The sequence below is a fragment of the Eurytemora carolleeae genome, unplaced genomic scaffold, assembly GCF_000591075.1.
Source record: "Eurytemora carolleeae unplaced genomic scaffold, Eaff_2.0 scaffold1569, whole genome shotgun sequence".
Taxonomy (NCBI): domain Eukaryota; kingdom Metazoa; phylum Arthropoda; class Copepoda; order Calanoida; family Temoridae; genus Eurytemora; species Eurytemora carolleeae.
The window spans coordinates 1,617-66,506 of record NW_019397457.1 but is presented as its reverse complement, the minus strand read 5'-3'; the positions used below and the strand labels follow the sequence as shown (position 1 = coordinate 66,506).

At 33.5% G+C, this 64,890-nt stretch overlaps 4 protein-coding genes across 9 annotated transcripts in view; all 4 read right to left on the bottom strand.

Annotated features, from left to right (window-relative positions):
• Positions 1–10,668: 10,668 nt before the first annotated feature.
• LOC111714394 (RNA pseudouridylate synthase domain-containing protein 2) lies at positions 10,669–19,905 on the bottom strand. Of its 5 annotated transcripts, none has more exons than XM_023489495.1 (9): positions 19,705–19,905; positions 15,262–15,325; positions 15,157–15,209; positions 14,668–14,730; positions 14,366–14,413; positions 14,100–14,146; positions 12,836–12,902; positions 11,802–11,858; positions 10,672–10,884 (listed from the first exon to the last, which is right to left on the bottom strand). In XM_023489495.1, the coding sequence occupies exons 1-9, from the start codon at positions 19,881–19,883 to the stop codon at positions 10,785–10,787; spliced, it is 678 nt and encodes a 225-aa protein (XP_023345263.1). In that variant the 5' UTR covers positions 19,884–19,905; the 3' UTR covers positions 10,672–10,784. The 5 variants fall into 5 exon arrangements, with proteins under 5 accessions (XP_023345265.1, XP_023345264.1, XP_023345263.1 ...); XM_023489494.1 differs by lacking the exon at positions 14,100–14,146 and adding an exon at positions 14,203–14,249 and having other exon boundaries at positions 14,366–14,416; positions 14,671–14,730; XM_023489493.1 differs by lacking the exon at positions 14,100–14,146 and adding an exon at positions 14,203–14,249 and having other exon boundaries at positions 10,677–10,884.
• Positions 19,906–19,919: 14 nt separating this feature from the next.
• Positions 19,920–31,952, bottom strand: LOC111714393 (protein RRNAD1). 2 transcript variants are annotated; one of them, XM_023489491.1, is made up of 17 exons: positions 31,739–31,952; positions 30,551–30,587; positions 30,112–30,177; positions 29,550–29,782; positions 28,838–28,910; positions 28,112–28,192; positions 27,765–27,841; positions 25,787–25,880; positions 25,486–25,576; positions 24,803–24,840; positions 24,474–24,547; positions 23,842–23,950; positions 23,255–23,377; positions 22,950–23,012; positions 20,966–21,032; positions 20,617–20,668; positions 19,920–20,068 (listed from the first exon to the last, which is right to left on the bottom strand). In XM_023489491.1, the coding sequence occupies exons 1-17, from the start codon at positions 31,936–31,938 to the stop codon at positions 19,996–19,998; spliced, it is 1,551 nt and encodes a 516-aa protein (XP_023345259.1). In that variant the 5' UTR covers positions 31,939–31,952; the 3' UTR covers positions 19,920–19,995. The 2 variants fall into 2 exon arrangements, with proteins under 2 accessions (XP_023345259.1, XP_023345260.1); XM_023489492.1 differs by lacking the exon at positions 30,112–30,177.
• LOC111714395 (UPF0454 protein C12orf49 homolog) lies at positions 31,946–39,246 on the bottom strand. The gene is made up of 6 exons (XM_023489498.1): positions 39,069–39,246; positions 38,092–38,172; positions 35,078–35,154; positions 34,800–34,894; positions 32,531–32,727; positions 31,946–32,102 (listed from the first exon to the last, which is right to left on the bottom strand). The coding sequence occupies exons 1-6, from the start codon at positions 39,191–39,193 to the stop codon at positions 32,036–32,038; spliced, it is 642 nt and encodes a 213-aa protein (XP_023345266.1). The 5' UTR covers positions 39,194–39,246; the 3' UTR covers positions 31,946–32,035.
• An 11,466-nt stretch (positions 39,247–50,712) lies between these two features.
• LOC111714396 (zinc finger C2HC domain-containing protein 1C) overlaps positions 50,713–64,890 on the bottom strand; it is a 14,309-nt gene continuing 131 nt past the window's right edge. The window contains exons 2-14 of the mRNA XM_023489499.1: positions 64,534–64,652; positions 60,111–60,215; positions 58,185–58,256; positions 58,023–58,106; positions 57,661–57,747; positions 57,382–57,447; positions 57,248–57,323; positions 56,782–57,015; positions 56,256–56,372; positions 55,748–55,897; positions 53,247–53,480; positions 51,155–51,324; positions 50,713–50,945 (exon numbers count right to left, since the gene is read on the bottom strand). Coding sequence (XP_023345267.1) covers positions 50,876–50,945; positions 51,155–51,324; positions 53,247–53,480; positions 55,748–55,897; positions 56,256–56,372; positions 56,782–57,015; positions 57,248–57,323; positions 57,382–57,447; positions 57,661–57,747; positions 58,023–58,106; positions 58,185–58,256; positions 60,111–60,215; positions 64,534–64,631 — 1,563 coding nt within the window. The 5' untranslated portion in view covers positions 64,632–64,652 and the 3' untranslated portion in view covers positions 50,713–50,875. The remainder of the gene's footprint in view (positions 50,946–51,154; positions 51,325–53,246; positions 53,481–55,747; positions 55,898–56,255; positions 56,373–56,781; positions 57,016–57,247; positions 57,324–57,381; positions 57,448–57,660; positions 57,748–58,022; positions 58,107–58,184; positions 58,257–60,110; positions 60,216–64,533; positions 64,653–64,890) is intronic.

Below are 64,890 nucleotides of genomic sequence, written 5' to 3'. Positions count from 1 at the left end.
TTTCCAGGTTTGCTGGGTCACACGCTCCTTCATCTTCTGGAGCAGGTCCCATACCTGGTTATACAAGCGAGAGATAATGTCACTCCTGCTTGCATCTGGATAGAGACTAAACTCTCTATCCCAGGCCGCCTCGGTGTCCCACAGTCTATCATCGGGGACCACTGGTGGCCGACCAGAGTTACTACTTCCCTGCATGGTGGAGTTGAATGCTTGTATCTGCTCCACGATCTCGCCTAGGAAGTCGTACATGTTCTCCATCTCATCTCGTCCCTCTTCAGCTCTCGAGGCAGGAACAGTAGTGATTGGAGTGTTCCCACTTATTGAAGGAACAAGGTCAGCTGGATCGATCTCCTCATCATGTCCATCATCAAGTATCAATATTCGTGCTTGGTTCATCATCGGTTGGTTCTCATTGCTCATGTTGGTTGACTCTCTCTGTAGCTGTCTGTGCACTGTATATTGCACAGGTCCCTGGACGGCTGTGTGCAGGGAGACTTATGTCTACTCTGCAGCGGTCCGGGATGTACTGATCTCTCTGGCATTCTGTTGGATTCAAGGGACTGTTCACTCATCTGAAGAACAATCCGAAATACAACAATATCCCCCTGATGCATGGATAGCTAGTAATGTTCAGACTATCATCATCATTATCTGGGAAGCCATGATCAGTTTAACTCTTCTAGCTCAATACCATGAGTGGGAGCAGTAGCAGCTCCCCTCTCGGTTTCGTTTAGAGTTTGGATCAAATTATTCCGGAACTCTGTAAGCAGGAAGGTGTTCAGCCTTAGGGCAGTAGCCCATGAGGTTCCTTTTCTGCGGGTTGCAACCACACTCACCAGTGTATAGATTAGTTTTCCTATCAAGTATAGGATTACTAAACAACTGGCATAATGGCCCCAAGTATCCAGGATGTCCCATACGTATGACTTCCAGTCTAATACTTTAAGGGCATTTTGAGCTAAATTGTTTAATTCAAAACCCAGGGAACCGGTAGGTTGGTATTCACCGCATGAGCCAGGATTGGCACAATATTGAGCTGTCAAAGCATAGGTGACAGCTTTGCTGCTCTTCTTGGCATGGAAGAGTTCCATATAAGCCTGTACTTCCTTTTGTGTATAAAGTAGGCTATCAGTCTCTTCAACATGTTCCAACTCATCTACATGGTACCCCAGTTGTTCAGGTTTAGACAACTGAAGTGATATGGGTTGGACAGCTGGAGCAGCTTGGACTAATTGTCCATTTGTGGTTTCAAAGATAGGTGGGAATACTTCATCACAGTCTAATAGGTCAAGGATGGGTTTCCTTGTGACCAGCTTTGATGTATCCAGGTATACTGGTTCCCCACCTAAGTACACAGGTAAGTATTCCTTAGAACACTTATCATGTCTTTAATAACCCGGACTGGAGGTGACCTCTACAGTCTGGCACTGCATCTCTTGTATAATGTCTCCTCTGTCCCTAATCAATGCATTTGGATGAATAGGACTTCTTTCTAGCTGATGGAGTGAGTTTGCCCCCAGAGTACATAAATGTTTCTGTACTTCATGTATAGAGGACTGAACCATTCTCTCCATTTGGAAATGGAGGAATTCTTCACTCAACCTTAACTCTAGGTCCAGGTTTATGCTATCAGCATGAGTTGACATTTCCAAAAGTTTGGCACTATTTTCCTGTGAGTTTTGGACTATCATCAATTCAGGGTAATCGGTTGTGAAGTATGTTAAATCACATTCTTCACTCCTTTGTTTATCTAATTTTCTGAGAATGATTTTATGCTCCTCATTAACTAGATAATTTTCAGACTTCCCTTTATGTGTTAACTGAACCTGGCTGACAACTAGGCTTCTAATTTTAGCCAGCTGGCAGCGGTTCGGTTTTTCCAATACCAGGTAAGTGTCTATGCCCATTGAACATTTCATATTTTCAATACAACGTTTTTCTAATTCTACGTTGTTCTGAAGATCTATGATCCTGTTCGGGGAGATCTCAACGTCCACTTCTGACATTGTTATAGTGACCGTTCTGAGTTCTAACATTCGTTCATGCTGTTCGCCGTTAATAGTAATTTTGGCGCCCGTGCAATAAACATTATACTCATCATAGGTGATCTGCCCATGTGTAATTTCTGGGAATTGGATTTGTTGGTTCAACCCAATTCTCATAGTCTTACCATTTATTATGTACGCCTTTCGTGCGTACATATCAGAACACTCGGATTCAGTAATTGTTTCCGGCTCTAAAATAGATGGAGGGCCGAAAAATTTCTGATGTCCATATGTTCCACAGTACAACCGAAATTTGGACACTCGTTTGGAGCATTTAATCCCTTTAACATTTTGGGATCCAAATTTCTGGATTACTGTTATTTTTATGCCTTCTGTTTTATCCCCTTTTGGGTTTTCGGGGGCTTTAACCGGCATACACCACTCCGACTTTTTATAAGAATTAAGTTTAGTGGGTTTATTACAATCATAACCTAGGAATTTTAAAGCCTCATTTTTCCTTATTTGTTTCACGGCTATTATTTGTATAACCAGTGAAAGGATAAGAATAAATGTTGTCTTTTCCATTCTCAGATTTATATCTCAATTATTCTTTGATTAATCACATTTATTGACCAATGACAGGGCGTCATTTATTTGTCCCTGCTTTTGATCTGCGGTTTCGCGGCTTATGACGATTATTCGTTCAGCTGCGTGTCCTACAAATGTTTGTTTAAGACTGTGTCTGGTGAACGGAGTGCTTTAAAGATAATTTTTGCGGGTAAGCTTCATTAATTAAATTGCTGTGCTATTAATTTGTTTTAAATGTTTTAAGTTTGCATTCTTGGAATTATATTACTCAGCGGTTTGTGACTATTAATATTACGTTAACATTTTGTAAATTGCTTGTAGAATTCAGAGTTAAAAATAATAAAAAAATAAAAATATATTCAATTTTCATTGGTTCTTTTGCATTCATTAATTAAATTTAGGTTGATGGGGTTTAAACCCGTGGACGCACTACGGTTCACCTACTATCTACGCACAACTGAACCGATTTTATCATTAGGTTAGTAGATGCGTTTAAACAGTCTTATAGGGTCATTGACCACTAGATTAATTCTTTAGAAATATATTAGTGGACTTGCCCTTATGTTATCACATTTTCATATGGGCATGTGTCGTTTTACTAATAACTCAGATAATTGAGGTTTTTACAAGACATAAACCTGTTTGTTAGATCTTCAGGTATATCATGTGAGATAGGCAGTAATTTATGTCCTTAGTTTTCTTTAAATTCCAACATTTTCAAGATGTAACTTGCGTTTTCAGTTATATCATGTAAAGAGAATAATAAGAAAACTATCTTAACCCAACATTAATTAAATAATAAATAATTAAAAAAAAATCATAATTTATTCATCAAAAAAAACAATGTTATATTTCAGGTCCTGATGGTATGTTCCAGATCCTGCATCATATCATCAATGGGGACCTGAAGTGCCGGTTCATTCCCCCTCTGTTCTTGCATGTCATCGTCGACCATAATGCTGTCGACAGACGCAGCTAGTGTGTCAGCACTCATCAGAGGAGTTTCATAACCAGCTCCATACACCTGGCTATCATGGGAAGCCTGAGTTGGGGCTACAGGGTCCTTCTGTTCCACCTCCTGTCCCTCATCATCAGCTAGCAAGCTGTCTATGGACTGATCAGTGTTGTTAACTATCGGATACTGGAGTACAGCGGATCTGTTTACACCCGACATCTGCAGGATTACATTCCTGAGCTCCTCTATCTGCATAGCAGTCTGGACCTGCACATTAACCAAGTGATTTATTTTCTCGATTAACGGTGCAACAATCCGTTGGAGTTCGGCTGTCTGTTCCTGTGCCGGTAGGGGTAACCCACATAAGTTCAAGAGATCAACAGAGGAGGGATAATTACTGTCAGATTCCCTCCCTGATACTGTTCTGCGGTCAGCTTGAGCAAAACCAGTGAACTTACTTAGGGAAAACCCTGTGTTCCTCAACAGGGTGTTAATTTGGTTATCACCCAGCAAAGGAGTATGTGGTTGCTGAACATGCATTACCAAAGTATTTAGCGCTGCATTGTAGCGTGTTGTCATCCCCAGATTATAAGCATCATGGATGAATCGTGGTTCACCACCGCCACCAATAAACCTGTAACAGGGTGAGATTGTACTCAATGGAAACCTGGCTGTTAACTGGCCACAGTTATCCAGGACGTTTAGAAACCTCCTGAGAGTATCCCATGTATCTGTTTTCCTGGTTACAGCATCCAGCTTATCAACAATCGCTTCTGGAGTAAGTTGTACTATCTTATCTTCCGTCCATCCCTTGAGGGATTCGCTTTTTACCAAGCTATGGTGAAGCTTGATGCAATCCAATGCAGGTGTAATGAACTTATCACCTTCTACTGGATTCCCGTAAGCTTTAAAGAAGAACAAGATTTCAATGACAACGTTTAATACATTCGCTCCAGCGATTACATTAGCTCCATTCCCAGCATAGCGCCACAGCCTCACAACCTCGAATTTGGCTCCGGGGTCGGGCGACGCTAATATCTTGGTGAAACTGTAGGTGTAATTGACCAGTTTCTTCACGTTGTTCAGCATCATTTCAGCTGACAGATTATTTTGGTTCCTGACAGCCAGCAAGTTGGCCCGGACCTTTGTGTGATCACTGGTATAATAACCTGGTTGATTCACAGTGGATTTATTCTCCACTCCATCACCCCCAACTTCAGGTCGAGTGAGGGGGATTGAGTCCTGCGTCAGCTGCTGGTGATCCTGCAGGTTGAGCCACAGCAGGTTGAGCTATCACGGAGGACTGAGCTTGGGTTGAATCCTTGGCTGGATTAACTCCCCCACTGGCAGCAAACTGTTCCTTCCTTTCTCTCTTCCTCTGGTTCCTGTTCCAGTTCCTTCCGAACGGATGCTTAGGATTAGAGTTTGAGGCAGGGTTCGGATTGGAGTTGATTTGTTTCACCAAGACATAGCCTTCAGGTACTTGTATACCATTGGGATTGGTGGGAATCAACATGTTTGCACGGGACATCTTCTTCTTGTTTCTCCTCTTGTTACCTGAAATTAATCAAAATTAGATTTTTTTATATCTTAATTTCATGATTTTTCGGTTTATACAAGGTTTTATTCAAGATTATTTGGTTCATGTCCGTCTGTCCTCCTACTTTCTTAACTTTTCCTAACTATCTTAGATATATACATTGTTATTTTAACATATACATCAGAGAATTTATTAGTTTAAAGTGTTTTATCATTTATTCAAATTTTTAATTACAATCATTAAACTCATTTATTTAATTATTGTTAATTTGAACAAAATACTACAGCCTCAAAGAAATCATTTTTTTCTCTTATTCAGGTTTTGTTGGAAATGTTTCAATGCTCTAGAGTAAGCTTCCCGTCGAACTCCCCCCTGTCCTTCACGTGGAGGGGGTAATTCTCTGCGGTTGTACTTTCTCTTCTCTACAGGAGGTCGCACTGACACTTCAGTGGAGGTCAACCTGTTTTGAGGTAAGCTCATATCTGTCTCATTTTCCAACTTTATCTGATCAGGTTGTAGGATTGGAGGGTTTTCACTTATGTCTTGAGGATGTAATTGAGGGGATATATTCCTGGGCGCCTCTAATTTATCAGAGGTTTCAGTTACACCCTGGGGAACATTTTCATCCTCATCCTCGGATGAATCTAAAAACACGTCTGCCTGTTTCTCTATGTTTACATCAGGAGAAGCATTTGATTCCCTATCCATTGAAATTTGAACTTCATTATCTTCATTATTTTCATCAAATAATTGATCTAAATCAATCTGCTCGTTGACCGGCTTGTAATAAGCTGGATCTACTTTCCGCAGTCTAGAGGTCAGGACGTGTAATTCGCGTTTATTTACAGCCCAATTACCAATAGGATTGATCACAGATAATGATTCAGTGGGGGTCCCTGTCACTTTATAGGGCCCTGTCCACCTCAAGGTTAATTTCTTGGATAGATTAATTACGCCCCTGGGTGACATATAATATACTATATCTCCCAGGTTTATATTTGAACGTCCCCGGGGTATCTTAATTTCTGCGGACACTGGGATGCATAATTGCTCATGCTTCGCCATTTCTTCATGTATATCTTCAATATGTTTTGACAGATTTAACACAAAATTAGTCCATTTTAAGACACCCTGTACATGATTATCAGGGAAGTATACATCTAGGGGGACCCGGGGGTTTCGTCCATACATCGCATAGTACGGGGCTACCCCTGTAATCCGGTTTTTAGATATATTGATTTCAAATATAGCTGCGTCCACCTTTTGAGCCCAGGAGCTGGGGTTAGAACTATCATCAGACCTAAGTATTTGTCCGAGTGTTCTATGAGCCCTCTCAACTCTGTTTCCCTGGGGGCTATAGGTGGGAGTTTGCGTCATTTTAACACCCATTTGCTTACAAGTGTCTTGAAATAAATGACTCATCAGAGAGGATCCATTATCAGTGTGAATCGTCTCTGGCATTCCATGAACTAGGAAAAACCTATCAATCAATGCATTTAATATGGTTTTTGTTTCTAGGTCTGGAATTGGTACAGCTACAAGATATCTAGTGAACCCATCCTGTACAGTGAGTATGTGTCGGCAGACGATCCCTTTATATCTGCAGGGAGTCAACGGACCTACTGTATCCAGGTAAACTCTTTGAAATGGGTATCCTAACATCTCATGGTGCTGTATTTTGTTCTTAGCAGAGGGTATTGAATTCATTTTCTGTATACAGGGTACACAGTTAGTCACAATTAAAGTAACCAAGTTATTCATACCTGGGAAAAATGCCCTAGCTCTTAATTTGTCAAGAGTTTCGGTCATCCCGCGGTGACCAGCATGAGCTAGTTCTACCAATTCTCTCTGCATAGAACGGGGTACACAAATCCTGGGAGGACTTGTTTTACCATCCATTACAGGTCTTTGTAAATACAATAGTTCATCTTTCACAAAAAGAAAGTTAAACCAGTTTAGATACAAATTAGTTATGGGGGGCAATTGCTTCCGGTCATCTTGGTTTGGCAATTTTCCGTCCTTAACTATATCTATGACCAACTGTAAGGGGTAATCTTTCTTAGTTTCTAGTTTCCAATCTTTTGTCAGATTTTGTGTCACCAAAAACTTAGAGTTAGTTTCTATGTTAAACACATAGGGTTCCTTTGATTCTTCAGATTGATTGATTGATTTATCTTTTGTAATTTGATAAACATCATCAATTTCTGAGTAAACCAAATATTTATCTGGGTTTTCCTTGTCCTGCTCATCTTGAGGCATCTCAGTCCTGGACAAAGCATCTGCAGCTAAATTTACTTTTCCTGGTCTATGCATAATATCAAAATCAAAGGATGATAAATACACTAACCATCGAGCAAATAATCCCCGAGCTTCTTTCAGCCCTTTAAGGAATGTTATAGCTGAAGAGTCTGTTCTAATCAGGAATTTCCGGGCCCGGAGTATATGTTCAAACTTCCGGAGGCCTAGAATGACCGCCAACAGCTCGCCCTTGTGGGCTGGATACTGTCTCTGAGCTGTATCAAGGGATTTGGAGAAGCAGCCAATAAAGCGTTCCTTCCCGTCTTGTACTTGGGAAAGAACGCCTCCTGCTGCTACTCCTGAAAAGTCAGTATCTAGGATAAAAGGTTCTGTAGATTTATAATCCGGATAAGCCCTAATTGGCTTAGTCAGGAACAGTCCCTTAAGTTGGTTTATCCTAGATATTTCATCAGGGTTTAATTCCAAGTTTTTCTCATTTCTATATTNAAGTGAACACCAGGAAACTGATTAACTCTTTAAATTGAGTATAAATGAGGTCACATGCAGAGGCGGGTTCTAACCGTTCATGGAGGGCTTGCACATATTCCTTCCTGCTCATTCTCCTGTACAAAGACATAGAAGGTTCCATATCTGACACGATAAATGAGCAGGGAGGACGGAATGATTGAAATAATGTATTTTTGAAACATATTTCTCCCACTCCTAATGTACGGGCATATCCCCCAATCCGTACCACATAATCTTTAAAACTATCTTGTCCATCAAAACTCCACTTAGTTTTGGTGAACAAGATTTCGTTTTGGTTGGGTACATAACGGTCTTCTTCCTCTATACCTAGGGGTTCCAGTCTATCCAGCACGGAGAACTTCCCTTCCTTCGATGCGAAGTCAACGACAGAAGGGTCATTCTGTGCCAGATTCGGAGGGGGAGCAGGTAAATCCTGGGGATTCTGACCGGAGATGCGTCTGTTACCTCCGTTCTGAATCCTCCGTTCATGTTCTGCTCCATTCCTCCCTCCTCCTCTCTCAGCAGGTGGTCCTCCATTAGCGTTGTATACTGTCTGGAGGCTACCTATTGCTTGTAGAGTGGGGTCGGGAACTCCTCCTTCAGCCTGCTGTACTCCTTCTACAGGGGGGAGAGCATTTCCTCCCGCCCCGGTGGAGGATTCAGCAGGCTGGGGGTTAGGATTATTCTCATCTCCAGGCATTGTCAAAGATTAGTTAATAATCAACCTTTAACACTGCCCTGAGTATAACTTTTTTGAGAATATTTAGAGGGTGTGATTTATACTGTTTTTATCCTTAATTCAATTGAACTCGGGACTTTACAGTTTTAAACTTAATTCCTTGGAACTCAGTTTATTGATTTATTTCTATTCCTAAGAACTTGAAATAATTGTTATATATATATTTCTCCGAAAAAACTTAATTCCTTAGAACTCGGTTTATTCGTTTATTCCAAATTCTAGTAAATTTGAAACTGAGAATTATATATAATTATTCACAGGGATTTGGGGTAACCCAAGTGAATTTTAAGTCACAGGGATTCGTTAGAACCCAAGTAACTGTTAATCTCTAATTCCGTAGAACTTGAGATTATAAAATATTAGCTACAGGGATTCCGTAGAACCCAAGTAATAGTTAGTTTCTAATTCCGTAGAACTCAAAAACTGTAAAATTTTCAAATAACTGTTTTAACTCTCTCTTATTTTAGGATGAAGTGTTTGAGAACTTCTATCTACCCTACACTTTAGGTACTTAACTATTCTTACAGAGTAACTAACTAAAAGTCCGTCTGTCTAAATAATTTAAGTCCGGGGTATACCTGAAGTCCTTTTCTTATCCTGGTTGTCAGCAGAATGAGCAGTTTTTGCCATTTTCCTGGTGCGTTTATCTCCACCCATGGTTGAATATTGTGTTATGGGTTTGAAACAGAGTATAGTGCAGATCTTGCTCCTATTGGCGGATAAGATGATACACCTCTGCTATGGCCGGAGCCTGGTATATTCCTGTACACTATTGGTCGGTACAGTTTCTACGCGCAACCCTGCACATGTATTCCGGAGGGTGAGAAGGGGGGTTGACCCCTCCAACCCTGGGATAAACGCCAAGCCCAGTCTGGTCCCATTATTTATTGTTATGGTCCAGCTTGGCTTCTGTTTTAGAACTCAGCACGTTTTTCAACAGTCATTCAACTAAATTTTCAAATATTGAGGCCAAGTAGTTTAGGGTTCAATATCCAATATAGTTAAATCCATTAAAATTTATTGCTTTACACATCCCCCTACCACCCCATTGAGGGGGGGGAAATCTCCTTTTGCCAGTACAACTGTATTGTACTATGTACTGTGTACTATGTACTATGTGTTATGTACTATGTACTATGTACCATATACGTTTTACATATGTATTCAGTAATATAGAATCAACAATATGTAATTAATATCTGCTTGAACACATTCTGTTAATTTGTTAAAACACGTTTTAGCAGATAAATTGTTAACGTAGGCAATATAATGAAAGTATATAATATTTACTTAAAATTTAAAGTTAGACACATCAACAGTTTTCATTGTAACTGATGTATATAGTCCTTAATATCTCTACTTTTCATTTATAACATAAAGAAGGAGAAGAAGGGGGGGGGGTGAAGGTCTGTTATCCAATCTGTATTGTTAGAATTTTTAATGTTTTCCAACTGTTACTAACAGATTGTTGCTGACTAAAACCCAAACAAGCTTTATATTTGAAAGTTTTTATTACTTTATTTTGCTCCATCACTAATTGCCATTTTATCCCCCAAGCTTTCAAAATATGAAGATTGGAGGGGTGCAAAAAGGGGAGGGGGGGTGTAGGTTCGAGTTTTAAGTTCTTTATTAATAACTAATTCGGATTTATTCATTAGAAAACCCAAATTAGGCATAAAGAAACACCTTTAGGCTGCGCCAATTGTGGTATTCTGATACCACATATTAGAACATCAAAAACGTGTGTACTTAAACCATTAAATAGATGAGATTTCACTTCAAGTACTTAGACTTGTATTATCTATCATCTATGTAACCTGATGACGCTGCAGATCGGGTTAGTCCTATCACCTGGGCCTAACACCTCATGCGTTGTCATATATTTGCAACCTGGCATTACAATACTTCAGTTACCTACATGTATCGAGATAACCTTATTTTTCTTAATGTGCGTGCATATATATAAACACCCTAGTGATAAAGTCATTAATATGTATAAGTATATTTATTGATACATTTAATCTTACATTTATAAATGCATACATAAATCAGATACATTGGTCCGGGATGTACTGATCCAATCTGGTCTCTCCGATCTCACATTGTATCTAAGGGACTGTTCACCCTTTTCTGGTTCAGTCCGGAATACAACAATTCATAAAAACATGCATTAATTGATAATGTTTTGTTGAAAACCTGAACATGTAGAAATCAATAAATTTGCCTGAATGTACCACATGAATGTACAGGCCAGGACGAGGGCTTGTCAACAACAAGATAGTTTGAATCTTCATGAACTATTCTCAATCTCCTAAACCCAAACCAGTTAAAGTAAAAATAAGAACGCAAAAGACGACTTAAGAAAATAAAGAAGTGGTTTCAAAGTTTATACATGTTTAGTTTACGCAGGATTTCAGGTTTACGGGTTAAGTTATACAACCAACAACTGTTTAGTTTACGCAGGATTACAGGTTTACGGGTTAAGTTATACAACCAACAACTGTTTAGTTTACGCAGGATTTCAGGTTTACGGGTTAAGTTATACAACCAACAACTGTTTTCCAATAATATTTTGGAATACAATGTTAAGATTTGCCACAACCGGTTTATTACAAGAGCCATTGAAATTTCCGTAACCTATTCGTGAAAGTTTCGTAATGTTTCAAAATAATTTTTTTGCCCCTGATTCCAATAGTTTTCTTTTTTGTAGAGTGTACTAGATATCGAAAAATTAGGAAAACAGAAATCTTTTGAGATATTGTATGATAAATTTTTAAACACAGAAAATTTTTAAATAAAATATTGTCTCGAAAAAATAGGTAGAATTAAACCATATAACTTTCCGTAAAGTAATGCAACTGTTCAGAAATTCCTAGATTGTTCAGAAAAACTTCCGGAACAAGATTCAGAAACCACAACAGATTTCCGTAATATACTTGGGAAAAGATGCTAGATTTCCAGTTNGAATCACAATATTCATATTAGTTTCATTTTCGAAATTTGTTTTGTACCGGAAATAATGTGGACTTTTATTTAAACTTTAAGACTTTCAGTGCATTAAAAAGAAAAATAAATAATAATACTTATATTACATACGTAATACTAATAATAAATATTAAATAAATAATAAGCACTTAAATTAAACATAAGAAATCTAGAAATCTAAACTATTTTGTAAATTACCAAGTCGCAAACTAAATTACAAAATTTTATGTTAATCTGGGTTTCCTGTCTAGAATGGGCGTCTCGTGCAAATGTCCCGTTCTGGTGATAACATCTCCTTCCCTACAGTTTAACATTTTTTCAAGACGGAACATATTTGCTCTAAATCGACAAAAAGGTCGACCTTGTGTGACTTAAAAACGACCTTTGCAACAACTTACATAATGGTTAAGGGAGTTGGAATCCGATTTTATGTAAATCTCCACACCATGGGTCAACGTCCTAGGATTTAACGTAAATATTTTCAGGGTCCAGTAAAGACTCTATGTTATGTTCCAAAATCAAAAATAAACGTTTGTTTACTTAAAATTTATGATGATTATCAAATTATCATGATTACTTTTAAAAAGATATGATCTATATTGTCCTGTAACTTATTAACCAGTAGACTTGCACTAAAATATTAAGATAGATATTTTTTGTCCCCCCCCCCAGCATATCCTGGTTTTCAAGCACCCCAGCAGATAGGGTTAAGATTTTTGTAAAATCAGATTTCAACTCAACTCAACTTTGCCATAAGTCATGACAAAGGTCGTTTTAAGTCACACAAGGTGTACCTTTTGAGCCAAGTAAAAGCACAGCGGACCGAAAATAAAACAATAGAGTGCGGTTGATTTTATCGAATTTTTCTTAATTTAATCCTTTTCTATTTTTTTACAATAGAAAAAGAAAAAAATTGTGAAAATTTCTAGGGTTTTCAACGAAAGCAAATTTTAGCAAAAATCTGCTTGCAAATTCCGCAGGTTTGCGCGAAAATTAATTTTGCGTAAAAATTTACTCTGAAATGAATTTCACAAAAATGGTTTTGAGATGGGAAAAATAATGCATGACCTTGACATCTAAGATGTAATTTTACATTTGCCATGCACTGTAATTGCACAAATTACGTATTTGTTTGCGCAACCCGATAATTCCGCACAAGAGTTTTCCTTTCCGCTGGAAACCCTAAATACTTCATAAACCCATAAATTTAAAAAAGAGTGAAAGAACTGAATCTACAAATGTAAATATATATGTGCAATAACACAGCTAAACTACACCTGACAATATAATCCCTACTAACTAGCTCCAGGTTGACCGCTATTTGTCCAGTTTTCACCTCCAGCTCTATGATATGTAAGAGCTTGAGAGATAATGCAAGCAATGTCATTGAAAAAAAATTAACTGGCTTAATTACACATATTTTATGACAAATACAAAACATGTTCAATTAAACTAAAGCTTAGAGTGTGAAGAAAAGCAATGTTAGTACAAATGAACACATTTTAGAAAGAATGAAGCAAAAAATGTCCAATCAAATTAAAACTTTAAATTTCACCATTGTGTCCATATAACTTAAAATTAGTACAAATTAACAAGATTTAAGTTTTAGTTCGATAACTTAAAATTTAAAATTTCACCTTTTTGCCAATTATAACTTAGTAACTAATTAATTATAACATATAAGCAAATTTTATTGAACTGTTCATTTGCACTGATGATAATTTGCAAAAAAATTTATTCAGTTTTGAAGGGATTCCCCCTTGAAAACTGAATAAAAAGTGTGTTTGAAGAAATAACTTTTAGTATTTCAATGATCATTTAATATAAAATTGCTGTTAGGAAACCTAAAATGTGTAAAGTTGCACTAATGTTCAAAAAGAGTACAGATCGGCTGACTTCAGTGCAAATGTACTTTAGTCCAATAAACAATAAATAATACATTTCATGAAAAATGTAAATGTAAATATATTACAGAAAAAAAACATGTGATTTTAATAAAAATTAAATTATTTCTCAATTATTATTTCTTAGGTCTAATAGGCAGTCAAAACTAATGATGAGATTGTTGCAACATTTTTATAGTCTTTTCTCCAGATTATCGTGAGTTTATTTAGGAGTATGTATTTGTCACACCTTGGATTTCAGAAAGCACCATTTTAAAAATCTTTGGTTTTAATATTTTTTTTTGTCTTTTAATCAATTTTGGTATGCTGGAGTTAACTATGTCTAATATTCGACATACATCAAACTGTGTGAGAAAACATGATTGACAATTTTTAATATACAGAATAGGGTATATGTTTTCTTTTAAAAATAATTCCACCCCAGATATTGAGTAAGGAAATTAATTTAGTTTTTTTTCTCTAAAACACCTTTTGTCCCCAAGAGCATTGGAAAACATTAACAATAAACAACTAAATGTTAAGGCACACTACACACAGTCCCAAAATATCACTCCCCTATAAAAAAATATATTTTTTTTTATGAAATTTAACTCAAAATTGAAATAAAGCTCGATATCTCTTGAAGCTGCACATTTTCCTAACAGTATGGGAGAATTATTCGTAAAACGAGTAGTAAGATATTTACTACAAGTACACTGTACAATGTAAAAAAAAAAAACTTAATAAGTGTGCACATTTTCCTAACAGTATGGGAGAATTATTCGTAAAACGAGTAGTAAGATATTTACTACAAGTACACTGTACAATGTAAACAAAAAAACTTAATAAGTGTGCACATTTTTGAGACAAGACAAAAACAATTAAATAGGATTATTATTTGATAAATATTGTACTGAGTAGTTCCTAAGAGGCATGTTAGCTCCAGGAAAGGATCTAGATTTTACAACAGATCTGCATACAGGAGGATTTTTGAATTAACTTGACCAAGAGGTGACATGACATCAGGTCGGACATGAACTTTTGTTTTAAAAAAATCTTCCTTGATTTAGTGATTTAAAGGAAACTGTAATTAATAAGTTTCGCAATAAAAATATTTAAATACTAAATACTGATAACCCCAAATCGTCAGGCATAATTACTTTCACCCCCCCCCCCAATGTCCCCTCACTACTACAAAATGTGGTGTGCTCATAAAAATCATCTTCCTGTAGGTAGCTAGATATGGGTTAACTTTTCTCAATCCGTCTTCGAAATAGTATTTAGGACCACTGCGAAAATAATATATAATAATAATATCATATTTGTTGATTTCGATTGAAGTACAGTCATTTAAAACTTTGACCTTTAATTACTATCAAGATCAAAACATGAGGATCAAGTTTTTCAAGTCCAATTATATTACTGCCTTTTAAATATTTATAACAATGTAAACCATACACTTTTAACTTAAAATGACATATGAAGACGATACAATCGGGTTAAGGAATTCTCTCCATTCTTGTTAGAACAAAATATATTTTTTTTGAGATTTTTCTAAATTAACTTATCCAAGTTTACGAAAATTAATTAAAATTGCGAAAATCTCGAGGCATCAACGATTTTTTATATTGTTTGGATTTGATTCAGTAACTTAGGTTTTTTAGTATGAAGAACTATCTACATTGCAGAAAATATGACTTTTTTATATAAATTTCCTTATATGTTCTGAATTCAGTATCGGTAAGGAATCGTAAAAAGCTCGTTTCTCCTGAAAAAAAAAACTTCTCACGTAACGAAAAATAATGTTTAAAAATATTTACCTTGGATATTACACCTAACTGATTTTCTTTAACCAATTCCGGACGCCAGTTAACATTTTTGAAACTAAAATATGTATTTATTCAAAGCCATTATTAGTAGTCAAGAATATTCACCTCGCATGGGTGATGCAAAACAAATTATATCAGTGATCCAATTGAGCAGAGCTTACTGAAGGACCAGAGCATAGATTGATAACAATACATATATAACACTAGATGTCGTCCTTTTAAGATTTAGGGTTTTTCGTTCACAATAACCCTAAGCCAGAAGCCCAAAGGAGTTCCGCGCATGCTCTCTCTCTGTCTTGTCATTCAACGTGGCATGCACGTAACTCTAATTGGCTTCAGCCTCTAGGTTATAGTGAACAAAAATCCCTAAATCTAGAAAATACGACATAAAGTGTTCTGTTTATATTATTATTAATCTATGGACCAGAGCAGTTTACCCTCTTGAATCCTGTTCCGAGTCCTCACAAATAAACGATCTGGATCCAAATGATAAACTTTCGAAAAAAATTGCTCTCACTGAGTAACAACACTCGCATTATGCGAGTGCATTTAAGTTTTGAGAATTTGCAAAACTTAAAAAAATATTCATAAATTGCAAATAAATTTCGCAAATTTTGCACAAAAAATTTGGTCATTTCGCGAAAACCCTAATCCTAAGCAATCCAATTATAGATCAAAAATCTGTTTACTTTTTCTCATATTTAATTAGGCCCACTTGAACCCATTCTGATGAATAGAACCCGTAGCAAGCAAGACATTTGGTAATATCTCAGTAAATGTTAATAGCAGCCGGTTCTTTTTTAATGTAGACTCAAATAATTGCCTAGGAGCAGGATATGATGTCAGATTGTCGACAACTCTTTCCGGAGACTTGGAACCTATGAAAATTGACCTCCGTCGGCTCCAATTTTTTATATCTGGCCATGTTGGACTTTAATAGCCCATTTTTTAATATATACTCCCAATGACCCCTAAAATATATTAAAACAAAAATAAAAAATGTCCTCAAGTTTTTTATGTCAAAACAGGGTGTCAAAAATTGATTTTTTAAATGCAAAAAGCGACAAATTCTGATTAAAAATATCGCAGGAAAAGTGAAAATATTATTTAGATTATTATCTAACACATGGAAGAAAAAAAATTTTTTAAAAATTAATTAGTGTTCAATATTTTTTTGTTGACAAATCACACTTTTTTTTGCATTTTCCGCCCTAAAAATGATGGAGGCCGGTTCTAATTTAAAAAATGTTGTTTAATAATAACATAGGAGCAGGATATGAAGTCAGATTACCGATATCTCTTTCCGGAGACTTGGAACCTCTGAAAAGTAACCTATGTTGGCTCCGATTTTTGATTTCCAGCCTAGACATATAGATGGCGGCCGATTCTAATTACCTAGGAGCGGGATTTGAAGTCATATTACCGATATCTCCTCCCGGAGACATGTATCCTCAGTAATTTGACCTGAAGTTATGTACTGTACACTGGTACTGCAATTGTACGCATGTTTACAGTTAAAAACCGGTTTTTATGATTATCATTGTTTTTCATTGTAATCGAAGAAAGGAGATTATATGTGTTTTAGTCATGAATTTTTTTATGCACGACTCAAAACGGCAATACACCCCACACCAAACTACCGTTTTAATAATTCTAATTCTGAAGGTTATATTTGTGGGTAATTATTTTTCAAATAAATAAATATATATATACCCATTATACTTAAAAGCACCTTATGGTCCCATTAACAGAGATGCAGATCCTCGACCTGATGTTCCTATGTCAGGGGATCGAAAAATGCACAGGGTTAGTCTTTAGCATATTACATTTTGACGATGTATAATTTTATTTTGTCTGGATGTATTACTTACTATTCAAGGTTCAAAGTCTCTGGGAAAATAAAATATTTTTTCTCTCTTTATTTTCTATCTGTAATCTAGAAGTCATTATGAGTGTTTTATATACTGTATATGCATATTGCATAGTCTGATCTATTTATTTCGACCGAGTCAGTAATCTGACTTCATATCCTGCTCCTAAGGAATCATAGAACCGCCCACCATCTGTATAAGGATGGCAAATGTAACGTAAACAGTATATTCGTTAACATAATACTTAAATAACCTTCCCAAAGCTAACTAAAAGTTAATTTTTGAACATTTTTATTCGATTAGATAATAGTATAAATAATAATTTCTTTTTTCTTTTCCTCTTGATCTCATTTTTTAATTTAAAAATATCGAGAGAAAAGACATTTTTCGACACTATGCGCTGACGTCAAAAACTTGAATTAATTTTTCATGCATTTTATGGGCCACAGAGTATTTTGAAAGAAAATTTAGGCTATTTATGTTCATTGTCTGAAGTCCGAAGATAAAAAAGGTTTCTATTTTTCCGGAAAAAAATTTGTATTTTGGAAATTTGTTGCGTAAACCAGAATTTCAGGATAATACCGGATCAAATGGAAACTTAATGTTTACGGTTTCCGTTACGTAAACCGGAAATTTTTCCAGTTTATGGAATGGAAACCGTAAAATTTCCAGTTTCCATTTCGTAAACCCGAAATTTTTCCAGTTTACATAACGTTAACCATAAAATTTCCAGTTTCCATTTCGTAAACCGGAAATTTTAACACAATATTAGACATAGAAAGCAATGTTATAACATTAAAAGTTAAAACTTAAAACATTAAATACGCATTTAGTTCTACAATTATATATTCACAAATATTTCACTATAGTTCATCATGACTATTTTACATTTACAGTTTTCATTTTCCCCACAATATTTTGACAAATTAGTCTTTATTTTTCAAGAGGGTCATCGGATAGGCTAATGACCCCTCCCCCCTCCCCCTCCGTATTTGAACAGGATGGGATAAAATGAACCATATAAATAAGAGTTTATAAAAACAAGGCTTTAAACTGGTGAATTAAAAAAATAATAAATTTCGAGTTTTTTTACCGCATAAATTTTTAACTAGTTTTAAACTTTCCCTTGTGCCACGTGAGTTGCCTCATAAATGTTGGGCTCGGTCGGTTCAGCTGTTCGGACGTTTAATGGATACAAAGGGACAAACAGAGAAGCAAAGTATATAAATAGAGTGAGAACCAGAAAACTCTGGAATAGGAGGACGACTTTTAGCCTTAAATTATGACTCTTAATAGTTCAATGAACATGAGACACGGAAATTACGTAGTATATACTATGCTGTATACAGACCAATTTAAAAGTGATTTTATAAGTTACTATTTAACCTATTTGCTTTGTAACAACATCAATTAGACTCAAGGATTGCTATACATGTCGTCTTCCTTTCCACAGTTTTCTGTAGATGAAATTATTTGTAGACATGGCAGTCACAGTAGTATTACTTTAAATACAGCTACACCAGGCGCACATTCTATTATTCTGTAGATAGTATTACTTACTGGTTTTATCTTTTACACAAGTTTAAGATGTCTTCAACGTTTTCCGGAAAATTCTGGAACTATTGTTCCGTAATCCGGAATTTTCCGGAACACTATTCCGTAACGTTCAGTAATTCCAGAACAACGTTCCGGAAATTTCCGGTTTACGTAAAAAAAATCGTTTAGAATTCCGGAACCTTTTCCATAATGGAAATGGAAAAAATTTCCGGATCATTTCCGTACGTAAACCGTACCCCGAAATTCCGGTGGAAACCCTAATAAAAAATCGGAGCCAACAGAGGTCACTTTTTGGAGGTTCCAAGTCTCCGGAAAGAGATATATGTAATCTAACTTCATATCCTGCTCCCAAGTAATTATTTAACATTACCAGCCACCATAAAGATTGGGGCGGAAAATGCAAAAAAGTGTGATTTAACAAAAAAAAGATATTAACACCCCGTAGCCCGCGAAAAATTAATTTTTTAACATTTTTTCATCAATGTGTTAGACAATAAAAATAATATTTTTTCTTTTCTTTTCCTGCTATATTTTTTCAGTTCTCGTCTCTTTATGCATTTATAACAAATAAAAAACGCAATTTTTAACACCCTGATTTGGTATAAAAAACTTGAGGATTTTTTTCATGAATTTGAGGGGTCACTGAGAGTATATAATAATAAATGGGCTATGAAGTCCAACGAGGCCGGAGATAAAAAATCGGAGCCGACGAAGGTCACTTTTCAGAGGTTCCAAGTCTCCTGCTCAGTGCTCATAGGCGATTATATGAGTCTACATTCAAAGACAGGACCGGCTCCTATTAATATTTACAAAGATATAACTAAATGTCGTACTTGCTATGGGTTCATTCGAGTAATATTATGAAGCACTGTTAAATGATGTAATCTATATGCTTACTAGCTTAGTTGCTGCAGTTTTATTATCATTATATTATCAATGAAAACGTACACGTTACAGAATAAAATATGGATTTCTGACACATATCGGGCTACAAATACTAAGTTTCCTTGTTTTTAATCTTGAAGGCTGTATCATAGGAAGAATAACATATCTTTTTCCACCATCATTTCTGTTAAGGATCAGGAAATGCGCAACGTTTTCGGCAAACTTAAAATTTTCCAGGGGCATAATATTCGACTTAGATCTACAACAGCTTATTTTTGCCAGTCTCACTATCCGGTGCATTTTTTTTCTGAAAAAAGTAACAAATGACAAACTTGGTAATTTTGTTGCAGAATATATTTTGGTAATTTTGTTGCAGAATATATTTTGAGTATTAAGTACAGTTTTCCGCAAGTTAATTTTTTGCCGAGAATATAAGTTGGTTGCGGGGAGAGATTATGGGATCAAAAAGTGGTATCAGCAAACTCCTACAACAAATATAAACAAATAAATATTTTCTAACATCTTTTTATTTTTTTTCAGTGCTTTGGATCCATTTAATTTTGATGAAAATCCGGATCCTGGATCCGCACTGAAAAAAATGGATCCAGATTGTCTGAGAAGCTACACATTTTTTGGTTGATATTTTGCCCCTTAGATCCGGATCCGTGGATCCGTAAATTTTTGCGGATCTGGATCCAGGAAGCCAAAATGTTGCGGATCCTTAGCACTGCATTTATTTATTAAGTGTTCGGTATGTGAAAAATTTACAATCCAATCCAATCCAATCAAATCCAAAGATTTAGCTGGATTTCCCGTGGACTTCTAGAATTACGTTGACGGTTATTAAGTAAAATAACAAGTTTATTAGTGATAGAATGGTAAAAATAAATAAAAAATAAAAATAAATCTAATGTTACAGGGTAAAAAGAAGGACATATATGATTAAAGTGAAGTTTCTCTTAAAATTAGATTTTCTTTCTGCATCTCATTACTCGTCAAGTAAATATACTTTAATTGTTTAATCATAGTTTACCTGAATCCATTCTCATAAAGAAAAACACAACGATCCAGCAAAATCACAGTTTCTAATTAGCATCAATAATCAAGATATACTTCATTGATTGAACGTAAGTCTGAGGAGTATATTTCTTGAAAAATCATCCCCCCCCCCGTCACATTCCCTGACGAAGATCGTTTCTTTTGTCCAGATGTTAGTTCTAGGGGTTTATTATTCGCTGATTTTGGGAAATTAAATGATCCCCTCCACATCCGGATCATTAAAAATCATTGTCCATCCCTACCCGCCCCGGAGAAATAACTTGAATCTAATCAATTTAGAGGGTAAAGCTAATCTTAACTTAAGTTGTTATTCGTTTTTTTACCTAGTATAGGTGCTAGCGCTAACCGTAAGGTATAATAGCCAACAACCTCCCACCAGGCCGACAACTCCTAAAGGGACAAATTTTGAAATATCTTAATTACAGGTACATGGATAATAATAATAATTGCCATCTACCCGTCGTCCCTCAGTGAGGGGGAGATCACAATTAAAATGGACAATTGTTTCGTGTATATTGTAGGTTGTAGAGAAATGTCAAAGATCTTTCGAACTGGTTTCATTCAAATCGCATCGTTTCCTTTTTTCTTATATTTCCATTATTAGCTTTGTTTTCGTTAATTCTTATTTCTTTAGTGTACAAAATGATAACGAAAAGTGTTTTTAAAAATGATCAAAAATGAATATGAAATTGTAAAAAAAAACTTCCTTTTTAATAAAAATCTTTAAATTTTTTTTTTGTCGATTTAAAATACATATTTTTACATTTTAAATATACTTTTACGGATATCAGCTTATTATAAGTTTTCATTCATCAACTTTGCTAAAATGAATCGAAAATAAATTAAATTTTTCAACACAAATACAGTTGGAAGAAATGTACAAAATAGCATGTGTAAATACATTCAAAAAGGTTGATACCATTTACCATTTTTAATTGTCAACCTTACCATCTAAGACATGATTAAGTCAAATCAAATCATCAAAAATGCTCAGTTAGAAATATATTTTTAATGTAACGTTGCTTCCAAAAGAAATGCTATAATGTTTTTTTTTTGACATTTTACATACATATATTATATATTAGGGAGTTTATAAAATAAAAGGAATAACGAAAAAGGCGAATTTGCGGTGGAACAAATGCGGAATTTGCGCGCACCGATTTTTCCATTTCACTGGGAACCCTAGGTCGGTCCACTGGCATTTTTGAGATGAGTAAAGAAAACACAAAAATTGTTCTTACACAAAATTGAGTAAGTGAAAAATTAGACTATTGCAATTGGAGGAAACCCTTCTCCGACTTTGTGAAAACATTCAAAGAAAAAGAATTTTTTTCGTCTAACAATTTAAATATTCTTTTTTATAGATAATAAGAATACGTCAGTCAACGACGTATCTATTCAAGAATGCGAATTACTTCATTTTTTGAAGAATTTCCGTGATTAATAAAGTAAAGTTGTTAGCGCTTGATTGCATCATAATCAAATCTGCTTATTAAAAAACTCAAGTATTTAACCGGCACTTGAGTAGAACCACATCAGGGTACCCTGGCCAACAAGTGCAAGAGCCAGGCCAGCTAGGGCAGCCCTGAAAAAAATGTTAAGAGGTGCTCTTTTTCTTTTGAATAAGTTGAAGCTAAGAAAAATCCCCCCAATTTATTTTTTGACCATTAATTCTAGAGCCGCCAGAAAAAAGGGATTTTTTTGGCCATTAATTCTAGAGCCGCCAGAAAAAAGGAATTTTTTGGCCATTTTTGAAAATTATTTTATTTTAAGTGTTAAAATGTTCGTTAAATACTCAGTTTTTAATTAAAATTATATTTTATATCATTTTGGAAATCCCAAATACAGTTCTAAAAGACAAAATTAAAAAAAATTACATTGTTTGAAAATTCGGTCAATTTATTAGCAAAAGCTGCAAAATCGTCGATTTTTCTGCTACGCACTTACACCTTAAGACCACCAAGGTGGCAATTAAAAAAATAGTTTCTTCTCTCCTGTTTTCTATATGGTGTAATGTTTCTAAAATGTGATTATTTATTCATGTATCTTCAGAAATGTCCGACCGATAAGAATTATAAAAAAAACTGCTGGCCTGGCTCTTTTACTTGTCGGGCCGGGTACCCTTATTTGGTTCTTCTCATTGGCGGTGGAAGACTGAGTTTTTAATCAGCAGATTTGTTTGTGATGCAATAAAACGCCAACAACGACACCCAGCTTCAAACAAGCTATTAGTCACGGAACCTCTCCAATAAGTAAAGAAATTACACTTTCATTCCCATTCTTGAATATATACACGAAACCTAGTACCTCACGAATCTCTTCTGTATCGAATTCTAAAGGATCTATTCCCAGAGGTAGCTTACTTGTTGCCTGTAAAATAAAAAATTATTGATAACACATTCTAATAGAATCTCAATTTAAAATTCACTTCTTAGGTTTTCACTCGTTCCCTTCCTCCCTAATTTTCATTTAAAGAAACTTCTTATAAATAAAGTTTTTTTTTGAAGAAAAACAGAAGTAAGAAATTGAGAATGAAATAATTTTTCTGAGAACTTCGAAGAGGTAATAGATTTACAATACATTTCTGTAAAAAAAAAACATTAATAAATAACCTTAACAGCATATTCTAGAAATGTTAGTGTATGTGCACGAGAAACAGTTCTAAGAATTGAGTGTTTTAAGGCTGGATCCTTTTTCATCAGAAACTTCTCGAGCACGGCACGGTAACAGTGCACCTATATATATATATATATTAGTAGTTGATAAATACTTATTACCAGTAAACTTAAAAAATGAATCTGCGCAAAACCAACAGAATAAAGTTTTTTTCAACAAACAAGAGTTATTCTACTAGATTTAAAAAAACTATTAAACTTTCTCCATCTACGTTGAATTCAGCTTGCCATTAAACCGGTCAGGGACTTGTCCCTGATCGGGAGGGGCTGTAAAAGGAGTTGTTGAAAATCGGGTGTGGTTTTCAACTTTTTGGGAGATTACTCTTCCGTTTTACTCTAATCATTATGGCTAAGCCTTTCTTATTTGGTTAGTCATTATCAAGGCAGGATTCTAACAATGAGTTTTAAACTTTTATAAACTCTGCTGTGCTGTGGCATTGTTTTCGCTTCAAAACATATTTTGAGTATCTACAAATAATTTTCACAAAAATAAACACCCGTGAAAAATCCCATAATAAATTAACCTTCAGTTTGTCTTCTTCGCCTTCTCTTAGTCGTTCTGTGTACATCTCGATAGCATGACAAGCCAATTCAGCATTTGTATAGTTCAATTTCCATCTGGTTTCCACACCCCTGTATTATATGAAAGTTTAACAATTTTTAATGAAAAAATATTTAATTTAGGGGTACTTTTCGACGTCTCAGTCCTGTATTCTTTAAGCCCACCATATGCAATAAGCAATTGCATCCGTCAATTTTTTGACCGGCTGATGTGGCGCGCAATCAATGTGATAATTCTTATTGGTCACAAGACAGCAGGGATATCAAAAAGAAAAGATTGATTTTAAACTTCTTTATGAAAAAAGCTGTTATGTATTTCTCAAAAAGATCGCGTTGGAATTTTTTATTTCAACGTTCGTCTTCTTATTTCAGTTTTATTAGTCTCACTGAATCTTAAAAGAATACGGCATGGATTAAATTTACTGATGATCTCTTTTGCAGGGTAAAGAGTAAACTCTTAATTTAAAGTATTCCGAATTATTTTGGTTCTTCTTGTATTAAAAGATTTTATGCTGTGGTTTTGACAGAAAGTATTTATAAGCGACCCAATAAACTGTCCCTTGCTAATAGTTAAATATATACTGCCAAGTCTTACCGTAAGAAAAGAGACATTGGAAAGTGTTCCTTGATTTTCATGTAACAGCAGCCGATTGAGTTCAGGACAGTCGCCTGTAAAAGATTTTTAATTTTCGTCAATATGAATAAGCATGATAATGGTGATTTTAGAACAAGAACGGATTAACACCCTTTCGGTATATTCCTAGTAATTGAAGAAATTTACAGGTATTAAATAGCTGAAATGACCAGCGTTGCCCATGCTTTTATAAAAATTATACAATTTATCTAATTTTCATAAACGACATATTCTATGTTGAATTACCCCTTAAATGTTTTAGTTTCGTAGGTCTCAGTTTAAAAAATTACCTTTGTATCTTGGGCATACATTTTTATCAGAACAGGACCTGCAAGACAATAATAGTTACAATAGCGATGAATGGGAAAGTTTTATAAGTTTTTATATTGAAATATTGAATATTGAAATATTATACAAAACTTCATAGGCTTTTTTTTTCGCGGAAAAATAAAAATAAAAATATGACTTTCATTACAAATTATTACTACTGTATTCCCTGGGTTCCTAGCTTTCGTTTGATAAAGCCATAGTTGAAATATTTTCAATTTGTGGAGGTCATTAGAGGTCATAAGAGGTCATTAAAATTCAATTTTATTTTATTTTAGGAATTTCGAACACTAATTAGGCGTGCAGCCAAAAAATTGGAAGATTTTAACCAAAAATGAAGGCAGGCCCCCCCCCCCCTGCATCAAATGTGCCATCTCCACCATCCCCTTTAATTTAATTTTTTAATTTCCGCCCCCTCTCCCCACTTCGTAGTTAGTGATGTATATGTAAGATAAGATAACGGTAGAATCTTTATTTATATCATGTCAAACAATATCAATTTCCAATTTTTCCATTTTTCCCGTCCTTTTCGTCTACAGAAATTTCCATAACACCATGATAATAATTGAGTACATCTGATTGAGCAATTTTAAGAAACAAAAACAAAGAAAGATATATGTACAAATTCATTATAACTTTTTTATACCTAAGTCACCACAAGTATGCAGTCCCAATATACAGTATCTTAGAGATGTATCATAGATGTGGAACTTCTCCGACAGGATAGAATGAAAGGCCTGGAAATATCGTTCACGTCATTTCATTTATTAAATATGGTGTGGAAAATCAATTAAGTAAACAATCAAAAATCTTTCTTATTTTCAGGAAGAAATTGCTGGGACACAAAATTATAACAAAGTAACTAGAATACATAAAATGACTGGAAAGGGGGCAAGAGTTTCATTTGCCCCTGCATTTCAGTAAAAAGTAAACTTTAAAAGGCCTGCCTGTAAATCCATAACTGGTTGAAGCCATGCATTAACATGCACAGGAGCAGTGTGGGGAATGTGCAAACAATGTTCACCTCTTCTCTCAAGCTTCCTACAAATTAATTTAAATAGTCTTTTTTTAAATAATCCATTTTGTTTGTTTATTTTCTTGTGGTTTTTAAAATTTCTTATTGATTTTGATGGTTATTATATCGTTAGAACCTCTCGTGGGAATACAAGCCATGAACAACGATACCAGTTTTATGCACGACCAGATGTGAGGACTGGACTGCCATGGAAAATACCTCTCAAGAGAGCTTTCAGGGATCACAACTTCCCATTTTGCATAAGGGTGCAGTTATGGGTAAATTCCTTAATTCCCCTTACTGGGAAACAGTATAAAATAAAGGAACACAGGGAGAAATCCCCTATACCCTTCTTCCTACAAACCTCCTTATCTCTCTCCTACCTGCTCCACAACTCGATGTTAAAATAACTATTTGGAAAGGACTTAAAGTGTAAAAACAAGAAACAAGAAGCAAGAAGGAAATTGAAATTGAACAGAAAAAAGTGGAAGGGAAATCTCTTGACAGTAGAGATGGGTGCTGAAAGCAAGATAAACAAGAAAGAAGAAGAAAACTTTGAACAGGAAAAATTAGAAGGGGATTTGATCTATATACTATCTATTTTTTTCACTGATAGCGACTAAAGACAAATACACAGGATGGCAGACGTCCCATCCCCCCCCCCCCCTCTATGTCCTACTCAAGATAAAAAACTGGAAAATGTGTAAAACGCCCCCCTCACCCCTCTCCCCCCCCCATCAAGAAAATTTTATTGAAAGTGTGTTTTGAATGTTAGGAATGCAGGAGCTGACTCAGTTACATGACTGAAGCAAAATTTAAGACAAACAAGGGAGAGAGTAACTTTGCCACTCCCAGAATAAAGAATATAGATAAAGGGCTCCAAAAAATAGTTTTGCCTCTGCGATTTGGCTAGCTGCAGAAAACCTCCAAAAAATTCATTTATTTTTATTTTCAAAATTAGCCGAAGTATGATTGAAGGATGGACAAGGAATGGACGATCAAGAAGAAAGAATGAAAAACAAGAAATATAGATTAAGTTTCAAAATGTTTCCATCTGATATCATATTGAAATTAAAAAAATAAGGTAAAATTTAATTAAAATAAATTATTAAAGTTAAAAAATATCGTTAGAACTGACGAGGGTCAACTCAAACCAAAATATATTCTTAATAAATGTGGAACTAACAACTCCTTTTTTTTACTCTACAGAGGTTTGGTCCATCACCATAACCGAATTTTGGAAACTTTTCTGTTGACTTATTCCAGGCCCGTATCTGAGAAATTAGTCAAGTTGTATAATTCAATTACTAAGATTGTAAGCACAATGAAGGACCTGTTTGGCTTATAATATCAGAAAGGTTAAGGGTTATATTGATGATTAAGGCTGAAAAATCTAAATTTTTACCAGGAACAATAATTAAAAGTTAACTTAATTTTTAACAGTTTTAAGCATGTCAATTGTCAAAGTACTTTATCAAACCCTGAAAAGCTAATAATAAGATTTTTTCTCCAAAAAATAGCATAGAGATTAAAAAATTAAATAAATTTTTACTATTTGTTAGTTGGTGGACTAGTTTTTGTCTTAACGGCAATACGATAAAATATTCTACTGAGCACTTTTTTACATCAAAAGGTTGGGATTTTGAACTACTACTGACATGAAATTGTGTGCATAGACCAAACGATTAATAATAATACGGCGGCAGACAGGAAAGCATAACAATTAAGTATTAAGAAAGTAATACTAATCTGTAAAGTACCCTGTGATGGACGCCCCAGACCACCGCCACATGAGTGGGCCACAACATTCAGATTCCACCTACCCGTTCCATGCGGCCACTTAACCCCCACCAACTTTTCCAGCCAGGGGTTTTCAACTTAAAACGAGAAGCTTTAAAAAAATGGTTTACCTAAAACTTTGCTCGAGTTGGATATCAAACTTGCGCGCAGAATCAGTAAAATCTTTGTTAGAATCAACACAGGCAACCTTAAAAAGAACAAGTTTTTAAAATTGATATAAATAAATGAAAACAAATAGTGAATGTACAATTAAATTATGATATTAAATTAATAAAGGGCGAAACTAGAAAAGTGGACCGTCAATAATTATATTTCCAGATTTTTTCATCTTCATTAAGTTTCAGAAAAAAACATACATGGCGACATNCCTCTATTACAAGAATCTTCAAAAATCATTCTCTAAGGGTGGTAAATCTAAAAATATATACCCCTGTTATATTCAAAATAAAGCTATAACCTGCAATGAATATGAATAGCACAAGTACCTAGCCAGATGGCCTTGTCCAGATCCTACATCTATTAGACAATTCACGTTTATCTAAACACCCAACACTTATAGAATTTCAAACAAACAACAAAATTTTTCTTGTCTTGAATTTTTCTTTACAAACGGTTGAGTAAAAGAATTACTGGGATTTAGCCGACATAAAAATTGTGATTTGGATGGAATTGATATGCTTTGTGAATTAACTGTTTACTTTTCAAAGGCAAGTTGGTGAGTTGTTAAGCACTAATAATTTCACAGTGACAGAACTCTGAACAAGTTCATTCTTATACAAATTCACTATTCAGCTATGGTGAACTGCTTTCTGCAAAGTTTAGTACCATAGTTTCATGCTGCATTTGGCATTTTAGAAATATTTTGTCAGATTAAGTTGAACCAAAAATTAAAACCAGAAGTCGTAATACAGGGATAAACATTTTTTGTTATCCCTCTATCCCTCACACCCCTCCCAAAACACTAAAGTTTAAAAAGAAATTACCCAGACATACACGATATACCATCGTTATCGTCTTGACAGTGGGAACTCTTTTATCTGTTTGACACAAAATTAATTTTTATTTCATCCCTATATGCCATTTTTTTCCACATAATTCTTGATTAACTAAGTGTGATTTTAAGAAGTGCATGGAAACAAATATTCTATGGTACAAATACGTTATATACACCCCCAGCTTCTACCTGGTTCAATATATCATAAGTAAACTTTCCAAGTCTTGCTAATTCATACTGCTTCTTTGGTTTCACATGCTTCCTATAGTAATGAATATAAAATATAAAGAATGCACCAGAGACAGGTAAAAAAAATTTAGGAAAAGCAACTGCAGATCTTGAAAGGTAAAGTTATTGAGCTTTCAAATTCAGTAATTTCAAAATCTAGTCCTTGTATACTGACAAATTTTCAGATTTCTTTTATTAGTATTTCGGTACAATTTTAGTATCTTTTTATTGTACTGCACGCACAAAGGATATATAAAGCATGCTTGGGAAAACTATTGAATGATATCTTTAATAAGAATATTATGATTATTAAATAAAATCTAATAAGCCATTATGAGTAGTCTTCATTATTGCAAACACGAAAGTTACTCCAACAAAAATTTGCTTTTTTTAGTCAAAATAATAAAATACCATTTTTTCCGGGTTAAAAATCCTGAAAATTCAAACAATTTTAAACAAAGTCCATACTTTTAATACAATCCTCACAATTATTTGTTAGAAATAAAAAATCCGTACAATCCCTACATTTTCACCACCCGGAATACTAAAAGACTGAGGAGTTTGTGTGTAATATTAATAAAAAAATTATGAAAGATTGATAAATGCTTGATTCTAAATTCTCGCACCTAAAACCAATTCTTATAATAGAATATCTTGTGTGAAATATATTTACCTGAATATTTGCTTCAGGGTCGGATTTTTCTTCTCAAGAACACTTAGCATATCTTCGAAAAAACAGAACTTTTCCTTTTCCATTTTGTTCGAGTTTTGTTCATCCTCAACTTTTAAACCAGTCTCGATCTCTGAGAAGTTTGCCTTAGGAGAATCTTGTTTGCTTTTTTTTGATGCTCTTTCATTGAGAACTGTGGAATCAAGAAATGCTTTAACGAACTTGAAGTCGGATACCTATAAAAGAGAAGGGTAAAGGTGTCTTTGAAGTGACATTTAAAGTGAAATGACGACTGAAAAAATAACTTTTTGGTACATAGGGGGGGTTAGGGGTTCGGGCAAAGGATTATTGGCCTTCTTCTTCAGCTTATTCCCTCCGCTCGCACTTTGGTTCTTTTTTAGCACTTTAAAGTAGCCCTATTTAATATTTATATGTATTGACATTGTGCATATTTCTTCCAAAACGTAAAAATATCTGCTCCCAAATGAATATTTTAATCCTAAACAACCATGTTTCACCTCTGTCACCAAATGAGTTTCAATAGATTTATTTAGCGATAACATACCTGTTTCCTGCTCAAAGAAAGAGACAAAATACTTTTCTTAAATGCTAACAGTGATAACGGCCAAACCTGAGAACAAATATAATTATAGTAATTTCTTAAATTTTCTTCAAAGCTTTAGAAAATCAAATCAAATAGTATTTTTTAGTTCTTTTTAATACTTTTTGCTAAAAAACTAACTTCCAGACATTTTTAATTATTCCTTAATGTCTTAAATTGACATTTGAATTTTACTCACTTATTCAATTTTTAACATTATTGACTAGAATCATTTTCTAAAACATATGACCAAATTTTCAAATATTTTTATTTCAATTTGCAAAATTGTAAGCTTTACTCTGAAAAAAGTTTATGAGAAAACTATTGCTCATGGACTAGGATTTAATTGTGAATGGTAATAGAATACATTTATAGCATCCTACAATCGTATAAAGATTATCACCTGTTTTTGGTCTGCTGGAATGTTAGGATCCAACAAACTGGAAAAGGTAAAAAATATTAACGTATTTAATGACACACAATTTTTTCTAATTCTATTTTTGACTTTTTAGTTTTTGTGTCTACCCTTTTATTTTTTTTTGGGGGGGGGGGATTTTTTATAATATTTGCTTTTTCTTTTAATCCCTGATATTAAACAAAAGCGAAGAACCCAGGTAATAAAATAGCGACAACGAATTCATATTTTGACCTTCTAATGACTTCTAACGACCTCTAGTGACCTCTAATGACCTTCAAATTGAAAATGTTAAAACTATGGCTTTATGTATATCAAATGCAAATGAAAGCTAAGAAATTTGGAGGTCAAAAGAGGCCGTTAGGGGATCACATGAAGAGCAAACACCAAATTCGTTGCTGCTCCTGGATTACCTGGGTTCTTAGCTTTCTTTTGATATGCATAAAGCCATAGTTTAAACAATTAAATTTTTGTTTTCAATAGAGTTCGTTAGAGGTCATTAAAAGATGTAACACTGGATTTGTTGCAGCAACTGTATTGCCTGAGGGTCCTAGCTTTCGTATGATTTGCAAGAAGCATAGTTATAGCATTTTCAATTTTAAGGTCATTAGAGGTCGGCATAGGCCATAAAAGGTCATTGGAGGTCATTAGAAGGTCAAACAGTGAATCCGTTGCTGTTACTGTATTATTTGGGTTCGTAGCTTCCATTTGATAAAAATAAAGCCATTATTATCACATTTTTGATTTCAGGGTCATTTGAGGTTATTATAAGTCGTCAGAGGTCATTATAGGTCGTCAGAGGTCATTACAGGTCGTCAGAGGTCATTACAGGTCGTCAGAGGTCATTAGAAGGTCAAAATATGAATTTGTTGTGGTTTCTGTATTGCCTTGGTTTCTAGCTTCGTTTTATATGCATGAAGCTAAAATTGGAACATTTTCTTTTGGTGATTTAAGATCACTAAAGGTCATTAGAAGTCATAAATGTCCAATTTAATTTAATTTTAGGAAAATATATCACTAACTAGGCACACAACCAATAAATTGGAAGATTTGAACCAAAAATGAAGGAAGGGACCCCCCCCCCCTTCATCAAATAGGACATCTCCACCATCCCCTTTTCATATTTTTTTTATACGTGTTTTCTTGGTTCAAGGAGGTATACGAAAATTAATCTACCTTGCTAACGTTTGTGGAGAGCAATGTTTGAGAATATTACACCAGGATTCAGGAAGATGAGACCAATGAGAGTCTAAGAAAAAGTCCAAGACAAAACTATCAACCACCCAGCTGTAAATTTCAAGAAGTCTCACACATTCAGTAAGTCGTCGACGGATCCTTTCAATAGTTACGTCATTGACCTCCACCCAGTGAGACATTTTCGAACTAAATTAAAACAAAAAGTTAAAAATTCTATAGAATTGGAATCTTTAGTTCACATTTACTGTGACGTTAAATGTAGATATTATTATAAGTCTAGGGCTCCATGCTACTGACTGTTGGCGGTGCGTCTTTCCCGTAGCAAAATTTTCTTTTTTTGTTCCTATAAATTAAACGTCTTCATTCCTTGCTTAAATGTAGGCTGGTTTGTGCGTTTTTAAAATATTTTTTTATTCATTGCTAAAATGGCTAGAATGTAGATTTTTAGTTGAAGAATATTTTCAGCATTAAATTCAGCAGATAAAACTTTCACGAAAATTTACTCATACATTTAAGTCTTTTTGGGGGAAAACATGTTAAGAAAAGGATTAAAAATTAAGTCAAATTCTTAACTCCCCCCCCAAAAAAAAAAATTAAATGAATTATCTGTTAAAATGCATGCTTAAACAATTGCTTGCACTATAATAGGACTGTAAAAACTTTCATTTGATTTATCTTAATGTTACTTGAAAGTCTATTTATTAAAAATCCTATCTTGTAAAGTAGGATTTATAAGTTCTAATTTTTATTGCAAAGGAAGATCGTGCATCCCTATATGTATTTTCGTGCTGAACACTAGATGAGCTAGTTCTGCATTTTGCTAGGCACAGCTCAAAATGGTCACTAACTGATACAAACAGTACATTATTGTTGTCTGCCGCATTCTGCAAGAACTCTTGTAGAACTGGTTTCTGTTCGCGGCGTAAACAACAGCTAATACAGTACTCATACTCAATACAGCACTCAATCTGTCAAAAATAATTCCATTAATCTATAGAATCAAGAAAGCGTCAAAAAGGATGAAAAAAACTTATTTGTCAAAAAGGATGAAAAAATGTTATGTCTGTATTTTTGTTTTACTCCCATGAGCAAAATCATATCGAATGTTTTGAAAATTATACCGTATCAACATCTTTTAGTTATTTAATGTTGCTATTTCAATGAGGTTTATTATTTTTTTTAAAATTAGCAGTCATGCACGAGGGCTGAAAGTCCAGCCACAGCAATAATTTGTCCGAGCCACATTTTTAAAACTTTCTTGTTCAAGAATCAAGGCTTCTTCGAATGCTCGTTAATATTTATATAATCTTTATGAATTGTGAGTTTTATCCATATTATAAAAATCAAGCTACATTGACGTACACATAAATGAAATATTTACCGGGAAACTGGAAAAGTACTTTCATTTTAGTTTTCAAGCACTTGTCCTTGAATTCTATCTACCCTTTCTTTGCACGCATTTTTAGACATTCTATAGTTTAGAATGCCGCAATTCTTTTGTAAATAATATTCGAACACATCAATTTTTTCAGGTGGTTCAATGTGAAAAATGAAAGACAGCAAAGAATGGTACCCGCTCATCGAACCTTTCTGAAACAAACCTAACGTTTTTCTGACCTAACGTTTTTCCGACCAAAAATTCTGTAGGTTCAATAAGCGAAATGTCCCAAACTGACCTTAAAAGATTAAAAATATATTTAGGTCGATTATGAATATATTTTAGGTCGGTTATGCATATATTTTAAGACGGTTAAGTAAAAATTTTAGGTCAGTTGGGAATACATTTTAGATCAGTAAAGCAACAATTTTAGGTTAGAAAAACATCAATTTTAGGTCGGATGAGCAAAATATTTAGGTCGGATAAGTAAAATTTCTAGGTAGGATGAGCAATGTAATTAGGTCGGATGAGCAATATTTTTAAGCCGGATGAGCAATATTTTTTAGGTCGGATGAGCAATATTTTTAGGTCGGATGAGCAATATTTTTAGATCAGTTGAGAAATACTTTTTGGTCAGTAAAAATATTGCTTATCCGTCCTAGAATTATTGCTCAACCGACCTAAAATTATTGCTCAACTGACCTTAAAATATTCCTCAACTGACCTAAAAATATTGCTCATCCGACCTAAAAAAAATGCTCATCCGACCTAAAAAAAATTTCATTTAACTTAAAAATGTTGCTCAACCGATCTAAAAATATTGCTCATCCGACCTAAGAAAAATTTGCTCAAACGACTTAAAAAAATGCTCATCTAACCTAAAGAAACTGACCCAAGAATATTGCTAAACCGACCAAAAAAATTGCTCAACCGACCTAATATTTTAGCTCAACAAACCTCAAATTATTGCTTAAGAGACCTAAAATTTGTCACCAACCCAATTCTTAAACTTACTTCCTAGTAAACCGACCTAAAATATATGCTCAACCAACCAAAATATATCTCGAAATCTTTGGTCGGAAAACCTATATATTTCTATAAGAATGCCAAACGGACCTATAAAGCTTTTTTGACCAAACCGACTAAAACACGTGCAAACTACTCAATATTTAGGTCAGAAAACATTTAGGTTAGAATCATCTAGGTCGATTTATACGGCATCCGACAAAGTTTTGCTTTTCTATAATGAGAAAGTAAACATTACATACATAGTCAGTTAAGAGAATCAAATATTCAAAACATACTCCGAAGCTGTAAGGAGAACACACAATTTCACTCATAGCACACTTTTTTTATTAAAATATTCAAAACATACTCCGAAGCTGTAAAGGGAACACACAATTTCACTCATAACACACTTTTTTTTATTAAAATTTCAGCACTATTGAAAGAATGTTGAAAAGACAAGCATTTGAAGGTGGCTCGGAGCCTTGGAAGAAAAATATGGTTCAATCGGCACAGACGGCTCGGACGAGACCTTCCAGCCCTTCATTTATCAAATTATAAACTAAATTCAATAATAAAGAAAAAGAAATCTTATTTTGGTGTGTTGTATTTACAGGAATATCCTTGCCTAATAAAAAGTTACCAACAAACTTTTACCTTTGGATCACAAGACTCGCAAAGAAATCGACCAAGACTTGTGTTTATGTTACAGCACCCAGATCCTAATAGTTCTTCACGGGAGCATAAATACCCTTTTTATGATGAAAATAGAAAAACAGAATTTGTAAAGATTTATCTGTTTGTCCTGCAAAAGAATTTACTAAGAATTGCTTAGGCCCTTGAAAATACTTTAATGAAGAAAAAATTGTTCACCCATTTTGCATTTAAAAAGGCAATATTATTGTTGTCTCAGCGTTACTTCTTTCTATTTTTTCCTTTATCGTCGACAATAATTGCTTTTCCCTGCAAAGAGTTACGACAGGTAGTGGGAATAAAGTCGCTGGTATTAGATCTGAAAAGTAAAAACATGATAGCAAAAATATTTTACATTCGAAAAACGTTGGTGACATGAGCGTCGGTTTCGGTACATATATTCAACCCCTGACTAACTATCTAACCTTTCATATTTTTTTCTGAAAATTAATACATCTCCAAATTTTCTCTGTCAGGCCCAGATGGCACCTGGATCAATATTCTTTCAGTTTCACCCAGAAAAGCATGTCAGATTCACAAAATTCCCATAGGAAACTTTAACCCACATCCAAATTCTATGTTTTCAACTATTGATCAAAACTTCTGTAAAATAAATTATACAATTTGTTAAATATTTTTTGCTTCTGCCAAGTTCTGTTTTATTTCAGTTTATTTCAATATATTTTTACGACCAAATGTTGTGCGCTCCCGCTCCTGGATTAACCTATTATGGCGCACATATATAATTACCCGTTGGGGTGTCTGTACACACTGCACACTGCTCCCAGCACACTACAAACGATACCCCATACACAATACACAATACACACTGCACACTACACACTACTCACTGTACACTGTACACTGCACACTGTCAACTATAAACTGCATACTGCACACTGTTAACATTAAACTGTACACTGTACAATATACAGTATACACTGTACAATGCACACTTCACTCTGTATACACTCCAAACTGCACACTGCAAACTGCACACTACACACTACACACTGTATGCAGCACACTTCTCAGTGTACACTGTATGCTGCACACTTTACACTGTACACTGTATGTCACACACTTCATATTGTACACTGCACACTGCATACTGCAAACTGCACACTGTTCACTTGTGCTTATGCTGCACATTTCACACTGCACACTGCACACTGTACACTGCACACTGCACACTGCACACTGCACACTGCACACTGCACACTGCACACTGCACACTGCACACTGCACACTGTACACTGTACTCTGTAAACTGTACATTGCAAACTGCAGACACTGCGCACTGTACACTGCAAACTTCAAACTGCAAACTGAGTACGTCAAATGTATAATACTAGCCTTAGAGGGCGCTTCGCGCCCATCTTCTAAATTAATTGTAAACATGTTCTCTTTGTGTACATCGTAAAACAAAACAAAAATAATTCGCGGATTTTCACAAAAAAATTTCGTGGATTTTCAAAATGTTCAAAAAATTAATGAAGATCGAATTTTGATGGAGACAAATATTTGAAATTTTGATCATTCATAAACCTTCCCTGTGGTCACGTGATGTCCCACAAAAAATTTGGGCCTGATCGGTTCAGCCGTTTTGACGTTTATTGGATACAAACAAACAGACAGACAAACAGACAGACAAGCCAAATTTATATATAGACAGTACACTGTACACTGTACACTGTACTCTGTAAACTGTACACTTCAAACTGCACACAATGCGCACTGTACACTGCAAACTTCAAACTGCAAACTGAGTACGACAAATGTATAATACTGTACACTGCTTATTACAAACTGCACACTCTGAAGTAAGTAAATACTGACCACTACACTCTGACCAATGCACACTGCCCACTACACACTATACAATTCACACTGCAAAAACTGCCAAATGTGCATTGTGCACTGTGCGATGTACACTACAAACTGCACATTGCATACTTCAAAATGCACACTGCACTCTGTACACTGAACACTGCAATATGTGTACTGCACACTTCACTTGCTGTATATTGCAAACTGTACACTTAACTCTTTACATTGCACATTTCAAACTGCACACCGTACACTTTAACTCTTCATATTGTAAACTCTAGGCTGTACACTGCGCACTGTATAGACATGTGCCAATAGGTTAATCCAAATGCATCGATATAGTCGCGTGCCATAAAAGGTTAGTCCATATGCGTCGATAAATGAATTTAAAATGAATTTTAGCAAAAAAGTTTGGAAACATAAATTTATTAAAGATCCCTTAAGCAGCTGTCCTTGAAATTTCATGTAATTCTGTCGACAGGCGAGCTGGTCGGTATGAATGGGTTTGGGTTATATATGAATATTAAGAATATATACCCCTTTGATGAAAAACAAATGAGTCAAGCTTATTGGCAATTACCAATACCATGGAAGACAAAAATGACCGTGTTATGTCAATAAAAATGTTGCCTGGAGCGCTAATGCTTTAAAAGGGGATTAGCATGCACTCAAATTGAAATCTTTAAGAACTATGCAGAGATTAGAGAACATGGGTGTGTATTCTTCTGTTTCACGCCCCCCCCCCGTCTGAAGGAGGGTGGGGTGGCAAAAATATGAGCTTTATTAAGGGGTTGGCAGGAAAAATGGGACAGGGGATCGGATTGAGAAAAGGGAAGAAGGGGGAAATGGGGAAGAGGGAAGGGAAAAATGAAGGGGAGGGGAAAAAGGAGGAAAAAGAGGAAATTTGTTTTTAATCTTCTAGTTTTGGCTCACAGAGAAACAATATAATATGTTTTCCGAGGAGAGAAGGCAAGGAAAAGGGAGAAAAGGAAGAAGAAGAGGTAATTTATTTTTTAACTTAAAAATGTGACCAAGATGTGATTATATTAAACACATTTTATTAGACATTTTATAATTAGATTGCGAATCTTTCCATTAATTGAAAGTTTTGTATGTAGTTGTTTAACAAACGAACTTTATTTTCATTTTAATTGAAATTTTTTCTTATGTTGAAAATATCCTAAATGTTTTGGAGAAAATCCGGGAACCATTCAAAACGTTACTGCACACAAGCTATAATGTACAGCTAATTTAACATTATAGCACAATGATTCTTTATAGCATGGTGCTATAATGTACTGCTAATTTAACTTTATAGCACGATGATTACTTAGCAAGTTCGTAATGAAATTCACAATGAAGTGAGTAAGAATGATAAAATACACAATAGTTAGTTAGTTACATAAAATGTATTAAATGTTTGTACCCTTGCACAGTTACTTGGTCCGATTCCCAGTTGAAGGGTTGATTCAATTTCCGCAGATGCAAAATATTCGATTCTTCCTCACTGTGTTTACATTAATATCAACATGTATAAATACTTAATAAAGACTAAGTACTGCGACTTGAAACTCGGTTCGCCCCCCCCCCCCTCCCCTCTAGTTGCGAGCGGTTCAAGACGCATCTTTTGATACCCACCCAAATTAACATGTTTTGAAAAAATAAAAAAATTGAACGCGCATTTTTTTAAATCGTTAAACCTAAATGCGTTTTGATTCCTTAATTTTTTTCCTTAACCAATCTTGCTTTTTGATTTGCTAGCTCGTGCAAAAAGGATTCGACATTTTCGATGAAAAAGTGTCACCCTTTGGTAATTTCATCTTGTACGCTTTTTGGGTCTTTTTGGACCCCCCCCTTCTGCCCACCCCCCTCCTATAAATTTTGAACATAATAGGACAGGCTAGGGGGCCGATCGCCGAGGTTAGGACAGGCTAGGGAAATGGGTGCCTCGGACACATGACCAATTTTTCCGTGTTGAGGCGTTTCCATAGCACCTTATATCCATGTGTTACATATGAGAATCATGTAGAAAATTGAAAGGAGGGGGGCGCGGGGGCATCTAAAAATAATTCTCTAGGAAATTACCCGCTTTTTGGATCCCTCCTATGAATTATATACATGGTGCTCATATGTTACACATGTTAAAATTAGGACATGTGGCTGCAGCCTGTCCTGTCGCGGCGCTCGGCCCCCTAAACTTTTCTAGCCGCAGTGGTAGGCCAAGAAAACGTAATAACCTTCCTACATTTATTTGTAAATTTTTTTTTGAAAAATTTTGGTAAGGTAAGGGGGGCGGGGTCAAAAATGCGTTCTAGAAAGGACAGACCCCACCCTTTATTAATAACATAAAAAAATTATAATAGCATCAAAATATAAAAATTCAAATTGTAAATGTTGAAATCCCTGTAGCAGAAAAAACACTCCACCCAGACCAGTTTCCCAAGTAGGAATACAGCTATAGAACTCAGTAGGATAAGGAATAAAAATCGTCGTCGTATTGTTCGGAAACAGACAAGTAATCCAGACATTATACATTTGCTTCTAACATTTTATTTTGTCTGAAAGAAAACACATAATTGAATCCAAAACTTTCAGTTTCACTTTCACAAAAGTAATTATCTTTATTCCTCGTTTAACAATTTTTACGATTCTTTTGTTCTATTCCATGGGACATACAGAGCGTCCCATATTATGTTAGATGATCTCCAAGCTTTTACGCCAAAATAACGAATAATACTCGAAAACTTCGCATTTCCGTAAGAAATTTCTCATATGCCTTATTTTATTTTCGGGTCCGTTCTAGTATACCCCCTCCTATCAATTTTGTACATGACCACTTATTTTTCAGCAAAATTATTATTATAGGGTTAGATAAGGTTAAGACAATTTATGGGCCGAGCGCTGCGGCTAGGACAGGCTAAGGAGTCGAGCTAGCCAGGAGCCGAGGCTAGCGGGCTGAGCGCCGCAGCTAAAGGACAGGCTAGGTGGCCGGGCGCTACTGCTACATGATCAATTAATTTCATGTGTTACATATTAGATCCATGTACAAATTTGATAAAAGGGAAGGGGGGGGGGGTCCATAAATCATTTTCTAGGAAATTACCTTATTTTCAAAATAATTCATTCTAATTAATTTTTATATTTAGCCCCGATTCCAGAAAAGCGTAATTTAGACCTATATGACGGTCTAATAAGATGTGTGACACCCTGTTATTAAACACCTTCTCCTATTCCTCGGTCACTTCTTTGATTGATTATCGTTTATTTCTTAATGCCTTATTACTGGCACCTTAAATATTCCGTCACTCTAAGTCCTCCGAGGTCTCTTCTGGACACTACGTTGATAGATTGATAAACGTTTATTTCTATAAGCACTTTGAGCAGGCGTCTTAAATGTTACACTGCATTTAAAGGCATGCCTAATAAGAAGATTTCTTCTGATACAGGGTGAGTTTAGTGCGAGAGATTCTGGGCCGCGCGCTGTGGCTAGGACAGGCTAGGGGCCGAGCGCCGCGGCTAGGAAAGGCTAGGGGGCCGGGCACTGCGGCCGCAAGTCCATATAGAAGCTGTAATACCACGTGCCAGTAGGTCGGATGTGTAATATAGCGGATTTGGCGTAGGTCAGAAATGGAGTATGGCGGACATGTGCTGGTCGAAAAATACACCACCCTCTTTTTGTTATAAAAACAAACAAAAAATCAAAATCAGCCCCAAGTGATGTTATGCGTCAAAACGATGGATCAAATTATGGAAAATTGGCCGTAAACTCAAATAAATTAAATTATTATTGTTTGTTTATAATATTTACAGAAACTTGCGCATTGCCTCGTAGCATAACCAGAGTTTGCTGCAGGGACGAGTTCTCTCCAGGCCTGACAATAAAAATTTCACAATAAGAACTCTTAGAAGAACAGCTGGAATACTTTGTACCGGCGCGTTCATCCAGTCGTCTTTGATATCAGAGAACTTACAGGGTATCCCACGAAACATGACATTTAATAAATCGTTATTTTTAGTTAAAAAAATCTTTTGCTTCATTATCTTTTTCTTTGAAATCAATTTTAATTTAAAATGACTTCCATATAAAATTTTTATTGATCTTGGTATCAAACAACTTAAAAAATTATGGAAAAATTGACATTCTAAACTATTTACCAACTGTCATGGTTCGTGGGATACCCGGTAGTATAATTCTTTTTTTTTCTCCAAATTCGACAAACTTGTAATAAATATATCGTTAACATGTAGCTCAATTTAAAATTCCAAAAATATGATCCAAACTTAAACTGTAAACGTGTTGATTTGTGCAACAATGTTAATTGTAAAACTTGAAGTATACCACATCTTGAAGTATCCTTTAATATTTTCCTTTTCGTAGAGCATTTACAAGCAGGGGCGGATATAAGGATTCTGTAGGGGGGGGGGAANACTTTTACTATCATGAAAATAGAAGTTTTTACATTTGAGTGCAGACTAATCAATAGGCAATGTATTTTATTTTGAAGTGAAGGGGTCAAGGCAACTGTATCTTGTAGAGGCAGCAAGTGGAGTAACCCCTGCTATTCAGGGCCTGAATATATGTTCATGGGTAATTACCTCCAAGATTCTAGGGGGTGGGGGTAATTACCCCTAGGATTCTAGGGGGGTATTTACCACCAGGATTCTAGGGGGGGGTATTTACCCCCAGGATTCTAGGGGGGGGTATTTACCCCCAGGATTCTAGGGGGGGGTAAATAACCCCAATAACCCCCCTTATATCCGCCACTGTTTACAAGCTCGGCGAATTCGGCGATACTTGAAAAATGACCCTTTTTTCAGCCTGGTATAGTTCTTATCTTATAGCTCTTTGAATGAAATTTCCCAAGTCATTTAAAATGACATAAGCTATGCTTCTACTAAATGTTGCGCCTTTTCTACGTTTTTTTTTTTTAATTTGTAAAGCGTTTACAAGTTTAGCGAGTTTGACGATATATACGGAAAAAGACTTTTTTTGCAGCAGCAGCTGTTAGTTATAGCTTTGATTGAAAATTTCAAAATTTTGGTAATTTAAAATGAACCAAGCTACTGCGAAATTTCATCGCTATTTCATGCATGTGTCGTAAATAACGGGGGTTATTTGGGTTATTTACACCCCCCTCTAGAATCCTGGGGGTGATTACCCCCCACACTGCCATTTTCGGGTGAAATTTGGACGAACAAACAGAATTTAATATATGAGGATCTGTAGTCAAATAAATATGAAATATTTCACTGCAATTTATAAAAACATGGAATGTTTAAAGCTTGACAACTAAATAACGTTAAAGTTTTTTTAAAAAGATGCAAATTAACAGAAAAATATGTACATTTGTATATTTTTATGTAAATTTATTGCAAAAATCCCCATTTCTTTTAGTTCCCGGGAAAACTAAGCAATCTTTGTGAAGCAAAAAAGTTAGATTTCCCCCCCCCCCCCCTTGGTCTTTTGGTTAATACATCTTTTTATCTCTAAAACAGGGTTTCATAAAAAATGATAAAATATAATATTGATCTATTTGTTCTCTATGATAGATAGATACTCATGGGAAAGATAATTAGCATTGGGTGTGAACATATGGGAAATTTGATACAAGGACCCTGGAATTCAACCCTCCCCTTCTTTGCGACCCTCCTCCCTCAACGTCCCCCCACGCCCCCATCGGGCTTCTTAAATACCGACACACTGGTCACAGGATATAGGATTATTTATTTATAATTTTCTCTATTTATATCTAAAACATTAGTCTATATACTACTCAGTGACATGTATAGAACATTTAGTTGGTGAAGTGAAAATATTTTAGTCTTTCTTCTCAGTTTATGGTAAGAATTGCATGTTTGTTTTTCTATCACATTTGAACGAGTATAAAGCAACTGATTACTTACAGGGTCTCTATGAAAGAATTTATTTTAGCTTTTATGCCCACTATATAACATCGTTCTATTGTACTAATAGTGCTTCAAATTGGTATTATGCCCATAAATCGATAAAACTTTTTTCTCTATAATGCCGTTTTACCTTCAAAAGTATGCCTATTTGTGTTTTCGCCCACAAAATGCTGTTCTATTGTGCTTAAAATTGTATTTATTTGTTCCCCCCCCCCATAAAACAAAATTTAGTGGGCAAACAAGCTTAAATACACTTTTTTCAGAGATACACGGTATAGCTTTGCATTCTGATCGTGTAAATCTTTGACAAAGGGTTTGTGTAGGATAAACTAAGGGTTTCTGTAGGATTAACTAAGTTTTTGTGTAGGATAAACTAAGGGTGTGTATAGGATAAACTAAGTGTTTGTGTAGGATAAACTAAGGGTGTGTAGAATAAACTAAGGGGCTGTGTAGGATAAACTAAGGGTTTGTGTAGGATAAACTAAGGGTTTGTGTAGGATAAACTAAGGGTGTGTATAGGATAAACTAGGGGTTTGTGTAGGATAAACTTAGGGTTTGTGTAGGATAAACTAAGTGTTTGTGTAGGATAACCTAAGGGTTTGTGTAGGATAAACTAAGGGGCTGTGTAGGATAAACTAAGGGTTTTTGTAGGATAAACTAAGGGTTTGTGTAGGATAAATTAAGGGGCTGTGTAGGATAAACTAAGGGTTTTTTGTAGGATAAACTAAGGATGTGTATAGGATAAATTAAGGGTGTGTATAGGATAAACTAAGGGTTTATGTAGGATGAACTAATGGTTTGTGTAGGCTGAACTAAGGGTTTATGTAGGATAAAGTAAGGGTTGTGTAGGATAAATTCATAGAATTAGCATTTAAATTTTTTTTTGTTTTTTTTCTTAATGTAAAAAAATATTGAATCGAAAATATATATTTTTTTGCTAATTTTTTTATTTTTAAAATTTTTTTTGAAAAAAGATATTCCAGGGCCCACTTAGTAGAGTTCCAGATCATTTGGGTAGTCACTAGTCATTCCGAATTTCAACTAATATAGACAGTGTGCCCCCCCCACCCCTAGTATCCTAGAATGATTTTTTTTAAGTATTTTAAATGATTCTAAATTCTAAAGTATAATTTAGTCAATGTCATTACAATATTAGATGTTTTTTAATAGAAAAAAGGGTATGAGCAATAAAGAATACATTTTTACTTAAATAACTTCATTTCCATGTTCTTTGATCTAAACATACTCATACATTGACGACAAGAAAATTTTAGAAATTAGAAATTATAGAATATAAACAAAGACAATGTTTTCTCAAAGTTTTGCAGAGTTTTACAAAAATTTCCCCCCCCCCCCCACTCCCTAAAGAATTTGATTTATGCCCCTGGCTTTTTCTTCATTCTTTTAATTGTATAGCCCGTAATATATACATCGACTTCTTGTGCTTTATATGTGCAAATATGATTAATGGTCGGACAATTAACAATTGTTTTGTGTATTTTAGGTAAAACTGGTGCATGAGGGCTCAGGCCCAGACTTCGATGGGGGGGCCTTCCCCCTCTGGATACGGTGCAAACAGTAATAAAACGAAGAGGTAAAGCTTACCTCAGATGTACACAACCGACTTCCCTATTAATTAATCAATAGAGTGGTCGGTTGTGTACATCACGATATGTTTACGTATCTAACACTGTACACTTGTATAGCTTGTGATCGTATTTCTTTGGGGTGGTAAAATGTAGATAAGTGAAAATAAGCAGGCGCGAATCCAAGGAGGGGGGGTCAATGGGTCGACGACCTTCCCTTTTCTGGAGACTAACATAAAAGTTTACTGTAACTTATTTTCCAGCAGATACTTTAATATGCTTTAACAAAAAGCCAGCATGAACGATGACAGATTTAATGATCTGGCCATAATAAACATTCATATAAAGACATCTTATGAAACCGAAAAACCCACAAAAGTGTTAAAAGCTTTTATAAACAAAATACCCGTAGAATTGAATTAAATATATTTTATGAAGAAAAACAGATAACTGAAAAGATAAATTTCAGGAGGATTTAAGAATGATACAGGATGGTAAAAATAATACAGTAATACAAATATACATAAATACAGGGATGTTAAGAAAAAATTAATGTATGGCAAAATAGTGCTATGACTTTTTGACCTGTTAAATCTTCTATTAAATTTTAAAATAATTTCTGTTTTTTTGTAAATTTCATTATTTCTTATACATTTGACATATGCGACTTATGATATAACAATTTTATGGATTTCACAAATAAATCAATTTACAGATATGACATTTGAAAGATGCGACATATGACGCATATGACAGAAAAAAACTCCTGTAAAAAAAAATCTTCAAAATTATGCTTTCCTTTTGGTATAAAATGCAAATTTGACTATTCAAATTTATCAATTTAGAAGAAAATCGTATCTTCCTTCAAGTGAAAAAGCTTAGATTAAACACCTTCATATATTAAATTAAAAAATAAAATTCCCGCAAATTGTTCTTTTTCAAAATTATGTTTTTCTCCATGTTTAGAATGCAAATTTAATTAAAAATATTCCGGATGTGTTCTTAATTTCATAATTTCTTTGACATTTAACAGATGCGGCTTACAAAATCTGTTAGATTTTCATAGATGAGACATTTAACAAGTAAAACAATTTAGATATATGACATTTGACAGATGTGACATGTGAAGCATGCAACATATGATATATAAATAACACTCCCATAAAAAAATTTTTCTTTAAATTTATGATTTTCTTTAAGTATGGAATGCAAAGTTTATTATTCACAAGAAAAATTTCTTTTCTTTCATCAATTCAGTAGAAAATCGTATTTTCTTTCAACTGAAAAACTTTGACATTTTACAAGTTTTTCAAGGAAGAAACAATTTTTTACTGAGATATTAAAAAATAAAAAGTCATATGTTGCATGTTTCATATGACACATCTGTCAAACGTCATGTAGTATGTAAAATTGTTCGACTTGTCAAATGTCACATCCGTATTTATTCTTTAATTGAATTTAAATTTCTAAAATGGAGAAAACATAATTTTGAAAACAAAATTTTGTGGGAATTTTTATTTTTTAATTTTAAATAGCAAGTTTTTTACTTGAAGTAATTTACGATTTTCTGCTGAATTATTAAAAAGTAAGAAGTTTTCCTTGTAAATAATCAAATGTGCAATCAAAATTTTAAGAATTTTTTTACCGAGAGTTTTTTTTATGTCATACATGTGTCATGTCATGTCATGTGCATCTTGTCAAATGTCTATCCAAATAATAGTCGCAAATGTCATAAGTCTTTCATCCATACATAAAAAATTTTGAAGACATTTTTTTGTTGTTGGAATTTTCATTTTTTAATTTAATATTTAAAAGTGTTTTTTTTTAATGTGTTTTTTTACTGAATTAATGAAAATAAGAAATTTTCTTTGTCAATAAACAAATTTACATTCCATACAACAAGATAATCATAATTTTGAAGATAAATTTTATATTTCAGGAGTGTTTTTTATGTCATATAAGCGTCATATCTGTAAAATATCAAAAAAATTTAAATGTTTTTTTTTTTGATTTTATATATTAAGGTGTTTTTTGTTTAATTTTTCACTAACGTTCATTTTTTTAAAATTTATTGTTATTAGTTTTTTTTATTTATGTTATGTCATATGTCGCGTCTTTCAAATAATTTCTGTTTTTTTGCAAATTTAATTATTTGTTAGACATTTGACAGATGCTACAGTTTTATGGATGATTTATATGAGAAGTAAAACAATTTGAATACATGACATTTGCAAAATGCAACATATGATGTACATATAAAATGAAAAAAAAACTTCCGTAAAATAAAAATTCCTTTGCATTTAATTAAAAGAAAGTCATATCTTACTTCAAGTAAAAAACTTGAAATAAAACACCTGTATATATTAAAATTAAAAAATAAAATTCCAACAAAAAATGCCTTTAAAATTATGTTTTTCTTTTGTTATGGAAATCTTAATATAAAAACTATTTTTTTTTGTGAATTTCATTGTTTCTTAGACAAAAAACAGATTTGGCTTATTATATTTGGAACGCCAATTAAATTTACAATACTTTCTCAATTTGTTTTGTAAATTAAATAATTTCTTAATTATTTGACAAATGCAAGTAATGACATGTGCGTCAATTTTATGAATGAGATGAGATAGTTGAGATGTAACTCATGAAGCATATGAAATATGACATAAAAAACACCCTCTTGAACAAAAAGTCTTTAAATTATGATTTTTTTATGTATGAAATGCAAATTCGATTATTTATAAGGATCTTTTCTTAATTCTATAAAAAAAATTGTCTTTCTATATGTGTAAAACTTGATACCTTCAAAATTTCGGCAAAATTTTGGTTTTCTTTATTTTTGGAACGCAGATTTATTTAAAAATGATTTAGGATTTTTTGTAATTTTCAAATTTTCTTTGATTTTTCACAGATGTGACACTTATATGACATAAAAAATACTTCCGAAAAATAAAATTTACCTTTGAAATCATGATTATCTTTGTGTATGGAATGCAAATTTGTTTATTGTCATGGAAAATTTCTTATTCTTCATTAATTCAGTAAAAATTGTATCTTTTCGAAAATATTAAATTAAAAATCAAAAATTCCAAAAAAAAATTTCTTCAAAATTATGTTTTTATGTATAGAATGCAAGACTTATGACATTTGCGACTAGTATTTGGATGAGACATTTGACAAGTAAAACAATTTAAAGATGTGACATTTGATCGATGCAACATATGACACATTTATGACATAAAAAAAAACTCCTGTTAAAAATAATTCTGAAAACTTTGATTACAGATTTGATTATTCACAAGAAAGAAATTATCAGAAAATCGTAAATTTCATCAAGTAAAAAACTTGATATATGAAAATTTAAAAAAAAGTTTGTGCAAAATTTTTATTTTTATGTCATATGTCTTATGTCGCTTCTGTCAAATGTCATATCTGTAAATTGTTTTAATTGAATTGAATTAATTGAATACTACCTTAATATTTTGAATAAGATACCCCTTTTGTTTATTAAGCACACCGCGTTTAAATATTAAATATGGTACCCTTTTTGTTTATTGCACAATTAACCTTTAAAAAATAAATATGATGTTGTATGGTAATATTCCTTCTATTTAATATTATAATAATATAATTATAATAATAATTATTATTATTATTAGTAGTAGTAGTAGTAGCATTATCATTTATAGATAAAGTACTCAAATGAAACTTAATAAATTATTCTTTAAAAGATTAAATCATACCTTTCTAGTGTTTGTCTTGCTCGAAAAATGATTATTTTAAAGTTTAAAATAAAATATTTCTATTAAGAAAGGACGTTTTCTTAGAAAAAGACTGATCAGTTTATTTATCTAATGTAAAAATAACAATTAATGTACATTTGTCAAATTTACAGTTTAATTTTTAAATACGCTCGGTCTATTTTAGATAAAAAGAAAAACACAACACAAAACATTTAAAATTGCTCTTTAAAAACATTCAAAACTAGAATTTTTCTTGGAACTTTTTTAAACTCATTTTTTAAAACAAGGCCCCTTGCCATTTAAAACAAAAAGCCCATGTTATGCTCCTATTTAAAATTTATGAATTATTAATGTGCAGATGTTCAAAACCTCATATTTCCTATCCTCCCACGCATCTAATATTATTATTAATTATGCATAATAAAGTGGTACGTACGGGCCATTCCTGTTACAGAAAACTTTTTTGAATTCAAAATCAAAGATTTAAATTTATATTTTATGGTCTTACCTTGGTTTAAGCTCTTTCCAAGAAGTATAAACTATATGGAGTTGTACCCATTGGACAATTTTCAAGTTTAACAGAATTGATAAGACCTTAAATTACATCAGTTTTATGCTAATGGTTGAGAAAAAAATGTAAACAGTAAACCGGATCTGCTTGTACAGGATACAGAAAGATGCCGCAATACACAAATGTCCGTTGTACATAAGTCACTATCTGATCTATACCTGATCTGATTTGAACCCTCATTACAAAGACGTCGGATTACATCCCCTGCCTTCCACTGACTGTCATAATCATTTAAATAACAATTGTCAAAACAGAAAAATAAAAATAAAAAAGTTAGATTCATTCGTGTCTTTATTGAGATAACTTTGAGTTTACAATCATTTTCATTTATTAATTTATTAACGAATTCAAGGGCTCTAAGAAACATGACAGTTGCAAGACAACTTGAATGTCGTTTTGATCTTAAAACAATTTACGGCATTTATTCATAAACCTAATTTTAAATATTCTAGAATTAATAGCCACAAAATATTTCCGGCATTTCCCAAATGTGTACTGTTTTTTATGCTTTCAATATTACCAGAGATATAAAGAATTGTGTTCATATTTCGACAATGTTGGTTTTATCTAATAAAATTGAAATTTAAACAAAATTCTCAATATCTTCGCTAATATTGACAACAACAAAAGGTAGGCCACATTGTGGAAATCCAGGACGAGGAGAATTTTCTGGACATTGTTTCAAAAACCATACAAATAAAAGAAGGTTTACGACTGAATGTCTCAATAAATTTTTAAATCGTCTTGCTTCTGTCAAGTTTCGTGGGACACACTGCGTTAGAATGAAAGAAAAGGGAAATGTTAATTTAAATTTTGGTTGTTCGAAAATTTTAGAAATATTGGAAATTTTCGATCAGTTAACCATCATCTAAGAAGTGCCGCAAATGGTTTGTTTTACAGGCTGGAATTTAGTGAAAGGAAAGGGAAATTTTAGTTTAAATTTTGGTGGCTTGGAAATTTTAGAAATTTTTGATTATATTATTTTTTATCAGTTAACCGTCATCTTAGAAGTGCCGTAAATGGTTCGTTTTACAGGCTGGAATTTAGTGCCAGGATAGGGAAATGTTAGTTGAAATTTTGGTGGCTTGGATAGTTTTGAAATTTTCGATCATATTATCTTTTATTAGTTAACCTTCATCTAAGAAGTGCCGATAATTATTCACAACGGTGTATTTGAAATTCTTTAAATTATGCTACAGGGTGTCCCACGAAACATGACAGTAAGCAACTTGAATATCGTCTTGATTTTTGATATAATTTGCTGCATTTATTTGTCAACCTAATTTTAGAAGTAAATTTCTAGAGATAATAATCACAAAATTCCCCTAGTCCTGCCATTTCCAAAATGTGGTCCGCATTTTTTGTGCTTTGAATATTGCCCGAGATATGAACAATTTCGTTCAGATTTCGAAAATTTTGCTTTTATTTAACAAAATTGAAATCTGAACCAAACTCTTTATATCTCCGGTAATATTGAAAGCACAAAAAACGCAGACCACTTTTTGGAAATGCCAGGGCTAGAAGAATTATGTGTTAATTGTTTCAAGAATCATACATATTAAAGTAGATAGAAGACTAAATGTCACAAATAAATTCAAATATCAAAGACGACTTTCAAGTCGTCTTGCTATTGTCATGTTTCGTGGGACACCCTGTATAATATATATATATATATTATATTTATATAAATATTAAAATATTATGTTTAAAAATATGTTTGCTATTAGCCAAATGGTTTGTTGGCATACGAGAAAAATAACCGGCCAGTTAAATTCTTGCATAAATTCTTAGCTGAAAAATTCCAGGGTTGTGAATTGTTTATGGCACTTTTTTTGCAAAATTCATTTGAAGTACGTTGACGATTTTTTCATAAAAAGAGTATTATGGACGGATATTTCTGAAAAAAATAATATAAAGAAATATTTCTGTAGTTATATAAGGAAATATTTCTGTAGTTATATAAGGAAATGTTTCTGTAGTTATATAAAGAAATATTTCTGTAAGTTTATATTATAGACGAATAATTCTGTAAGGTAGTATTATAAGAAATTAATAATATGGACGGATTTTTTCTGGAAGTTAATATTATGGACGGATATCTATGAAAATTAATATGTTGAGCGAATACTTCTGTAATTTAATGTAATGAACGGATATTTCATAAAATTAGTAATATTGACGGATATTTCTGCGAATTGATATTGATATTTTTTTTAGATTTTTCAACAGTAGGAAAGTTGAAATAGAGGCATCACATTTATTTATCTGAACAATTTAAATTTTAATGATTTTTGATGAATGGTTAAAGAACCGTGGTAAAAGGATGAATTACAGAAAAGTTAGTTGTGAATGCATGAAACGTGGATGACACATCAAGTGCAGGAATTATTTAAATTATATATTTATTTAACGCTTCTTGTTACTCTTGATGTCTTTGCATTTGGGAATATGTCGATCAGCTGCAGCTTCAGAAAACCTAAACAATTTTTTAAATTTTAAAAATTCCTGAACTTCTGTCTTACTTTAAAAAGTTATTTGAATTCTTTAATTTAATGAATCAAAATAGCCATGTTTTTAGGAATAAAAACGAAAATGAAAGTTTCTTTTAGGGCTATATAATCAAATAAAAGAGGTTTAATAAAAAAAACAATACAATTATGTCAATTTAATGTGTAAAGCCTTTACCTTCTATCGCAGTGTGGACACTTAATATAGTCGGATGTATCCATGGGAGGGGGAGGGGGCAAATCCTTCAATGAACCACCGGCAGCCAAGTGTTTTTGAGCCGCTTTAGCAGATCGTAGAGTTGCAATAAACTCCTCGCGTTTCTTCCGCCAATCACTCTTCTTCTGATCCTAAATATGTGTACATGGCAACGCAGATTGTGTACAATCTCAGTACGGCTGTATCTACGTCACAATTGTCAACTCAATTTCTGTGTCTGACAAATTATAAATAAAACTGATAGTCTTCAATGCAATTTTATGAGTTCTTACACCTTTTCTCTATCATTCTGACTAAATAAAGGAGTTGAAGCTGATGTTACAAATCACCATATAACATCGTAATTTGGAAAAATCACTTTAAAGCATATTTCAGAAATGTTTAATGGCATATTAGAGAAAATTTTCTGAAAAGATTTAAATGAGATTAAACCCCCATTTCCGGAGGAAATACAGGAAACAAGAAAAGGTAGTTCTCTAATGAAATTTCCTTTTTAAAGGGGATTTCATTTTTATCTCAAATGTAGTATTTAACAAATTTGGGAACACATAAAAATATTTAAAAACAGTGTTTGAACTATGAAATTAATGGAAAATCTATGTAAAGGGTTACCCACAAAGAATGAGAAATGTAAAGACGACCTGAAACTCTTAAAATATAACGACCCGAAAATTGAATAAAGTTTTTAAATATTTGATTTAAACAAAAACCAAAACGACTGATTTTTTTTGGGGAGGGGGGGGGGAATTTATAGGTATACTATGTATAACTGTGAATTCAACAATACAATATCAAGTATAAATGATATCTTTTTGTTTTCATTAAATATATTTTTTTATTTAGGGTCTAATTTTTCAGAAAAGTGGCTGGCCTTAGTAATTGAACATTGAACATGTAATTCGCCTAGAAACACTTACCCTAATGCCTTCTTTCTACGGAGGTTGGCCGGGCACCCCCCTCCCTCACGTTGGGGTATTTTAGGGGGCCATGGGGGGTGACTGTTTTGTCACAATCTCAGGATATATATAGTTTATATATTCTGAGGTCCCAATTCTCCTCTTGAAATGCATTTGTCTTGTTTTTCATGTTGAGAATGGAGAAAATGAATATATTCATTATAATTCATTTACAAACATTGTATGAAATGTAGCTAGTATTTATTATTTCAATTTATTTCGGCATATTTTAAAGCTGTTGGAAGTACAGTCATAACCAGAGAACCAGATTTTAAACTGTCCAATGATCATGCGGCACAGTCTGTTTACGCAGAGTAAACAGACCCATTTTACTTGATCAATGATTTAAGTACTTATAGTAAAGGATGAAGGACTAACATCGAATGCACTTCAATATATTTTTAATATCGTCTTCCTATTCCACAGTTTTCTGGTTATCACTGTCTATATTTTTTAAACACAAGAATAAACCATAGATATTACAAGGATTTGTTATATTATTGAGCACAGAGCGAACCCTTCAACAATTTAAAAATGCCGTTTTTTACTTCAAATCCTGAAAACAGCGCCTTTTTGAAAGATTTTTCGACAGGGCCGGGTGGTGGGGCTAGCCCTCCCCCGGTACCCCCCTCAGGACCCTCAAAACTTAATTTCGCCCCCCCACCCTCCTCACAAAGTGCTAGTTGCACCAATGGTTGTAATTTCAATTTCCTGTTTCCTTCAAACCTTTATCTGTTTTAATGATGGGGAACATGTTGACAAGTATTTAATTCTAATAATTTCTGTTAAAAATATCTTTAAATCATTGTACCCCAAGGTGGAATGATTTTAAGTATAACCTGTAGAAATAAGGCAAAAAATATACCAATTTATTCTGCACTAACAATCTAACTTTTTTAATATCATCTTATGAACATTTCTACAGTTTGGTGAATTTAGATGAATTTTTCTTTGAACATTTTAAATCTAGACAACCTTTCCTTCTTTCCAATCTACTTATTGATCTTTCCTCATGTTGGATTTTAAAATTTGTTTTTACCTTTTTTAATTTTTTTTTCGTTTACTTTTAAACAAAAAAAATATTTTAAAAAACTAACCTTACTATTGTTAGAAGGTTTTTGTGTACCCTGTTTCTTAACATAAGGAGCAGCATCTGTGCCCTGAACTCGTTTTTTAGTCATGTCAAACGGTTTCCGTTTCTTCTGGGTAGTTTTTGTGCAAATAGTTTCATGCTTCTCAATCCGATCCTCGGCAAAATTCCTGCCACAATTCTTGCACTGGGAGAGGTCGTCCCGCGGTTTGGGGGCAAACACAGATCGACGCTGTGGCATCTAAAAATGTAAATAAATAGCTCTGCCTCACACTACACTTTGTGAAGAAATCATAACATGTACCTCTAGGGATTCCAATCGCAATTCCGTTGCGCGTAAATGTGCGGAATTGCGCGCAACTGTTGATGGGCGGATTTTTGGTAATGTCAATTTGGTAATGACAATTTGATAATGACAATTTGGTAATGCGATTTGGTAATGACAATTTGGTAAGGACACAAAAGTGACAATTTGGAAATGACAATTTGATAATGATAATTTGGCAATGACATTTTGGTAACATCATAAAAGTGACAATCTGGTAATGACAATTGGGTAATGACAATTTGATAACAACATGAAAGTGACATTTTGGAAATGACAATTTGAAAATTTTAAAAACAAGGTGAAAATTTTGAGGAAAAAAAGTATACATATTTACAATTATTAGTAAATAATTGATTACATTATGTTGGGTTTGGTTAGGTAAAGTGACATTATGTAAAATGCGCCAAAAAAGTGGTAAAATTCGCAACATTTTCTAAAAACATTGTTTTAATCTCAGTCGGCCCCTTAGCCCATCCTTGTCGCAGCGATCGGCCCAAAAATTGTCTTAACCTAACCTAATCCAAAAAAATGACACTAAACAATGTGAGAAACAGCACATTATTCAACATTGAGGAGGCCGCCACGATCAGCCCCCTAGCCAATCCTAGCTGCAGCGCTGGACCCAGAAATTTTTTAACCCGCCCAACCCAAAATAATGAAAGAAACAGAACATTATTCAACATTTAAGAGGCCGCCGCGCTCCGCCCCCTGGACGCAGCGCTCGGCCCAGAAACTGTCTTTACCTAACCTAACCCAACATAATGTAATTATTCTTAAATTCCCAAGAACAGTCTATTGTGCTTTGTTGGATCATTGAAAAGATTTTTAATGTACTTAAAGAGGTTAACAAAAATTACTTACAACTAGCAACAAACTAACCCTATATCTTTGCAACCTGATTATCTGATATCGTAGACCTTATATATTGTCACCAAATGGTCACTTTATGTAGTTGTAAACCTGGTTGCCACTTTTCTGTAGTTACAAAATTGTCACTTTATGTAGTTCCAAATTGTCATTTTTATGAAGCAATCAAATTGTCATTACCAAATTGTCACTTTTTTGTAGTTACCAAATTGTCACTTTTATATCGTTAACAAATTGTCATTACCAAATTTTTACTTTTTTGTAGTTACCAAATTGTCACTTTTATGTTTTTACCAAATTTTCATTACGAAATTGTTGTTACCAAATTGTCACCTTACCAAGTTGGCATTACCAAATTCTCATTTATACCGAATTGTCCTTACCAAATTGACGTTACCAAAAATCCGCCCGTCCAACTGTTCTCGAATTGCGCGGAATTGCGAGAAAGTAAAATCCACTTGCATTAAAAACCCTAAGTAGCTCTAAGTTAGAATAAATTGCAAAGATATTCTCACATAAAATTTGACATTTAAAAATGTTTCATTTCATGTCAGAAAAAAAGAATAAAATAATTGTTCCAAATGAAAATGAACCTTAATTTTTTAAAAATTTAAATGTTATTGAGTTTCATAAAATTGAATAAACTTCAGAGTAAACCGAAGAAAAAGTTAGTAGATTTCCTGCATGACCCTCTCTTTCTCTGATACTTTAAACATCTGGACTGGATAGTTCGGTAAATTCAAAAACTATAAGAGCACTATTGAGGGAATTGAGGTTGTAATAGTTATTGACCTAGGATTGAATTCAACTGAGGTCGGATCAATTAGAAGAATTAGTGGATATCAGATGAGGCAAAATAAGTAAAATCCTCAAATATTTTCAATCATGGATATACTTAAGAAAACGTTAAATTTGCCGCGGATCACAAAAAATAAGAATTAAAGACAATTACAGTGAAATTTACCCTATTTACAACGGTGCTCTTAAAAGCGTTGTTTGCTCAAGATATGCACGTTTTTATTTCTTTAATAGTTAATTTGTATTTGCGGTTTCTCTGCGAAAGTGACTCGCGTATTTCTTGTTTGTAAGAAGCGATAGAAACATTATCATAATAAAACACTTTTCGAGTCATGAAAACTATATTATCTTTCACGCTATTGATCAGCTTAATGTTTCGAGGGTACCGTTTAACATCAGGCATTGCCAATCTGTGTATTAAGGGTGACTTGAAATTACGCTTTATCAAAGCAAAAGTTTCGACCATAAACTTACAACTTTAGTGTTGTAACAATATAAATCTTAAATTTATTCACCTCCTTATTAATATCTGATGATGATGGACTTTTTCTGATTAACCCTGGTCGGTCTCGCTTCACAGTCTCGGAATGAACAGGAGGTCGAGGCTGGGAGGGAGGTCGAGGTTGCAAGGGAGGTCGGGAATTAGTTGAAGGTCGATCTTCAACCTTGAAATTATATTCATAAACCGAGGTCAGATTTAATAAATATAGCAAGAAGTAGTTTAGCTAAGTACGAAAAGTTAAACTATTCTTCTAGCATGTCTGAATGTACACCTGAGAAATAGCTTAGCTTTATTATGCATAAGCTTCTTCTCACTATCTATCACACCTGACTACTTGTTATGTTTTAATTACTTTAGAGAAATGCCTGAAATTCTAATGGCTTACTTTTAAATGCCATACTGATTTAAATTTTCTTACTTCTTAAACTCCTTTTAATTGTATTTGGTAGTTAGATATGTAACACTTTTGTTCGGAAAATTTGAAATAATATACATTATATTATAATATACATTTTTCTTACTTCGATTTTCCTTGGCCTGCGGAATGATGATGGTTGACTCCGTTCTCTGTTCAGCAAACGCTCTGGCTGCACTCGTTCCGACGGCGGGGTTCTGTCAGGAGTTCCACGTGTTGAGCCCTATAACAAATAAAAATTACCTCACGGACAAAAGGCCAAATTAAAAGAATTTGAGCCGCGGCTCAAATATGGTTGGTTCCATTTTAAATCATGTTCAATGTTTCAAGATTTATGCTAGCGCTCAATTAAAACCGGATTTTGGCTGATTTGAGATGCGGCTTAGACACAGGCTATACATTTTTGTTAGCCAATAAAAGCCTTTTAAAAACATCAATTTGGTACCCGTCTTTGAAAAAGAAAAAAGAAAGAAAAAAGTAGAAACATCAACATCGTTTCTAAACTCTTTAATTTTCATGAAAACTAGATTAAAAAGCTTTATATTTAACAAAACAAAAATATTAAACATCGAATTTTGCATTATAAAAACAAAAAGTTTATAAACATCTTAAAAAAATATATTTCCACTTACACTTCTTGGATCACGAGAACATGAATTCTGTCTTCTTCCAATTCTTTCTTGTTGTGAGTCCTCAATTGCTTTCTTGCGTGATTCTTCAAGTGCCTTCCTGTGCGATTCTTCCAGTGCAATTTGGCGCGCTTCTTCCAGTGCGCGTTGTCTTGCTTCATCATGTGCTCGTAGAGTGAGCGCTTTCTCAACCTTATTCTTTTCCAGCTTCACCTCATCCAATTCTCTTTGTTGTTCCTAAATCATCATCATTAACATCATCAATTCAACTTGCAATTTTAAAAACGTATTATCAATTAAAAGTTGTCTTCATTGTATTGATATAAACGCCAACCACAATAGATATTTTTAATGTTTTCTAGCAAAATACATTAATGAACTATCGCAGGGGAGATGAACCCCCTCCCACCTTCCTACCTTCAGTCATCAACATCTAGTGGTCATCTTTCATGCGACATTAATCTTTCACCTTTATTTTGGCGAGAAGTTCCTGTTCACGTTTTCTCATTTCAAACTGCATTCTTCTTCTTTCTTCTTCCCTTTCTCTGCAAGTAAGACTACATTTTAGTTCTGTCCAATATTTGTTGATTGATTTATTATTACCTTTCTACAGTTTTAGCTCTAGATCTTGAAGAATATATGTCACTATCTGACCCTTCTTCATCAGACCTTAGATATACATTTATGATGATTATACTGAGTATACTTATAATAATGATAATGATATTGATAACGATAACAATAACAATAACAATAACAATAACAATAACAATACCAATTACAATAATAATAAAAATAACAATAGCAATAATAATATATGATGATGATGATGATGATGATGATGATGATGATGATGATGATGATGATGATGATGATGATCACCTTGTTGGAGAAAGACTAGGACTTCTATATTCTTTTCTAACCGGAGATTTCTGTTTCTTGTAAGTTCGATAGTTTAGATTCTCAAAACTATATAAAAGAAGACAATTGTTAAACAAATATTTTATTTTATTTATTTATTTTCGCATCTATTTTATTTTTTTTTCGGATTAGTAGACTCTTTATTTTTATAGTGTGGCATGTTCGATTAACACAGTACCTAAAGATGCATCCATGATTCATTCTTAATCTTTAACATTGATTATTTCCGATTGATTAAAGTTTAGGACTTCAAAGATTCATACACAAGAGGGGACACTTGAATATCACTTGTAATTACAAGGAGAATCCCATGAAAAAATTACCTGAATGAATTTTTTCTTTCATATGTTTTTGATGGAGAGCTCTGAACGGATTCAGATTTTCGAACTGTTACTGGTCCGTCCGACCTAGAAAACCCCGGTTATTTTCTATTTTATGTGCCTTGGAACTCTATGTATTTCATCTACTTTATGTTTTCTTTGAACCTGTCGGAACTATGGGAAGAGTAAGCAGAATCATGATAAGACTGGGTCATAGGGGAACTTCCTCTGTACTTCCTGAAAACAAGGAAACTTGTTAAAATATGCATTAACCCCTTCCTTTGCTTAGATTAAATTCTAAAATGCACAAATTGTGAGGTAAATATATATATTTATTTCGAAATAGTCATTTTAGTTGGACACATTTAACTTTATAATTTTGTAAGTGTGACACCCTGTACATTATATTTTTTTTTCATGGGACATCCTATACATTATATTTGTTTCTAGGGACACCCTGTACATTATATTTGATTTTTCGGATACCCTGTACATAATATTTGTTTAATGGGACACCCTGTAAATTATATTTGCTTTGTGGGATACCCTTGTTACACTATGTTTGTTTAGTGGAACACCCTGTACATTATATTTGATTATATATACACCTATATAAATACTTTGCTTGTCTGTCTGTTTGTTTGTTTTTATCCAATAAACGCCAAAGCGGCTGAACTGATCGGGCCCAAATTTTTTGTTGAACCTTATGTGACCCCAGGGAAGGTTAATGGATGCTCGAATTTTCAAAAATTTGCCTCTAACAAAATTCGATTTTTGAAAATTTAAAAATCCACGATATTTTTTTTAAAATCGGCGATTTTTTTGTATGTTTTTGTTTTACAATGTTTTCAAAGAGAACATGTTCACACATCAAATAGAAGATTTGCGCGTAGCGCCCTACATGCCTAGAGTATATATATTTTATTATATATTTAACACCCGATTTTCTTCTAAGCTAGTTTTAGAATTTTTCAACCCTGCATCATAGAAATAAAAATTCTAATAATTTTTTAATATTTTATTTTAAATAGGGAATATTTTTAATATTCCCCAGTATGCAGGGTAAAATTCCCCTTCTCAGGTTAACTTAAATTTTCCTTAGTTTCCCCAATAAAGTTTAGAAATAAATTCTATTCTTAAAACTTCAAAAGTTTATCAGTAAATTGTTGAAGGGATTTTAAATATTCAATTTTAGAATTTAAAGCAACTTTAAATTGAAAATTCAATCAGTTGTGTTTAAATGGAAATCAAGTTATTTTTTTTAGTTATTTCAAAGTTTCCCTTTTTTACATTTTAAAATTTACGTAATGAAAAAAGTTAGCTTATATCTAATATCTTATATCTAATAAAATGTGGAAAAGTGTGCATTAAGAGATCAAGGGTTCAAGATTAAGATTACTTCATACAAAATTTCAGACCTCAGTTTGTTTTAAATAAACCTTATTGTTTTTTATTTTTCAGAAAACTTGAAGGATTATTATTTCATCTTTGTTCATGGGCTCAGTATCAGCAGCTGAGATATTGAATTTAGAAACACATAATTAGCTAACTTCCTTGCACAAACCAGAAATATCAGACAGAAATAAAAGAAGAAGAGATTAGCAGAATTATGAACCAATGAATAGACAAGAAGAATTTCTAATACCAAATATTTTAAAAATATCAAAAATAAATATTCGGGTGCGTTTTCCCAACTGGGGTTTTCGGGGTCCTGGGATTCCACTCCTACCTTCCCATGAGGGAGGGTCCGGTCCCATGGCCCAAAGAATCCCAAAGTGAGAAAAATTGGAATACTGTAAATAATACTATATAAAATACTGTAAATAATACTATATAAAATACTGTAAATAATACTATATAAAATAATTTTGTACAATTTTGAAATTATCTTTTTTTAAACCTTTTCTAAAAAAAAGAAAATTGTTCAAAAACCTTTTTGTTTTTTATTATCTATTTTTTCAGAAAATGATTTATTATAAGAACACAAAATATTTAAATCTAAAATGTAACCATCTTGGAACTAGTTTTAATCATTCTTAACAGATTTAATGTTCGCTTTAAAAATGTTCTTTTTGTACTGTATTGTATGACCTGTAGGTAGGTGGGAGAGGTCTCGTGTAATCTCTTGTTGTGGTTTTTATTTCTCTCCGTGACGTCACTGGGGATTCATCAGGAGAAAGGATGTATTGATTTGACCTGAAACCAAATGTTTCATAAAATTACAAATAAAAATTGTCCTGTGACAAAAGATTTACATGAATGTTTTTTTTTTTTTTTAATAACCATCTATATATAAATTTGGCTTGTCTGTCTGTTTGTTTGTTTGTTTGTATCCAATAAACGTCAAAACCACCTAACCGATCGGGCCCAAATTTATTGTGGGACATCACGTGACCCCAGGGAAGGTTTATGAATGATCAAAATTTCAAATATTTGTCTCCATCAAAATTCGATCTTCATTAAATTTTTGAAAATTTTGAAAATCCACGAAATTTTTTGTGAAAATCCGCGAATTATTTTTGTTTTGTTTTACGATGTACACAAAGAGAACATGTTCACATTAATTTAGAAGATGGGCGCGAAGCGCCCTATAATGCTAGTAAAATATAAATTTGGCTTGTCTGTTTTTTTGTTTGTATCCAATCAACATCAAAACGGCTGAACCGATCAGGCCCAATTTTTTTGTGGGACATCACGTGACCACAGGGAAGGTTTATGAATGATAAACATTGTGTTTTAAAGGTTTTTAATTTTGAAAAAAAATAAATTCTTGAAAATCAGCGATTTTTTTTTAAAAATCCGCAAAATTTCTTTCTTCTTTGTTTTATAATGTAAACAAAAGAACATGTTCACAATTTAAATAGAAGATGGGCGCGAAGCGCCCTAAAAGCCTAGTAACCATAAAAAGCAATTCAATGCAGCTTCTTTCTTTTAAGGTGGTAGAAACAGAAATCCACGAATTATTCTGAAGATAAGTTAGTACTTAAAATAGTTTTATCATCACCAAAGAACAGAGAAAGATTCTGAAAAAAACAAGAAAGATTCTGAAAAAAAACAAGAAACCTTCTTTTTGAAAAATGTTTTTAAATTTATTTTTTATAATTTATGTAAAATAAAATGATACAAGGCATAGTTTTAAATGTTTATCTTTTTTTCTCCTTTCTCCATCTGCGTGTCCGAAGTTTTTCTTTTTCTTGCCTCCTTTGTCCGTCTGTTTGAAAGAATTTTTGCGAGTCGCTGTCTTTGCGCTATTATAAGACAGTGCACGATCACCCTTTCATTGTATAGATGTCTGTTTATGTTTTGTTTTGCTTAATTGTAATTGCAGCCTCAGCGCTGAACATTCTGTCTACTTGCTGTGCCAGGTCACCACTCTGCACTTCAATTTAGTTTTTTATTTGCAGCGAGGGAGCAATTCTTCCATGCTATGAACCGCACATTTTTACTTTCCTTTACAAGGAGGGTTGCTATTAACAACGAAGGATAATCAAGTGACCCGCTCAGAGGTAATTTGTTGTAGGATCCAACAGAGAAATGTCCCCGAGTCTCATTTCGTTGCTTGTGAGAAGGATTGATGTTAGGAAGGGAAGAGTGGAGATGAGGATAAGGGTTTGTAAGACGCGCGTATATAGGAATGTTTCGTTACAATCACTCCATTTGTCCACATGATATACTGTTTCGCAGTCCAGCAACATGAAACCCTTCAGATTTTTGTCCTTGCCCTTCCTGGTACTGTTTTGCAGGGTCATCCACAAAGGATGATACTTTCAAAATTTAGAAGGATAAACAAGTTTAAAAGTGATTAAGCAATTAAAAAAAAATCATGTACACTGTTGGAAATGACATATTCAAAATTAGAATTTATGTATGTTCCAGTTCTGACTAAACCTCTAGTAGTTACTTTATAGGGAATTTATAGGATCCATCAGAGTTCAGGTAGATTTAAAATTCGATGTTGATGGTGATGGAACAATCTTTGTAGAGTAAAAAAAGTAGATGTTAGTTCATTTTATTGAAAATATATTTCGGTCTGGGTTGACTCTCGTTAGTTCTTGAGATTGTTTCTGTCATGAAGATTAAATGACCAGTATAGAAAACACCTTCCTTGATATATCGGTTGACTTATAAAATTTATCTGTCAGTACAATTTTACTTGAATTATCCAAAATAATAATAATCCAAAATAATTTAAGTGAAATTAGAATCAAGTAGAGTTTTTTTTATATAAAAACAGTTCAAGCAAAAATGTGATTAATGTCAGCAGAGTACGTAAGTCATTTAAGAAACCCTAGCGGAGGATAGACAGTTCCAAATTTCACCACAAGAGTTCTCTGCACGTTTTATTCAAAATTCAAATCAATAAAAAAGTATAAGATGTTGTGTAACGTGTACATTATAAAATCAAATTAATAGTGATGAATATACATATGTGGTCAGTAATCAATAAAAAAATATTTTCAGTATAACTAAATACTTTAATAAAAGTTCATAAGTAGAAACTGACGTCGTTCAATATACACTCATCCTCTTCTGTAATTAAATATAAATTTAACATCAGAGCCCAAAACCAGTTTTAAAACCCGGGTTTCATTAATGGGGTTAGTGTATATCAATATTTTTGTTATGCAATAATATTTCATTTAGTTTCTTCATATTCTACTTTTTGTTGAATCTCTTTAATCAAAATCTACAAAATCCCCAAAAAGGGAACTTGAGAGTTTCTTTCATCGATACTCTTTTAAATTTTGGGCTCATGGGAGTAAACTGTACACTGATTTACTACAGAATCTAAGTACGTTTCTAAATGCATTTTTTTCCATCCCTCCCACCATTTGTACATATATTACCATTTGACGAAATTGAAATTCTGATTCAATTAAGAAAAAAATAAAGTAAATGATTAGAAATTTGCCTAAATTAAGCAGAAACCGACAGATTTCGGAAATTAAAAATGAATGCGGAGTGAACCAATGTCAGTTTGATAAACATCAAATAAGTAATTGATATCTGTTAGAATCTGATTGAAGAGAGTTTAATTCTACTTGCCATTTACTCCAATTAGTAATCAAATTGAAATAAGTGCCGATTAATGACGCAAATGCTGATCGCTGTAGTTAATGTAAGCAGGTTTCTGCTTGCTCCGATTTTCGTTAATGAATGTAAGTAGTATTCAGTTGAATGTAACTAGAATTTAGTTAACAGCAGCCGAACTTACATCTAGCAGTATAATCTTTAATATATTACAACGGATGCATGAAATAAATAATTTAGATTGTAAGCGTAATTTCCATAAGTGTATATGCATTTCTAGATATCATCTCAAGGGACCCTCCATTGTAGAGAGCTGTGTCCGATTCACAACAGCGTGCCCTTTAAAAATTTGAATTATCCTCATTTTGCTACAGAAATGTTGATATTGCAAGCTGTTATCTATTCCAAGAAAAATTAATATTCACTGCCTAGAAGTCGCAGTCCGTGTGTTATTTAAAGTACCTGGCCGACGTTTAATCAGCTGTACAGTGTACATACATAGACTACATATATGGCAAAACGGGACAGTTCACCAAATGAATCAGCCCCTTATAGGGAGATTATAATGGCTGTCGATAATCAGATAAAGGTTTTAAGGGTACCGTTGTAAATAGTGCATTCGTCTCTTTGCTTAAAAGGTCACTTGAACTTACGATTAGTGCTTACATTCCCTTAATTTAAATTAAAACATGAATTTAAAATTTAAGTCATTCTGATACCCATGTCAGGCTAATGAACTTTCTTAAATCATATGGTTAAAAAATCTAGTTTTATTTATCTTTGTATTTATCTATTAGTTCCTTATACTTCCTTGTTAAAACAGGGGAAAAGCAATTGAATTTAAAGATGTAAAATAAATAAAATGGTTTTTCACAGTTTAAACAGGAGTGGCCGTTATAGTCTTCTTCGTAAATATAACATTTTTGTTCGTGAAAGATTAACTCATTTTTTGCTAATTATTGATTAAGTTTGTCTATAACTTTGAAACGTCTCATTGCTGGAATTTCTCTTTTCGTTTCTTAAAGAACAGTCAATTGTTTTAAAACATTAAAAATCATTTGTTGACGTATGCGACGCCCAGACCTAAATTTAACCAATTCTAACCAAGTTTAATCAATAAAAGCAATTCAACTAAAACCTTAATGTTTACCACCAGCATCCTGTATTTATTGTGTACAGTTTAATTAGAAACAGAACAGACGGACTTAATAATATAAACATTACATATCTACACTGTAAAGTTTACATATAAATACCTACCTATCTTCCTACCTAGCTCGCTACAACATTCCAACCTATCTACGTATGTACCTATCTACCAATCTATTACCTACCTATCTACCTACCTATCTACCTACCTAGCTCGCTACAACATTCCAACCTATCTACGTATGTACCTATCTACCAATCTTTTACCTACCTATCTTTCAATCTACATAAAACCTACCTACCTTCCTTACTACACTACCCACCACCCACCTACCTAGATTTACTGAACCCTATGCCACTATGTGGCCTGGAACTGGTAAACGACTCCTCACTACTACTCCCAATACAGTTCTGGGACTGGGTCCGAACCATATTGTACTTTGAGTACTTATTCTAAATAGAAAATGATTATTTACTTGTTGTTAATAACAATAATTTTACGCATAAGGATGAAAAAAAACAAATTTATCTGCTTACATAATCAAACTTCAAACCAGTTTTCAATGAGAGGAGTTATGATTGAGAACATATACGATTTTTTTAGTTTGGCATTTGACGTGAGAATATATTTTTTTAGTATGGAAAACAAAATAATTTTGAATGAACACCGCGTAAATCAAAGACGAATTTC

Excerpts from the sequence above, each read along its gene's own strand:
- LOC111714394 (XM_023489495.1), bottom strand. The coding sequence starts at position 19,883 with ATGCACCGGATAGTGAGACTGGCAAAAATAAGCTGTTGTAGATCTAAG. Across the intron at positions 15,326-19,704 it reads CCTTCAAGATTAAAAACAAG|TTTCAAAAATGTTAACTGGC; the intron begins GAAACTTAGTAT and ends TACATATTTTAG. Across the intron at positions 12,903-14,099 it reads TAATTCTCCCATACTGTTAG|AGCTGGAGGTGAAAACTGGA; the intron begins GAAAATGTGCAG and ends TACATATCATAG.
- LOC111714393 (XM_023489491.1), bottom strand. The coding sequence starts at position 31,938 with ATGTCTCACTGGGTGGAGGTCAATGACGTAACTATTGAAAGGATCCGT. Across the intron at positions 28,911-29,549 it reads ACCCTGAAGCAAATATTCAG|GAAGCATGTGAAACCAAAGA; the intron begins GTAAATATATTT and ends TCATTACTATAG. Across the intron at positions 25,577-25,786 it reads AACCAGTTATGGATTTACAG|GCCTTTCATTCTATCCTGTC; the intron begins GCAGGCCTTTTA and ends CGATATTTCCAG.
- LOC111714395 (XM_023489498.1), bottom strand. The coding sequence starts at position 39,193 with ATGTCTGGATTACTTGTCTGTTTCCGAACAATACGACGACGATTTTTA. Across the intron at positions 35,155-38,091 it reads GACCAAGTAACTGTGCAAGG|ATCTAATACCAGCGACTTTA; the intron begins GTACAAACATTT and ends TTTACTTTTCAG. Across the intron at positions 32,103-32,530 it reads CAGCACGAAAATACATATAG|GAACAAAAAAAGAAAATTTT; the intron begins GGATGCACGATC and ends TTTAATTTATAG.